This window comes from Netta rufina, assembly GCF_964035555.1.
Source record: "Netta rufina genome assembly, chromosome: 18".
NCBI classification, from domain to species: domain Eukaryota; kingdom Metazoa; phylum Chordata; class Aves; order Anseriformes; family Anatidae; genus Netta; species Netta rufina.
The window spans coordinates 5,028,977-5,083,553 of record NC_140142.1 but is presented as its reverse complement, the minus strand read 5'-3'; the positions used below and the strand labels follow the sequence as shown (position 1 = coordinate 5,083,553).

General features: G+C 50.9%; 4 protein-coding genes across 4 annotated transcripts; 3 read left to right on the top strand and 1 right to left on the bottom strand.

Moving 5' to 3' along the window:
* Nucleotides 1-5,561: 5,561 nt before the first annotated feature.
* LOC311216332 (olfactory receptor 14A16-like) lies at nt 5,562-6,521 on the top strand (the record flags this gene model as incomplete). Its single annotated transcript, XM_084297876.1, has 1 exon — nt 5,562-6,521. The coding sequence occupies one exon, from the start codon at nt 5,562-5,564 to the stop codon at nt 6,519-6,521; it is 960 nt and encodes a 319-aa protein (XP_084154002.1).
* A 6,528-nt stretch (nt 6,522-13,049) lies between these two features.
* LOC311216331 (olfactory receptor 14A16-like) lies at nt 13,050-13,991 on the bottom strand (the record flags this gene model as incomplete). Its single annotated transcript, XM_084297875.1, has 1 exon — nt 13,050-13,991. The coding sequence occupies one exon, from the start codon at nt 13,989-13,991 to the stop codon at nt 13,050-13,052; it is 942 nt and encodes a 313-aa protein (XP_084154001.1).
* Nucleotides 13,992-28,746: 14,755 nt separating this feature from the next.
* Nucleotides 28,747-29,679, top strand: LOC311216330 (olfactory receptor 14A16-like; the record flags this gene model as incomplete). Its single annotated transcript, XM_084297874.1, has 1 exon — nt 28,747-29,679. One exon carries the CDS (start codon nt 28,747-28,749, stop codon nt 29,677-29,679), a length of 933 nt encoding a protein of 310 aa, XP_084154000.1.
* Nucleotides 29,680-41,084: 11,405 nt separating this feature from the next.
* Nucleotides 41,085-51,616, top strand: LOC311216329 (uncharacterized protein; the record flags this gene model as incomplete). The annotated part of the gene is made up of 3 exons (XM_084297873.1): nt 41,085-41,986; nt 47,042-47,121; nt 50,658-51,616. The coding sequence occupies 3 exons, from the start codon at nt 41,085-41,087 to the stop codon at nt 51,614-51,616; spliced, it is 1,941 nt and encodes a 646-aa protein (XP_084153999.1).
* Nucleotides 51,617-54,577: the final 2,961 nt, after the last annotated feature.

The following is a 54,577-nucleotide window of genomic DNA, read 5'->3' as shown; positions in this document are numbered from 1 at the left end:
TTCTCTCCTCACTTTTTGCCCACCCCCTAGGAGGGTTAGAGAAAGGCCCAATGCTGTGCCAGTGCTGCTCAGCAGTAGACACAACCCTGGTGTGATAACACTGCTGTTCCAGCTACAAGTACAGAGTACGGCACTGAATGGGCTGCTGCCGGGAAAGTTAACATTCCAGCCAGACCCAGTACATGCTGGCAGCAGATGTGTCAGACCTCTAGACTCTACTTTTCCTCCCGATGAAGGTTTCCAAAGAAGACACCATAGAAAAATAGCAGAAGAAGAAAGATGCTCCAAACTGAAATGTAGCAAAATTCAGGATTTATAAACAGGAAATATTTTCATTAGTTGCTTTTTGAAATCTTCTTCCTTAAGTACATCATGCAAGCTCTGCAATTAGCTGCACAAGCCGTGAAGACTTTCTAAAACTATGGAAGAGATGTCAGGAGTTTCTGCATTTTAATGAGGTCCATGGAGTATTTTGGCACTGATGCTATGGAGCTCAGGTACTATAGAAGAGAGCGATGTAACCGCTTGAGCAAGTAAAGTCAGGAGGAAAAGTTGAAGCGACTTGGAGTATGAATGGGCCCAACTGAGGGCTGTTACTAAGAAAGCCTCCTCAGGGATATGTTAGGGTAGATAATTAGAGACCATGATTGCAGACTGGCAAAGTCCTGTGCTGAGAAAACTCTTGGTTGATTTTAGTGAAGCAGAAGAGCCAAGGCCTGACCCCAGCCACTGGGAGAGGAGATCCTGCATCCCCATGTCTGGCTCAAGGCTCTTCCTGGGATCTGTGGGATGGAGTGGGCAGTGGGATGCCATGAGAAGAACAGTGGTATGACACCTCTGAGCTACTGCTCAGAGTTGAAAGAAATCAATGAAGCCTCATCAGAATTAATATAACATATCTCCCAACAAGCTCTAGCCAAGGGGACAAAAACCTCAGGGCTCTTGGGGCCTTCCCTTTTTACCAGCACTCTCTGCCTATTCCTCTGCAGGCTTTCCTATGCTGTCCCACACTTTGCCCTATTTCCTTCAAGTCTACACACACCCATCTCTGTCCACAACCTTGCTCTCATCCTTTGTTTCACCCATGTCTCGCGAACTCTCACCAGGTACTCCTTGAAAGACAAAGCCCAGGTCTGATCAGCCACAAGCCACCTCAGCAGCAGCTTCCAAGCCAGGGGCCTGCTGCTGGCCTTGCAGCTTCTTGGCTAGACACAGCCAAGCCTTGTGCCTGCTGCTGTGCAGTCATGGACTCAAGCAGAAGGGACACGACAACTCATCTGGGGGCCTTCTTTCTGCCTGGGTCGTCCTGGCTCTGGAGGCAGAGGGGATCCCCCAGTCAGCATGCCAAGCAGGTGCCTTCTGCTGGCCTAGCAGGGCCACTGCCAGATGTCAGCCCAAAAGTGCAGCTCCCAGGGAGAAGTCAAGGCTGACCTGCCACCTCCAGACACAAGTGACCTCCCAGTCCCTTTCTGTGACACGTTCCTGCAGCTGCCCTATCAAGTGCAGAGACAGAAGTGACCTCACAGTCACTGCCACAGTCACATTGCTCCTGCTGGGGCAGGAAATGCTGAGGCAGAGCTGAGCCCTTCAGAGCACTCTCATCAATCTCCTCTTTGTGGCCCACAAGCTGATCAGACCCATGACCCCTCACATCCATCTTTGCATGCCATGTGACTGCAGAATAACCTCACAGTTCTTGGCCTGCACTAAGGGCCACACCCAGTATGGTACCTAAAGGTAAGCGTTAGGAGAGGGGCTGAAGGTGAGGAAGTCAATGCACAGGAACAGGGGAATCAGCTGTTAGGTGCTCATGCATCAGGGGACTAGGGCTCACCTTTCTGGGTTTGAATTTAAAGAAAGATTTTTTGGGAGGGATTGGTGTTCTGCTTTGCGTATCAGGTCTGTGGTTAAAGTGCGGACAAGCTTGGTGATTTAGGGTTTGTTTAGTTTTTCCAATAATTCTAGGCCTAAATAGAGCATTTAAATCTAGCGTTTAGGGTAGGGATCAAGGTAAGCAAGAGAGTAAGGGTAAGGGAAAGAGGCTATGGACTGAGTTTTGGCTTCAGTGCACACTTAGATGTCAGGCATAGGAGTAGTTGATTGCTGTTTGGGTGTGGAGTAACATTTAAATGTAGGAATTAAGTTTGCTCTTTGAAGCTGGGGAATAGCCTCATATAAGTGTTTTAAGTCACGGTTACAGCAGCTTCCGCATAGGCTGAACCAACTTACCTTTCACAAAATCTTTAGTTTCTGCTGGATAGTCCTATTCTCTCTTCCAAATCACAGAATCACAGAATCACAGAATTTTCTAGGTTGGAAGAGACCTCAAGATCATCGAGTCCAACCTCTGACCTAACGCTAACAGTCCCCACTAAACCATATCCCTAAGCTCTACATCTAAACATCTTTTAAAGACCTCCAGGGATGGTGACTCCACCACTTCCCTGGGCAGCCTGTTCCAGTGCCTCACAACCCTTTCAGTGAAGAAGTTCTTCCTAACATCTAACCTAAAACTCCCCTGGCTCAACTTAAGCCCATTCCCCCTCGTCCTGTCACCAGGCACGTGGGAGAACAGGCCAACCCCCACCTCGCTACAGCCTCCCTTGAGGTACCTAAAAAGAGCGATAAGGTCGCCCCTGAGCCTCCTCTTCTCCAGGCTGAACAAGCCCAGCTCCCTCAGCCGCTCCTCGTAGGACTTGTTCTCCAGGCCCCTCACCAGCTTCGTTGCCCTTCTCTGCACCCGCTCAAGCACCTCCATGTCCTTCTTGTAGCGAGGGGCCCAAAACTGAACACAGTACTCGAGGTGCGGCCTCACCAGAGCTGAGTACAGGGGGACGATCACCTCCCTAGCCCTGCTGGTCACGCTGTTCCTGATACAAGCCAGGATGCCGTTGGCCTTCTTGGCCACCTGAGCACACTGCTGGCTCATATTCAGCCGACTATCCACCATCACTCCCAGGTCCTTCTCTGCCTGGCAGCTCTCCAACCACTCCTCTCCCAGCCTGTAGCTCTGCTTGGGGTTATTGCGCCCCAGGTGCAGGACCCGGCACTTGGCCTTGTTGAACTTCATGCAGTCACCAGATCATCACCAGATCTCCACCACATCTAATAAAGGATGATGATTCTCCTTAATCCTCCTTTATTTAAAGTATTTATATAAGCAGTGTTTGTTGTCTTTGACAGTCATAGCTGGATTGAGCTCCAGCTGGGTTTTGGCCCTTCTAACTTTGACCTGCACAGCCCCAGAACATTCAGGACCCAGTTCCAGACAAACTGACAGCATGCATGAGAATGAAGAACAGAAAAAGTAGAATCTGGCAGCCTTCCACCCACTGTTTTTCTGTGACTCTGTGTTACAGTTCCATTCAACTGGTTACTCCTGTATTATCCAAACGTTCATAATGCTCGTAATGCTACTATCTTGTCAGAGATAGCACAGTAACACAAAGGTTGAAGCATCTGCCTGCAGACATGAACGGCTGACAGAAAGGAGCATCAGTGTGGGGGAATGTTGAGAAACAGCAGGATTTTGCCTAAAGTAACTTCTTGATGTTTACAAAGAGAAGGACCCAGTCCTGCACCAGAGGAAGAGGAACCCCATGCATTAGGGCAGACTGGGACCCTGCTGAGCGTGCAGTGGCGAGGTGGAGGAGGGCTTGGGCACCATGAGGGATGCCATAGGAGCAGTGGTGCCTGTTCACGAGGAACCAGGTCAGCTTCCTACAGAGCTGCCTTACGAGGAGCATGGCCACCAAGAAGATCTGAGTTCCCAGACTCAGCTCAGATCCCCTGAGACACCGCACGAACAAGTGCCAACAACTAGCCAGTACAGAGGTGCAGATCTGGGAGTCACTGGGACATCCTCATGTGGCGAGAAGCAATGAGAATGGCAAGACTCAAAGTCCCAACAGGATTGAGGTCTTTGTGTCCATGGCGATGGCTGTTGTCACTGTCACTGAGGCCTATGAGGACACAGCTTATTCTTAATGCACCAGGGCCTCATTGCCTCCTCACCCCCACCATGAAGCAGGCAGGGGTCGTACCATTCTCCTGCACATGGCCATGTACATCCCCATCTCCTACTGCCCCAAAAAGAGCACTGAGCAACCTGTCAATGGAAAGATCTCCTTTCCTTGAGTTGGGACTCAAGGCCAGGCCCTTGTGCTTGGTGACACACATCCAGTTTTCCTACACATCAGTGTCACCTTCACATTGCCTTTGTCTCCTTGTCCTCACTGCCTCCAATGTTCTGCTCTAACAAGCTCGAAGGGAGGCTGTGTCAGTGCTGGCCCTCAGGGGAACACTGCAGGAAACTTGCCTCCAACTTGCACTTCTGGAGAGATATCTTCAATTGTCTCTGAGTGCCTGAGTTTCTTGGGCTCATCAGCAAAACCCCCAGAGGGGTGATTGCAGTGCCTTGGGCGGGTGCTGTGCTGCTGAGCTGGGCCAGGCTCGTGGGACAAAGAAAACACATTTCAGAAAGTGCCATGAAGCAGAGAGACAGCTGTGCCCAGGAGCAGCTCCTCTGCACAACGCAGCAGGGCTGAGGGCTCTGACTGCATCTGGCATGGGGAGAGCAGAGAAGGAGAGAGGGCTTGGAGGCAGTTGGCAGTGGGAGGATGCTGAGAGCTGCCTGCAGGAGAAACCTGCACAGCCCTTGACAAGGTAAGTGCCTGGCTGCAGGGCCATGCAGCTGCAGGTCCTGGAAGGGTCTCCTCCTGCTGGGTCTTGTTTCTGGGAGGGCAGTGGGCAATGCAGTAGGCTTTGAGAGTCCTGTTGGGTTGCACTGCGAGGTGAGGAAGTCTGGCAGAAGCCTTTTGGAGTGTCATAACCCAGCTACCCTTAGTAAGCCAAGAGTGTGATGGCCAAGCCTCCGTCAGACACTGCAGGGGATGCAGATTGGATATTGGGACACCCCAGATTGCGAATATCCAGCTCTGTCTGTGGGGCATCCTCCTGGGCTGCGTGCTGCTCTCCAGAAGGATGCAGGGCGGCTGGAGTGAAGCCTCGGCACCTCTGGCTAGGAGGGAAGAGCTGAGAACTTGCTCACAACCCACTGACAAGGTGAGGTTTCTGTCCAGCTGCACTGGGACTGGGACTTCTTTGCTCTCAACTGTCTTCAGTTTCTTCTCATGGAAACACCTGTGTGGGATGGTCCTGAAGGTCACAGATGGGTTACACAGGGCAGCTGAGAATGGCAGTGTTCAGCAGTGGCATCTGAAGCTCTGTTCTGCATTGAGATGCATTGTTTGAAACAACACTGCAAATTCCATTGACCTGATCGGTAAACTGAACTAGTGTTTCCCCCATATTCCTGCTTCCCCCTGCTGCACAGCAGGAAGGAGTCCTGTGCAGCCCACAGCAGCCCTTGCTCCCAGTGCCACTCTCAGCCAGCACCAGCTGCAGCTCAAGCAAGAGAGATGCAGAAAGGTTCAGCTGCATAGACAGGGGTTGGACTGGGTGGTGCTCCTAAACTTGCAATAGGTTTTCCTCAGAGAAGCCTCTTCTAACTTTGTTCTCCCTTCTCGTCTTCAGCAGACAACTGTGTCCAGAGTCAGGAAATGCCCAACATCAGCTCTGTGAGCGAGTTCCTCCTGCTGGCATTCGCAGACACGCGCGAGCTGCAGCTCCTGCACTTCGCGCTCTTCCTGGGCATCTACCTGGCTGCCCTCCTGGGCAACGGCCTCATCCTCAGCGCAGTAGCCTGCGACCACCGCCTCCACACCCCCATGTACTTCTTCCTCCTCAACCTCGCCCTCCTCGACTTGGGCTGCATCTCCACCACTCTGCCCAAAGCCATGGCCAATGCCCTCTGGGACACCAGGGCCATCTCCTATCAAGGATGTGCTGCACAGGTACTCCTGTTTCCCTCCTTGGTTGGAGCAGAGTTTTTTCTTCTCACTGTCATGGCCTACGACCGCTACGTTGCCATCTGCAAGCCCCTGCACTACGGGAGCCTCCTGGGCAGCAGAGCTTGTGCCCAGATGGCAGCAGCTGCCTGGGGCAGTGGCTTTCTCATTGCTGTCCTGCACACGGCCAACACATTTTCCTTGCCCTTCTGCCAAGGCAATGTTGTGGACCAGTTCTTCTGTGAAATCCCCCAGATACTCAAGCTCTCCTGCTCAGACGCCTACCTCAGGGAAGTTGGGCCACTTCTGTTTAGTTTTTCTTTAGCATTTGGTTGTTTTGCTTTCATTGTGTTGTCCTATGTGCAGATCTTCAGGGCTGTGCTGAGGATACCCTCTGAGCAGGGCCGGCACAAAGCCTTATCCACGTGCCTCCCTCACCTGGTCGTGGTCGCCCTGATGGTCAGCACTGGCATGTTTGCCTACCTGAAGCCCCCCTCCATCTCTTCCCCATCTCTGGACCTGGTGTTGGCATTTCTGTACTCAGTGGTACCTCCAGCAGTGAACCCCCTCATCTACAGCATGAGGAATAAGGAGCTCAAGGAGGCACTGAGGAGGTTATTGCAATATTCAGTATTTCAACGAGGAACCGATCTTCTGCATGTGACTCCCTGAAGTATACCTGGACAAGGCAGAAACACCTTTGTTCACGTATTTCAAAAACTGTTCATTCTTTTCAATATTATTCCCATATGCTAAATATGTCTTTATACTTTTATTTTATAAATTTAATATATTTTTCTTCTTCTGTGTCCTTCTACCTTTTCTTCTAAGCCAAAGACTTCATGTAGAGGTGCTGCTAAGCTCTTTGTAACTAACTAAATAAAGGAACCAGCAGGTAGGCAGTTTCTGTGGATCTCATTTCTCATACACTCTTCTCAGGCACAGCAGTGGTTGTAGGATGAAGATCTCTGCTGCAACGTGGTGGAAAACCCTGGTGTTGTTTGGGGCTGTCCTTTTCTGCCCTGGCAGGCACTCCTTGCCTGCAGCCTTTGAGTCAGGGTTGCCACTTTCTTGGACCCACGAACACTGAGAGCAGCAGGACATGGGCGTTTTGGTGCTGGTCTCACTTCTCTTCCACACTGCTGTCTTGTAGCACCACTGAATGAGAACTGGCCTTCCAGCTAACACCCCTAGGAGTACGGCTTTCAAAAGTGAGGTGGAGGAAGCATTGAGGAAGCAGCCTGATCTGATGTGAAAGTTCTCCCTGCTCAGAGCAGATCTTGGCACTGGAAACCTCCAGAGCTCCCTTCTGACTCTAATCCTGAAGGAAAGAAGGGCAGGACAGGAAGGCAGGGGGAGGAAATACTGCAGTGGGTTGAGGTATTGCTGACATATGTAGTCCTTGCTCCACATTGTCCTCAGGGTTACATCATGAATGAGTTCATCCCCGAAAGATCCTCTGCCCCATGAGCACCCGGTGTCCAGCTGGTTTGGAGATACTGCAGAGACGTTCTTCTGATGCTTGTGTAACCAGATTGGTGATGGCAGGAAAACACTGTTCCTTCACTAGTGATCAACTTTCTTCTTCATGTTAGGCCACAACTGAACATCCCTCACAATTCTTAGAGTGTTCGCTTTATCTCAGCGATGAACTGCATTAGGTCTCCTGGATTAGTCTGAGGCACAATGCAATACTTTTTCCCTTCTGCCACTCCAGCACAAAACCTCTGAGTATTTTTTCCACATTGACCTGATGGGGCATTTCACATTTTTTACTTTCATATCCCTGATGGAAGGGGATGATTCCCAAACCAGGATAACCAGATGGGTTCTGCTTCAGCCATTTGAGGTGTCCTCTTCTTGAGTATTTCAGCCTGAGTTTTGCCACAACTCCTGCACTGTAATGCATCCCTTGTCTGGCATCACCCTGTCCCCTGTACTGTGGGATGACTGTGCTGTGGTGGGACGTGTTTCCAGTGGTTCGTCTACCAGACACCGTAAAGAATACTATAAGCAGGACTAGAGGGGTTCTGCTTACAGCCATCGGGTGGCGGGGAAGAAAGGAACAATCAGGTTTACTTGACTGGGTATAGTTAATGGCCTGGTACATCGCACCCACAAATGTATGAGGCTCTACTGATACATCAGTACTCACCGGTGCACAGAGTACCCTAATGCCATCAAGCTAGAAAGAGGTAGAACCCACCTGTATTTCTGGAGTGACAGGGGGAACCCAATACATAACTGTACTGGAGGCTGAGGTGAGTCTAACTGGGAAGGAATGGCAAAACCACCCCATTGGGACTGGCCCAGAGGCTATGTGCATCCTCGGCATAGACTGCCTCAGGAGAGGGAATTCAGAGTTCCAAGAGGGCACCACCGGTGGGGCTTTGGCAGAGCTGCCTTGGAGACAAAGGACATGAAACACTTGTCTACCTTGCTTGGCGTTCCACAAAATCCTTCTGTTGGGGGTTTGCTGAGGGTTGAAGAACAGCAGGTGCCAATGGCTACCATGGTGGCGCACCTGAGACAGCGTCACGCTAACGGAGAATCCCTGATTGCCATCCATGAGCTAAGTCATCAACTGGAGAGCCAAGGTGTAGATGCAGAGCTTGGTAGCGTGCTTTAGGGATGGCCTTGTCAGCACTAAGGTAAAGTTGCCTGAGCTGGGTGACACGTCCCAGAGTAGTGTCAGGCACAATGCAATTCTTTTTACCTTCTGCATCTATAGCACAGGAAGTAGGACTTTGCCCTACTCTATTGACTGGACAGATCTTTTCACTTTACTCAATGTACGTTTCCGTGGCTGGAAAGGGACAATTTCCCCAATGAGGCCAAGCTCATGGTACAGCTACAGCCAATGAAGATATATTTTCTTTATTTTTCACCCTGAGTTTTCCACAGAAGACTCAAGAGAGACCATGGATGTCCAGGTGTGTACTGAGATTCAGGCTGAATTTCTCAGATTCCAAAATTCATTTCAATATTATTTTATTTTATTTTATTTTATTTTATTTTATTTTATTTTATTTTATTTTATTTTATTTTATTTTATTTTATTTTATTTTATTTTATTTTATTTTATTTATTTTATTTTTCCTTGAATTATCTTTGAAAATTTTTCATGTGCTGAGCCCTGCTGCAGATACAGGGACAACGACCACTGTTGGCAGTGGAGGTGTCAGACCAGCACACTCTGCTCTTCCTCCCGATGAAGGTCTCCAAAGAAGTCACCCTGGATGAATAGCAATAGGTGAATGATTCTCAAAACTGAAATGCAGCAAAATTCAGGATTTAAAATGAAAAAGAAAAAAAATTATATTTGATGCTTTTTGAAAACTTCTTCCTTAACTACATCATGCAAGCTCTGCAAGTAGCTGCACAAGGCATGAAACCTTGAAGAAAACTATGGAAGAGATGTTAGGAATTTCTGCATTTTAATGAGTTTCATGGTGTATTTTGGTGTTCAGTCTATGAAGCTCAGGTACTGAGAAGAGAGTGATGTAACTGTTTGAGCAAGTAAAGTCAGAAGGACAAGTTGAAGTGACTTGGAGTATTAATGGGCCCCACTGAGGGCTATTACTAAGAAAGCCTCCCCAGGGCCTTGTTAGGGCAGATGATTGGAGGCCATGGTTACAGACAGGCAAAGCACTGTGCTGAGAAAAGTCTTGGTTGGTTTTGGTGATGCAGAAGGGCCAAGGCTTGGCCCCAGCCACTGGAAGGGGAGATCCTGCACCCCCACATCTGGCTCAAGGCTCTTCCTGGGGTTCTGTGGGATGTGGTGGGCAGGGTGATGCTAAGGGAAGAACACTGGTATGTCACCTCTGAGCTGCTGCACAGGGTTGCAAGCAATCAATGAGGCCTCATTGCAAGGAGTATAACATCTCTCCTCATAAGCTGTAGCCAAGGAGACAAATATCTGAGGGTTGTTAGCAACTTCCCTTTTTACGAGCACTTTCTGTCTTCTCCTCTGCAGGTTTTCCAATGCTGTCCCACACTTTGCCCTATTTCCTTGAAGTCTGCAGACACCCATCTCTGTTCACCACTTTGCTCTCATCCCTTGCTTTAACCAATGTCTCGTCAACCCTCAGCAGCTGTTCCTAGAAACACAAAGCCAGGGTCTGATCAGAGGGTGACCTCTGGCACCACAGAATGACCCTTTGAGAGACATTTCTTCCTCCTTGTGGCCAGTTCCAACCTTCCAGGGCACACTTTGTAGCAAGTTTTTCCCTCCTGCTCTTTTCTACTACCAAAGAAAGCTCCATCAGGGTGGAAATCCCTCCTGAAATAGGCATCCCAACCCAGCAGGCTCCTTGTGGCCTCTCAGCCAAGCAGACACAAGTCACCTCAGCAGCAGCTTCCAAGCCAGGGGCCTGCTGCTGGCCTTGCAGCTTCTTGTGGAGACACAGCCAAGCCTTGTGCCTGCTGCTGCCCAGTCATGGACTCAAGCAGAAGGGACAGGACAACCCATCTGGGGGCCTTCTTTCTGCCTGAATCCTCCTGGGTGTGTAGGCAGAGGGGATCCCACAGTCAGCATGCCAAGCAGGTGCCTTCTGATGGCCTAGCAGGGCCACTGGCAGCTGGCAGCCCAAAAGTGCAGATCCCAGGGAGGAGTCAAGGCTGACCTGCCACCTCCAGGCACAAGTGACCTCCCAGTCCCTTTCTGTGACACGTTCCTGCTGCTGCCCTATCAAGTGCAGAGACAGAAGTGACCTCACAGTCCCTGCCACAGTCACATTCCTGCTGCTGGGGCAGGAGATGATGAGGCAGAGCTGAACTCCTCAGAGCATTCCCACCCATCTCCTCCTTGTGGCCCACAAGCTGATCAGGTCCATGGCCCAACACATTCATTTAGAATAAGGGTTTTGTTTAGGTCTCTTAAGCAGTTTTCTAGTGTTAAATAGACTATTTTAGTGCTACTATTAAGGGCAGAGATCAGAGTGATTAAGAGAGTAAGAGCTAGGATGAATCAGCTATGGGCTGAGTTTTGTCTTCTAGGGATACGTTGAGGTCAGTCATTAGAGTAGTGGATTCCTGTCAGGGTGCTGAGTAGCAATTAGGTTTAGGAAAGAAGTTTACAGGTTGAAGCTGGGGAATAGCCTTGTATGACTATTTTAAGTCACAGTTACAGCAGCATCAGCATAACCTGAACCCTCTTACCTCTACAAAATCCTTAATTTCTGCAGGCCAAGCCCCTGTTCCCTCCTCTCAGTCTTACATTTCTCCTGGCCAGGCTTCTCCTGATTTCCCCATATCAGTTATCTTTTTAGGGGCATGCTTATGATGCCTTTCATGATCTTAAACTATCTGTCAGTGTTCTGTTGGCTACTCTATTTCTGAGAAAAGCGCCACTTAAGACACGATGGAAAAGGACACCAATGTCCATCCTGCACAATGTGCCCAGCAGCTCTGCAGTGCCACAAAAGTGTGGTTCCTCCCTACAAGTTTTCTTTCCAGAATGGCTCCTATGGCTCCAGGGTAACTTTTCGCAGGCACTCACTTCCCCAGGCCACACCACTCTTGCCCGCAGGCCCCGTGTGTCTCTCCAAGCCTCCCTTCTGCCCCTGCAGTAGTGGCACCTCACCGCAGCAGGTTGGTGCATCTCCAGGCTCAGGGGTGTTTCCTGAGGGCCTGCCCCATGTGGGGAGTGGTGTGGAGGAAGAGAGCAAGGTCATCTCCTGGGGCATGGCTGAGCACAGCCCAGCCATCCTGCACAACGGGCAGGTCCCTGCTCCCAGGCTGAGGCACACATGCAATTTGGACATTTCTCCATCAGTCCAGCTTCACGCAGGGACCTTCAGCCCTGTCCCCCACTCGGTACTCACCACTTCCTTCTCATCAACCCAGACATAGATTGCTTTCCATCTGGGGACTCAGGCAGGACTTTAAGGATCTGCTAAAGCCCTGAGTGTCCTTGTTTCTCACAGCCTTCTCATCCATTGTGGGGACAAAGACTGGCTGGGACTGCATTTCTCTCTGCAGATCAGGCCGTGTGGTGCTGTGTTTTTGATATGTGACCAGAGCAGTGTTGGTCACCTGTGGTTCTGATCGCTGTTCCTGAGCAGTGCTTGCACAGCATCAAGGCCTTCTCGGCTTCTCATTCTGCCCCAGGAGTCAGTTGGCTGCAGGTGGGCAAGAGGCTGGGAGGAGAACCTGCAGTGACAGCTGACCCAGCCTGAGCAGTCTGAGCTGCCCATGCACTCCTCAGATTCACCTTGTTTGTTACCTGAAACAACCTTGCACAGTCATTTTATGAGGTTCTAATCACTACCCACTGAGCACCCTGTCCCTGGAGATCCCCTGACATCTCCTGGAAGCTCCAGATTCCTCTCCAGGTTGGCATCAGCACAGTCCCAATCAGATGAGTCCAAGATGAGTTGTCATCTCCTTAGGCAAGTGCTGCCCCAACGAGAGTGCTTAGTCCTACTCTTGGTCCCTCACAGACCTCCATGGGAATTTCAGCCTCTGTCCCACACTCCATGAAGAAGCCCAGAAAACAGAAGAGCAGGGAGCAACCCCTTGGCTGTGTTCCTGATAGCACATTTGGAAGAGGTGTCCAGGCTCCTGGGTTTGCCCTGAGAAAGACCCTCTTGGTACTGTGGTGCTAGCAGGGAGGCCAGCTGTGACCCAGGGCTGCACAGTGCCTGCTGCTGTCTGCAGCTACAGGGATGCCACTGCAGAGACAACAGGACTGTCACCAAGGCATATGAAAACTCAAGACTAGCACAGAAAGAAGTACAGTGTGGAAGCTAAATGAGAGCAGCAGTGAAAAGACCACATCCTGCTGCTGGCCATGGCCATGGCTCCAGGGAAGCAGCAGCCCCGACCTGAAGGCAGCAGAGAGGCAGAGCCCAGCGGGCAGTGAGGGGCAGTCCCAAGGGCCACTGAGGATGCTCCTGCATGTGTCAGCTGGGCTCTTGATCCAGAGACCCTCCTGTGTGCTGAGGTTGCTCCCCCAGCTCCAGAGGAGATAGGAAGAGACTGACACCAGTGAATTTCTGATGGATTTCTTTTTGGGTTTAACTACACAGGAAGCCAACTTCTATCGGAAAATAATTGACTTCTACGGTGCTAGGAAAAATATTATTTAAACAAAAGTGAAATAATGAGAGAAAATAACAATACAGATATTTAATAATTGAAGATATCATGTTATTTTCTTTCTTAGAAAAGCCTGGATTTCTAATATTAGGCATAGTATTATAGGTGAATTTGCTGAAGATGTGTGTATTCAAGTAGAGTCCTGATGGAATCCCTTAGTTCCTGGTTCCTCATGCTGTAGATGAGGGGGTTCGCTGCTGGAGGAACCACAGTGTACAGAACTGTAACCACCAGGTCCAGGGATGGAGAGGAGATGGAGGGGGGCTTCAGGTAGGCAAACATGCCAGTGCTGACCATCAGGGAGACCACGGCCAGGTGAGGGAGGCACGTGGAAAAGGTTTTGTGCCGGCCCTGCTCAGAGGGAATCCTCAGCACTGCCCTGAATATCTGAACATAGGACACCACAATGAAAACAAAACAATCAAAGCCTAAAAAAACACTAAACACAAGTGCCCCAACTTCCCTGAGGTAGGCATCTGAGCAGGAGAGCTTGAGGATGTGGGGGATTTCACAGAAGAACTGGTCCACAGCATTGCCTTGGCAGAAGGGTAGGGAAAATGTGTTGGCCGTGTGCAGGACAGCATTGAGAAAGCCACTGCCCCAGGCAGCTGCTGCCATCTGGGCACAAGCTCTGCTGCCCAGGAGGCTCCCGTAGTGCAGGGGCTTGCAGATGGCAACGTAGCGGTCATAGGCCATGATAGTGAGAATAGAATATTCTGCTGCTATAAAGAAGAGAAAGAATAAGACCTGTGCAGCACAGCCTTGATAGGGGATGGCCCTGGTGTCCCAGAGGGCATTGGCCATGGCTTTGGGCAGAGTGGTGGAGATGCAGCCCATGTCGAGGAGGGCGAGGTTGAGGAGGAAGAAGTACATGGGGGTGTGGAGGCGGTGGTCGCAGGCTACGGCGCTGAGGATGAGGCCATTGCCCAGGAGGGCAGCCAGGTAGATGCCCAGGAAGAGTGCGAAATGCAGGAGCTGCAGCTCGCGTGTGTCTGCGAATGGCAACAGGATGAACTCAGTGATGGTGCTTCTGTTGGACATCTGTTTTTTTGGGATGTGTTCCTGCACATAGAAGAGGAAGAACAGTAATAACGTACAACAGATTTATCAGAGAAAAATTAATCCCATTTCTCATCTAATATCACCAGAAAATTGCCCACTTCCAGTAAGACATTTGGCAGGTCCCTTTCATGAGTTCTTCCTGATGCTGCCTGAGGGTATCCCTAGGAACAGGGGACTCCTTTGTGGGCAATGGAAGAGTCAGTTTTGCCCAATAGCCAGAGGAAAGGCAGAACATGGGGTAATCTCAGACTCACTTCACTGCTGATATCAAAGAACCTTGCCCCAGTGTTGCTCCCGGGTTAACCAACTTCAGAGCATACATATATACACAGATTTCTTTAATTTTTATTGTATATGGTCAGATTTTTTGTGGTTGCTAACCTACCACACCTGCTGAGTTTTTATGAAACAGAAACCCTGAGCATTTCTCCTGCACTTGATGGGAAACTTTGCGCATCCTAAGAGAAAAAGAGGCAGTCCCTATAGTGTGAAGTGTCCTTTAGTGAGGACAGACAATCTGTCCATCAGTGCTGGTCTCAGCTGCCTGTGAGAGCTGCAGGAAAGTTCTACTCAGAGGTTGACCTGAGAAGAACCTGAACACTGCTGAGAGCAGAGACATCCAGGCTCAAAGTGCCCATCTCTAGACGCCTCACCTTCTCCCCGTACTCCCCTTCCCCCAAGCACACTGAGGGCTCTCCCCATGGGAATGTGAAACCCCCATCCCCAGCCAGCCTGGGAACAAGACCAGCAGCAGCACGGCCAGCTGGAGAAGCCAGGAGGAATGCCAGCGTGCTGCTGCCAGGGGAGGCAAGGCCAGGGAGGGACAGACGGACACTCAGCAGACCCTCCTGTGCTGCAGCTCTGCCTGCAGAGGAGGCAGCTTGTGCTGGGGACAGCAGGGGCTTGAGGGCACAGGCTGTGCTGGTGGGAGAGGAGAGCAGGGGGTGTCCCAGGGAAGGTGCCTGCCCTGCAGGGGATGGCAGGGAGGTGCCTGAGCCCTCCCTCGCACAGCATTTCTGGCAGCAGCTCCCTCTCACTGCCTGCCCATGTTCCTGCTGCCTACCCATATCCCTACCAGGAGCCAGATTAGTGTCAGCTCAGTTATATCCTGAGGAGACCACAAACATGATGTTGGTGTAATCTTTAAGCTGAACTGGCTGAAGGCACTTTATGAAGTTCACTGCTTCCATATAGATCTCTCAGTGCAATGCTCTAGGAATCTCAGTCTCCTACACAATGCTGACAACAAATTAACATGAAATCTATATTGTCTCTACTGCTGTAAGCTCAAAACACAGACTAAAAAAAAATCTTACCCTTCAGGTAACCCCTGTTTTGGCCTTCCTCTTTAAATATCGAACCATAAATGCCATTCTCTAAAGCATCTTCTACTCATTTCTGGAGAACCAGACAGACCCACCCTGCCAGATGCTATCAGCCATCAGATGCGCTAGCTGAAGAAGACCCCTCTGGCAACCCCACCTGCAGTGCCCTGCTGCCAGAGCCTCACGGTGTCAAAAGCCTGCAGATGTGTCCTGCCACACGCTGCCCTCTGTTGTTGCGCTCCTCAGTGCCTCCAAGCCCTCTCTCCTTCTCTCCTGTCTGTGTGCCAGCTGCGGTCAGAGCCCCCAGCCCTGCTGCGCTGTGCAGAGGAGCTGCTCCTGGGCACAGCTGTCTCTCTGCAGCACTGCCTTTGCCAGGAGCTCCCCTTGGGCCCAGGAGCCCGGCCCAGCTCAGCAGCACAGCACCCGACCATGGCATCGCTTGCTCTGTGCCCTTGGGCTCCCTCAAGGTGTCCCCAAGGCTTCAGGGCTGACAGCTCCCCAAGGCAGCAGGGTCTTTGCTGGGGTGTGCTGTTTGAATCAGACTGAATTCATCACCAACTGCACTTCTCTGAACACAGGGGAGATGACTTTTACAAGGGTGATTTGTGCTGTTGGACTGTGGTTGTCAAACATGATGTGCTTTAACCTGGTGGGCAGCTCAGCACCACACAGCGGTTGCCTCACACCAACGCCCCCACATGCTTATGTGTTGAAGTAAGGGCGATTTGAAAGACCAAAAGGGAAGAGAAATAATAATAATAATAGTAATTATTTTTATTACTATTATTGTTATGTTCAAAGCAAGCTATACACAGTGCAATTGCTCATTACCGACTGATGTCCAGCCTGTACCCAACTTGTAGAACATTGCATTAACCATCTGCACCTGCTCTTCTTTGACCTTCAACCACTGTGGAAATGGAAGGGTCCTCCTAGGGACTGGGCGAGGGAGACAACTCTTTAATATCCTCTGTCCCCAAGACAGCTATCCCAAAACTCCACCTGTACCCTTTTGGATCTTGGAAGTACCCTCTCATGGGGAAGTTTATGTCAAGGTTTCATAGATCAACATTCTTCTCCCTCCTTTCTTTTCTGGGCAGTAGTTCTTTTCCATTCTTATGAGCCTGATTTTCACACCCATTGTTTTCTCCTGCATGTAGAGGCAATGGATCCTGGCAAAGGTTGGTGTACTGGCCTAGCAAGAGCAGACCTGGGGGTTCTGGTCTAGGCCCCAGACTAGACCTGGGGCCTGTCACAGTGGCTGGAGTGGCTGCGGGACATGTCAGAGGTGTTGGAGTAGCTGCAGGGCCTGTACCAGGGCTTGGAGCGGCACTGACTGAGGCTCCCTTTGGAATTCCCTTTGGAATTGCCAAGGTGATAACCCCTCCTTTTCAAGCACTTCTGCAGTTTTTAAGGATTCTGCACGTGCTCAGGGGGGAAGTTCCAAAGCACTGGAGGTGCCCACTGCTCTAGGTGCCTGCCCAGATCCTCCCATGCTCCCTGCCACTCCTAACTCTCCGGCCTTGGGGCAGGTCTCCGGAGGGCATTCTTAAGGAGTTGTTTATCCTTAAACAAAAGTTGAAACACATTCAGGAAACATCACAGTAGGTCCATCCCATGGATATCCAAAGCTTTGTAGAGCTAGTGTAATTAGCCTGGAGGAGAAGGGGGAGGTGAAGGAGAAAGAGAGAGTGCATAAGTGGAGAAGTGTCTCTCCCGTTTCTCCTCATGGATTGGCTCCCTAAAGCAAAAAGGTCAAGAGTGTAATTCTTAATAGTTTCTGAGTGATGGTTCCTGAGGTATGGAGGTGATGGCAATGGTCAGTACAAATAACAGATTTGTCACCTGACTAGTAATTTTATAGACTCATAAGCCAGTGTTACACAACATAGCAAAATAACTTTATACCAGACCCAGAAATGATAAAGAGCACAATGGGAACACGTGCAGTAAGTAATGTGCTATACAACACATTTCTGAAAACAAGCCCAACAGACCTGAGATCCAAAATGTCAACATTGTGATCAGCAACTATTAAACTGGTCTAATGCTTATAACAATTTAACTTTAGCACTCTGTTGTAAGATCTGTCCTTATCTCAACCCTTTGTGCCCCACACTGGGTGCCAAAAAGACTGCTGTGGTTTAACGCGACAGTTTGAGTACATGGAATTATTTGAAGAGGTCCAGAGGAGGGCCACAAAGGCGATCAAGGGGCTGGAGCACTTCTGCTATGAAGGCGTGCTGAGAGAACTGGTACTACTCAGCACCGGAGAAACCTTAGTGCAACCTTCCAGTGCTTAGAGAGGACCTACAGGAAAGCTGGGGAGACAGTCTTTGTTGGTGTAGTGATGGGACAAGGAGAAATGATATTAAACTAGAAGAGGGTAGGTTTAAATTACATGTATGGAAGAAATTCTTTCCTCTGAGGATGATGAGGCACTGGAACAGGTTTTCTGGAAAAGCTGTGAACGTCCCATCCCTGGAAGTGTTCAAGGACAGGTTGGAATGAGTTTTGAGGAACCCGGTCTAGTGCAAAGTGTCCCTGCCCACAGCAGGGGGCGTGGAACAAGAAGATCTTTAGGTCCCCTCCAAGCCAAACCATTCTATGATTCTATGATCCCATGTTTCTATGATTATCTATGATACCGCCATCATTGACCATGTGAAACTCATAAAGGCTCTCCTCAGAGATTTTAACCAAGCCCTTTCCCTAAATTTCACCATCCCCCTGGCCAGTCCTCAGGTTGCTTAGAGTTGGTTTCAGAAAGGTGAGAGAGGTGCTGGTGCAGCTGCTGACATCATCATAAGACCTATCTCAAAGACCTTGGAAAGGACAAATAGATCAAAGTCATTGCTGAGGACTTAGAAAAGGCAGATGTCAAACCCTTCTACTAGAAGGCTGAGCAAAAGGATGATTAAGCCTAACCAAGGATTATAACGCCAGCCTTCACCCTAGCCCCCAGTCAAGAACTAAACAAATCTCCAATCTCCAAAGCTTGATCTTCCCCTATAAATTGAGCAGGCATCTTGAGAAGAACACCAATCCTTCCCTCAAAGCCCTACCATTCCCTTAACCCTAGAAGGTGACCTCTAATCCCTAAATGTTACTCTGAACACCTAATTCCCTAAGCTCTCCACCATGCACACAGCACATCTCAGCTTCAACCTCACTCCTACCCCTAACTTCAGTTGTTTGTCTCCGTGGGGCAGGGCAGGGACTGTGAGGTCCTGCAGCAGTCCCATGGCATTGGAAGAGGCATGTGAGGTGACAGGTATGTGATCAGATCAGAGGCCACAAGGAGGAGCTGGCTGGGAATGCTGGGATGAGGCTGGATGATGATGCAGCGATGTAGCTGTGATGATGCTGTGATGACACTGTTATGATGCTGCGATGATTCTGTAATGATACTGAGATGATGCTGTGATGATGTTGCGATGATGCTGCAGTGATGTTGTGATTACTCTGTGATGATGCTGTGATAACGCTGTGATGATGCTGTGATGACACTGTGATGAAGCTGTGATGATTCTGTAATGATACTGAGATGATGCTGTGATGACGCTGCAATTATTCTGCGATGATGCTGTGATGATGCTGCGATGGTGCTGTGATGATGCTGCAGTTATGCTGCTATGATGCTCTGATAATGCTGTGATGATGTTCTGATTATGCTGTGATGATGCTCTGATGATGCTGTGATGATGCTGCGATGATGCTCTGATGATGCTCTGATGATATTGCAAAGATTCTGTTATGACAGTGTGATGATGCTGTGATGAGTCTTTGATGACGCTGTGATGATGCTGAGGTGATGCTGCAATGATGCTGCAATGACGCTGTGAAAGCTGCTCCCCAGCTTTCCTGTCGGCCCCTTTAGGCACTGGAAGGCCACTGTGAGGTCTCCCTGGAGCCTTCTCTTCTCCAGGCTGAACAACCCCAACTCCCTCAGCCTGCCTTCATAGGAGAGGTGCTCCAGCCCATTGATCATCCTTGTGGCCCTCCTCTGAACTCATTCGAATAGACCTGTGCCCTTCTTTTGCTCGGCGTCCCAGAGCTGAATGCAGTAGTTGAGGTGTGAGCTTACCCGGACTGAGTACAGAGGGACAATCACTTCCATACTCCTGCTGACCACAGTATTCCTGGTAGAAGCCAGGATGCTATTGGCCTTCTTGGCTACCTGATAACACTGCTGGCTCATATTTGACCGACTATCTACCACTATCCCCAGGGCCCTTTCTGCTTGGCAGCTCTCCACATGCTCTTCCCCCAGCCTGTGGAATTACATGGGGTTGTTGTTCACCAAGTGCAGGACCCAGCACTTAGCCTTGTGAACTTCACACAGTTGGCCTCATCCCATGGGTGCAGCCTATCCAGATCCCTCTGCAGAGCCCTCCTACTCTCGAGCAGATCAACACTCTCTCTGAACTTGGCGTAACCTGCAAACTTACTGAGGGTGCACTCGATCCCCTTGTCCAGATCCGTGTTGAAGATATTGAAGACAGCTGGCCCTAGTACTGGGCCCTGGGGGACGCCACTAGTGACTGGTCTGCAATTGCCTTTGGATCCATTTACCACAACACTTTGGACCTGGACACCCAGCCCGTTTTTAGCCCAATGAATTGTACATCCATGAGGCCTTGAGCAGCCAGTTTCTCTGGGAGAATGCTGTGGGAAACAGTTTCAAAAGCCTTGCTGAGGTCTAGGTAGACCACATCCACAGCCTTTCCCTTGTCCACTGAGCACATCACCTTGTCTTAGAAGGAGATCGGATTTGTCAAGCAGGACCTGGCTTTGAAAAACCCTTGCTGACTGGGCCTCATTAACTGGTTGTCCTGAAAGTGTTGTGTGATGGTACACAAGATAATCTTCTCCATGAGTTTCCCTCACAACAAGTCAGACTGACAGGCCCGTAGTTCCCTGGATCCTCCTTCTGCCCCTTCTTGTAGATGGCTGTCACATTTGCTAGTCACCAGTCTACTGGGACCTTCTCTGGTAGCCAGGACTGCTGATCAATGATGGAAAGCAGCTTGGAGAGCACTTCAGCCAGCTCCCTCAGTACCAAGAGTAGAGCACATCTAGCCCCCTAAACTTGCGTACATCAAAGGAATTCTCTAACCATTTCCTCATGGATTATGAGAGCTTCATTCTGTTCAAGGTCCTTATCTACCAGCTCAGAAGGCAGAGTACCAGGGGAAAAACTGGCCTTGCTGTTAAAAACTGAGGTAAAGCATGCACTAAGTACATTATCTTGTGAGAGACAGCACAGTCAGTGTGAGCCATCTGCCTGCAGATATTAACAGCTGACAGAATGGAGCTTCTGTGCAGGGGAAGCTTGAGAACGTGCATGAATTTGACGACAAAAACCTCTTGACATTTACAAGGAGGAGAAGCTACTCCTGTAGCCGAGGAAGAGGAACCCCTCACATTAGGGCAGACTGGGACCCTGCTGAGTGAGCAGTGCCCAGGAGGAGGAGAGCCTGGGCACCACGAGGGATGCCATATGAGCAGTGGTGCCTGCTCAGCAGGAACCAGGTCAGCTTCCTACAGAGCTGCCTTACAAGGAGCATGGCCACCAAGAAAATGTGAGTTGTCAGGCTTAGCTCAGATGTGGTGTGACAGCACTCAGAGAAAGTTCTACAGCCAACAGGGAAAGAGGTACAAGTCTGAAAGTCCCTAGGACTTTCCTGGTGTGAAAGTTCCTAGGACTCCTGGTGTGGAGAGGAGCAAGAGCTCTACCAAGGCTGAAAGTCCCAACAGGATGCAGGTCTGTGTGTCGATGGCTATGGCTGTTGTCTCTGCCACTGAGGCCTATGAGGGCACAGCTTATTGTTAAAGCACCAGGGCCTCATTGCCTCCTCACCTCCAACCATGTACCAGTCAGGGGTCATACCATTCTCCTGCACTTGGCAATGCACATCCCCATCTCCTACTGCCCCACAAAGAGCCCTGAGCAATTTGGGAAGAGAAAGGATCTCCTTCCTAGGGAACATGGGTCAAGGACTGACCCTTGTCCTTGGTGACACACATCCAGTTTGTCTACACATCAGTGTCACCTTCACATTGCCTTTGTCTCCTTGTCCTCACTGCCTCCAGGGTTCTGCTCTAACGAGCTCCAAGGGAGGCTGTGTCAGTGCTGGCCCTCGGGGGGGGGCAGGAAACTTGCCTCTGACTTGGACTTCTGGAGAGATGTCTTCAATTGTCTCTGAGTGCCTGAGGTTCGTGGGCTCATCAGCAAAGGCCCCAGAGGGGGGATTGCAGTGCCTTGGGCTGGTGCTGTGCTGCTGAGCTGGGCCGGGCTCGTGGGACAGAGAGAGCTCGTGGCAAGAGGGCCGTGGTGCAGAGAGACAGCTGTGTCCAGGAGCAGCTCCTCTGCACAGCGCAGCAGGGCTGGGGGCTCTGACCGCAGCTGGCACACAGAGGAGAGAAGGAGAGAGGGCTTGGAGGCACTGAGGAGCGCAACAACAGAGGGCAGCGTGTGGCAGGACACATCTGCAGGCTCTTGGCACCGTGAGGCTCTGGCAGCAGGGCACTGCAGGTGGGGTTGCCAGAGGGGTCTTCTAGAGCTGGCACACCCGATGGCCGATAGCTTCTGTCAGGATGGGTCTCACTCTTCTTGTAATTTGGACTAGCATAAACTTTAGAGTATGTCATTTATGAATGGGCATTTCAGGAGGAATACTGAGGCTTTGTTAGTCTGAAGAGAAAGGCTTTTTTGGATTCTCTGCTTTAAGATTCTTGCAGTGGAGGGGAATCTGAGTGAGTGTGAGCACACAGCTTGTGCGATGGGGTCTGTTAGCATGAACAGGGAAGAGATGTGGGGACAGAGAACCAGTTCCCAGCAGGGCCATAGGCAGGCAGTGAGAGGGAGCTGCTGCCAGAATTGCTGTGTGAGGGAGGGCTCAGGCACCTCCCTGGGAAAATCGCTGCTCTTCTCTCCCACCAGCACAGGGAAGCTGAGACCAGAACGGATGGACAGACTGGCTATGCTCTCTGAAGAACACTCTGCAGTAGAGGAATAGTACCTGTGATTCTGAGGATCCACAAGGTTTCACTTGTAGTGCACCAGGAATGACAATATGGAGAAAAAAATATTGCCACAGCCCTTCTCTACCATTAGGGGAATTGGGAGCAACAATTTGTTCATATCAAGAGTTGAAATAATCTGAGAACACCCCATGTTCCTCTTTACTTCTTCTTATAGGTAAAAACTGTTAACTACACCAGTCCTTCTTAACTAGACCAGTTCTTCTGTGAGATCCCCCACATCCTCAAGCTCTCCTGCTCACATGCCTACCTCAGGGAAGCTGGTCTTCTGGTCTTTAGCCCATGTTTAGCATTTGGTTGTTTTGCTTTCATTGTGCTGTCCTATGTGCAGATCCTCAGGGCAGTGCTGAGGATGCCCTTTGAACAGGGCCGGCACAAAGCCTTTTCCACGTGCCTCCCTCACCTGGTCGTGGTCTCCCTGATGGTCAGCGCTGGCATTTTTGCCTACCTGAAGGCCAACAAAATCTCTTTCCCATCCCTGGATCTGCTGGTGTCACTTCTGTACTCAGTGGTACCTCCAGCAGTGAACCCTCTCATTTACAGCATGAGGAACCAGGAGCTCAAGGTTGCAGTGAGGAAACTGTTTTTGTATGTGCTTATTAAACATCAATATTGTTAATATTATTGTGATTTTTATCATTTTATTTTTATCCTTAGTACTATTATCATATTGTAAACATTAATAATAATCCTGTCAGGACTACTATTGTATTTGAGAAACGAACATGACAGATTTTAATATATTTTTTCTTTTCTTTTTATTATTTTCATAACTTCTGATATTGGCTGAATTTATTTAGTAATTTTTTACTTTGAGTACATCTTCTAATCAACCTATTGAACTAGGCATCCTCTGTAGGTATAGACAATAAAGCAGACAGCATAAATCCACTGGTCTCAGCTGCCATCTCTTCCCATCCTCTCTGGAGCTAGGGGAGCAGCCCCAGCATGCAGGAGTGGGTCAGTGCCAAGAGTTCAGCTGCCACATGCAGGAGCAGCCCCGGTGGCCCTTGGGGCTGCCCCTCCCTGCCCACTGGGCTCTGCCTCTCTGCTGCCTTGGGGTCGGGGCTGATGCTTCCCTGGGGCCATGTCCATGGCCAGCAGCAGGACGTGGCCTTTTCCCTGCTACTCTCTTTTGGCTTCCATGTTGTTCTCTTATGCTCTTGTACATGGGTTAGCCGTCAGATCCCATGTGCCCTGGTGACTGTCTTGATGTCCCTACAGTGGCATTTCTGCCACATCTCTGTATGCCTCTTTTAAAGCTGGTGTCAGAAATACACCCAAGGAGCTCCTCCCTGGACAGGGTTCTTGTTTTTTTGGATTTTAGGATGGATCAGTCCCATAGTAATAGCTGAAGGACAAAGGGCTGGACTGGGATCTGACTTCTTGGTAGCACATGGCCCAGCAAACAGTAATAAGTGGCATGGCCTTGGCATGTCCTGCAGTTACTGGGTCTGATGGCAAACAGCATCCTGGAGAGGAATCTGGAGCTGCTCTGTGGCTGGGCCAGGCCTCTTGTGCTGGCCTGGGGAGCGGGGCTGGCACTGCGGGGCACAGGCACTGTGTGCTGGGGATCTTCCAGGCAAGAGAGCAGGGCTCCCGCAGCTGCACCATAGCCAGCCTCCTCGTTTCTCACCTCAACCAGAAACTGCACATGCGTGAGCTGCCTGCTTCCTAGAGGGAACAGAAGGAAACACATCTAGAGAGAGAAGTTAAAGGACATAGAAACTCACAGAGAGATAGACACATAACGAAGGGAAAGGAAAAGAAAAAATAAAGAAAAGGGAATTGCAACCCCAAATATGAGGAATATTTAGTAACTCATCGGTTCCCACAAGCAGATTGCTGTGCTGCCTGTCTCTGAGAAACTGCTACCTTGTCTTGGAAAGATTACCCCAGTATTTACTGCTGAGCACCATGTTATGTCTGAGGTGGACTGAGCAGAGATCAAGTGCTCAATCTGCTGTGAGCAGACAGAGGAGAGCTCTGCAACACAAGGGCACGCAGCAGCCCCAGCAAAGGAGCCTGGTGGGTGATTCCTTGCAGCCCTGGGGCAATGGCAGTGACCCCATGAGCTGGGTCTGCCTCCCAGCCTGCCCAGCACAGCCCTACAGAGTGCCCCCGTGCCCCAGGCACAGCCCCCTCGCTCTGCAGAGCAGCACCTCTGGTTGTCATGTCAAAATCAAAAGATTTCAGCTTTTCAGCTTTTGCCTAAAGTCATCCTCCACGGCTGCTTTCAGTTTTCTACACAGAGGCAGCCAGTGCCTCCAAGATCCCTGGGGGAAAATGAAGCATGTATGAGGGCCTGGAAAAAATTAGCCTGAATCCATTCTGGAACCAAAACTTAACATCAGGAAGCTCACTTCTGTGGTTGTGCAGAGCTGCTGGGCACATGGTGCAGGGTGTTCCTAGACATGTTTCTGTCCTCTTCCATTTTGCCTTACGTGCCACTTCTGTCTTAGGAATGGAGTAGCCAACAGAGGTGAGACAGATACTCTGAGATCATGAGAGCCATCAGAAAGCTGATCCCAACAAGATTACTGCTATGGGGAGGTCAGCTGAACCCTGGCTAAGAGTGATGTGGGATTTAGGGGAGGGAAGAGGAGCTAGGGCAGCAGAAATCCATGATTTGGAAGATGAAAAAATGTTCAGGTAATGTTCATGCTGTTCTAACACTGACTTCAAAAATTCATGTGAGGTCCTTCCAAGGTCTCAACCTGTAAACTCAATCCCTAACCCTAAATGCTACTCCACACCCTGACAGGAATCCACTACTCTAATGCCAGACCTCACAGTATCCCTTGAAGCCAAAACTCAGCCCATAGCCTCTTTCCTTTACCATTACTCTTTTGTTTACCTTGATCCCTGCCCTTAATCCTAGCATTGAAATGCTCTGTTTAACCCTAGACAACTTCTTTACAGACCTAAACAAAACCCTAAACCACAAAGCTTCCCCATACCCTAAGCACAGACGTCCCACCTTAAACAGAAGACCAAACACTTCCACTAAATTTGCCTTAATCTCTAACTCAGAAAGGTGAGCCCTAGTCCCTAACACCATACATGAACATCTAACACCTAAAGCCCCTCTTCCTGTGCATTAACCTCCCCACCTTCAAGCCCCCTAACTTTAGGTGCTTGGCCCCTTGAGGCAGGGCAGGAACCATGAGGTTGCCGTGCGGTCTCATGGCATTCAAAGCCAAGTGAGGATTGACATCTGGCAGTGGCCCTGCTAGGCCAGCAGAAGGCACCTGCTTGGCATGCTGACTGGGGGATCCCCTCTGCCTCCAGAGCCAGGAGGACCCAGGCAGAAAGAAGGCCCCAACATGGGTTGTCCTGTCCCTTCTGCTTGAGTCCATGACTGCACAGCAGGAGGCACAAGGCTTGGCTGTGTCTAGCCAAGAAGCTGCAAGGCCAGCAGCAGGCCCCTGGTTTGGAAGCTGCTGCTGAGGTGACTTGTGTCTGCTTGGCTGACTGGATGCAAGAAGGCTGACGGGTTGGGATGCCTACTTCAGGAGTGGTTTCCACCCTGACGGAGCTTTCTTTGGCAGTAGGAAAGAGCAGCAGAAAAAAACTGCCATGAAGCGTGCCCTGGAACTTTGGTACTGGCCATGAGGAGGAAGAAATGTCCAGGGGAAAAAGCTGGTCTTGCTGCTGGGGACTGAGGCAAAGAAGGAATTAAGTACCTCAGCCTTTACGTCCTTTCTTGTCACCAGCTTTCCCCCCACGTCCAATATAGGATGATGATTCTCCTTAATCCTCCTTTATTTGGAGTTAATATATAAATAGTTTTTGTTTCTTTGACATAAATATACAGATGGAGCTCCAGCTGGGCTTTGGCCCTTCTAATTTTCACCTGCACAGCCCCATAACATTCAGGACACAGCTCCAGACAAACTGACAGCTTGCATGATAATGAAGCACAGAAGAGGTAGAACCTGGCAACCTTCCACATCCTGTGCTTCTGTGACACTGTGCTGCAATTGCATTCACCTGGTTACTCCTGTGTTATCCAAACTTTCCTGCAACTCCTGCTGCTGTTGTCTTGTCAGAGACAACACAATCACAGAAAGGTTGAACCATTTGTGTACAGACATTAACAGCTGAGAGAATGAAACATCAGTGCGGTGCATACAAGCAGTGGTGCCTGCTCACCAGGAACCAGGCCAGCTTCCTACAGAGCTGCCTTATGAGGACCATGGCCACCAAGAAGATCTGAGTTACCATACTCAGCTCAGACCCGGTGTGACACCACACAGACAAGTGCCTACAACTAGCTGGTAAAGAGGTGAAGGTCTGGGAGTCCCTAGGACAGCCTGGTGTAGAGAAGAGCAAGGGTTCTACCAAGGCTGAAAGTCCCAACACTGAGGCCTGACTGAAACTCACTGCCACTGAGGCCTGTGAAGAGACATCTTGATAATGAGCACAAGGTCCTCATTGTCTCTGTGCATGCACCCATGGACCAGGCAGGGGTCGTGCCATTCTCCTGCACTTGGCAATGCACATCCCCATCTCCTACTGCCCCACAAAGAACCCTGAGCAAGGTGTGACTGCTAAGGATCTCCCTTCCAAGGGGCTGGAGGTCAAGGCCTGACCCTTGTGCTTGGTGACACACATCCAACTTGTCCACACATCGGTGTCACCTTCACATTGCCTTTGTCTCCTTGTCCTCACTGCCTCCTGTGTTCTGCTCTAATGAGCTCCAAGGGAGGCTGTGTCAGTGCTGGCCCTCGGGGGGGGGCAGGAAACTTGCCTCTGACCTGGACTTCTGGAGAGCTGTCTTCAATTGTCTCTGAGTGCCTGAGGTTTGTGGGCTCATCAGCAAAGCCCGCAGAGGGGTGATTGCAGTGCCTTGGGCTAGTGCTGTGCTGCTGAGCTGGGCCAGGCCCGTGGGAAAGAGAGAGCTCGTGGCAAGAGGGCCGTGGTGCAGAGAGACAGCTGTGCCCAGGAGCAGCTCCTCTGCACAGCGCAGCAGGGCTGGGGGCTCTGACCACAACACAGAGAGAGGAGACAGAGAGGAGAGAGGCACACAGAGAGGAGAGAAGGAGAGAGGGCTTGGAGGCAGTTGGCAGTGGGAGGATGCTGAGAGCTGCCTGCTGGAGAAATGTGCACAGCCCTTGACAAGGTATGGGTCTGGCTGAAGGGCCATGCAGCTGCAGGTCCTGGAAGGGTCTCCTGATGGGTTTTGTTTCTGGGAGGGCAGTGGGCAATGCAGTAGCCTTTGAGAGTCCTGCTGGGTTGCCCTGCGAGGGGAGGAAGCCTGGCTGAAGCCCCCTGGAGTGCCCTAAGGCAGATGCCCCTGGTCAGCCCAGAACACTCTGCCCTGGCTGGCCATGCCGGGCTCTCTGTCAGCTGCCCCGTAGCTCCTGCAGCCATGGAGGTGCCCCTTGGCAGGGCCCTGTTGGTGGCCGGGTGCAGCAGGACAGCGCTGAGCACAGCCGTGTGGGATGGGGTCTGTGAGCACGGGCAGGGGGAAAGAAGAGGAGGGCACAGAGAAGCAGCTCCCGGCAGGGACAGCTGCAGGCAGCAGAGAGAGGGGCAGGCAGCCAGAAAGAGTTGTTGGCATAAACGCCGTGGCAGGGGGGATTTGGGCACCTCACGGCCACGCCCTGCAGTGCAGACGCCTTCCCCTGGAGCAGCCCCTCCCTGGCCTCCTTTCCCCCTGCAGCCCATGGGCTGAGGGACAGGCATGGCCAGCAGTACAGGCAGAGCCCGTACGAGAAGCTCTCAAATTCTGTCTTGATTTCGTCCTCCTCGATTAGCAGCCATCTACATTTTTTACTCAGGGAAACACCTGAGAGCAATTGTTTTGCAGCTCAGAGGGGTGACAATTGACTGCTGAGAACTGGTCTGATCAACAGAGCTGCTCTGCTCAGTCTTCACCAAGGGACCCTTTGCCTCCTGGCACCCACAGGGTTTCTCTGGAAGTGCACAGGAAATGTCAGGGAGCTCAACCATCCAATACCTCTGCCAAGTGTTACTGGGATAATAGGAACAAAACAAAGGAAACAAAATCCCTGCAGCTCTGCCTCTGTATTAAGATGAGTTTTTTGCAACAACACTGCAGATCTCATGGATCTGAACAGTGGACGGAATGTAATTTTCTGCCGTGTTTCTGCCTCCCTCCAGCTGCACAGCAGGAAGAACTCCTGTGGAGCCACAGCAGCCCCTGTTCCCAGTGCCCCTCTCAGCCAGCACCAGCCACGGCTCAAGCAAGACAGATGCAGAAAGGTTCTCCTGCAAAGAGACAGGCTTTGTTTGGGGGTGCTCTATGACATACAATAGGTTTTCCTCAGAGAAATTTGTTTTAACATTTTTCCGCAATTTCCTCTTTAACAGAAAACGGTTTTCAATGTCAGAAAATGCCCAACATCAGCTCTATCACAGATTTTCTTCTCCTGGCATTCGCAGACACGCACGAGCTGCAGCTCCTGCACTTCGCGCTCTTCCTGGGCATCTACCTGGCTGCCCTCCTGGGCAACGGCCTCATCCTCAGCGCCGTAGCCTGCAACCACCGCCTCCACACCCCCATGTACTTCTTCCTCCTCAACCTCACCCTCCTCGACCTGGGCTGCATCTCCACCACTCTGCCCAAAGCCATGGCCAATTCCTTCTGGGACACCAGGGCCATCTCCTATCAAGGCTGTGCTGCACAGGTCTTCTTTTTTGTCTTATTGTTTGGAGCAGAATATTACCTTCTCACCGTCATGGCCTATGACCGCTACATTGCCATCTGCAAGCCCCTGCACTACGGGAGCCTCCTGGGCAGCAGAGCTTGTGCCCAGATGGCAGCAGCTGCCTGGGGCAGTGGCTTTCTCAATGCTGTCCTTCACACAGCCACTACATTTTCCCTGCCCCTCTGCCAAGGCAATGCTGTGGACCAGTTCTTCTGTGAAATCCCCCACATCCTCAAGCTCTCCTGCTCAGACTACTACCTCAGGGAAGTCGGGGTACTTCTCTTTAGTTTTTCTTTAACATTTGGTTGTTTTGTTTTCATTGTGTTGTCCTATGTGCAGATCTTCAGGGTGGTGCTGAGGATGCCCTCTTCTCAGGGCCGGCACAAAGCCTTTTCCATGTGCCTCCCTCACCTGGCCGTGGTCTCCCTCTTTGTCAGTACTGCCATATTTGTCTACTTGAAGCCCTTCTCCATCTCTTCGCCATCCTTGGACCTGGTGGTGTCATTATTGTACTCAGTGTTGCCTCCAGCACTGAACCCCCTCATTTACAGCATGAGGAACCAGCAGCTCAAGGATGCCTTGTGGAAACTCTTTGGATACATGTTCCTTCGTCAGTAATATTGAAGCCCCCAATCCAGCCAGGACTCACTGTTTTTCTAAAAAATTGTTAGAATATTCTTTTGCTATACTTCTTTTGTAATATATTATACTGCATTATTAGATTTTCATTTTATAATGGTATCTTTATTTTCAAATCTTTTAATTATTTTTATTTTTTTTTTTCACAAAAATATCTCATGTACCTGTAGAACCATGCCTGCCTTCTAGATAAAGACAATTGAGAAGCTGTTAGAACCTGATTGGTCTCAGCTGCCATCTCTCTTGCCATCTCCTCAGGAGCTGGGGGAGCAGCCCCAGCACGCAGGAGGGGCTCAGGACCAAGAGCCCAGCTGCCACATGCAGGAGCAGCCCTGGTGGTTCTTGGGGCTGCCCCTCACTGCCTGCTGGGCTCTGCCTCTCTGCTGCCTTCGGGTCAGGGCTGCTGCTTCCCTGGAGCCATGGCCATGGCCAGCGGCAGGACGTGGCCTTTACACTGCTGCTCTCTTTTTGCTTCCACATTGTGCTTCTTTTTTTGTTTTTCTGGGTAAGCCCTGATATCTCATTTACCTTGGTGACAGTCCTGTTGTCTCTACAGTGGCATCCCTGTCCCTGCAGGCAGCAGCAGGCACTGTGCAGCCCTGAGTCACAGCTGCCTCCCTGTTAGCACCACAGCAACAAATGGGGTTCTATTTGGGACTTTGTGGAGTGAAGGACATAGACTTAAAGTCCAAGGGCAGCCTGAGAGGGACCAAGGGCCTGACCAAGAGCTTTATGGCAGCACCTGACAACAACTGGTCTTGGACTCATCTGCATGTCACTGCCCCCCTGCAGTGGGGCTCATGGCCACTGTCAGCCTGGAGAGGAATCTGGAGCTGCCAGGAGATGTCAGGGGATCTGCAGGGAGAACATGCAATGCTGAGTTGGTAGGGATTAGAATCCCATAAAATTAATGGCATCCAAAGAAGAGTTTTGTAAAGAAAAAAGGGAATATGAGGAGTCCATGGGGTAAGGACAGCTCTGCCATGCCAGGAGTGGTGCTGAAGAGCCAGCGGACAGAGACCTCTAAGAGTGTAGAATAATTGAGGATAACCTTCTTGAGGCCTCATGGACCAGGTCTGGTGCAGCACTCGCCTGCCCTTTGTGCCCTCAGAGACACCCCATGGCCCTGCCCAGCACTGCCCTGTGCTGCTGAGCCATCAGGGCAGATGGAAAGGGGCTCAGCAGCAGAGATCCCCATGGACATAGGTCTCCAGCCCAGCCTGAGCAGCATGGGCAGGGAGGGAGACCCCCGGGGATCCCAGGGCACCACAGCCCCTGGCTCTCACAGCAGCACCGCCAGCCTGGGGCTCTGTGGGGAGCACAGGGCAGGAAGCAGCAATGGCTGACCTGGCCAGCACGGACACACTGCCCTGGGCGAGGCTCTCTGGGAGCAGGGATGGCCCTGGGGAAGAGCAGGGCAGCATTGCTGGGCCTGTATAAAAGCAGAAATGAGAAGGAGAAAGCTCTTTGTGCAGGCCCCTGCTCGGGGCAGGCTGCTCTGTGGCTGGGCCAGGCCTCTTGTGCTGGCCTGGGGACTGGGGCTGGCCCTGCGGGGCACAGGCACTGTGTGCTGGGGATCTCCCAGGCAGGAGATCAGGGCTCCTGCAGCTTCACAGACCTCCATTTCCTGGCACCATAGCCAGACTCCTCCTTGCTCACCCCAAGCAGACACTACACATGTATGAGCTGCCTGCTTCCTCCTCCTCTAGAGGGAGAGGAGGAAATACATCTAGAGGGAGAAGGGGAAAACAAAACAAAACAAAACAAAACAAAACAAAACCATAAAAACTCAGAGAGATAGACACATAAGTAAGGGAAAGGAAAAGAAAAATGAAAGAAAAAGATATTCCAACCCCAAACATGAGGAATATTTAGTAACTTTTCAATTCCCACAAGCAGACCACTGTACTGCCAGTCTCTGAGAAACTGTAACCTTAACTTGGAAAGATGGCCCCAATATTTACCGCTGAGCACCATGTTGTGCCTGAGGTGGACTGACAAGAGCTCAAGTGCTCAGTCTGGTGTGAGCAGGCAGAGGAGAGCTCAGCAGCCCCAGGGCACACAGCAGCCCCAGCAAAGGAGCCTGGCGAGTGATTCCTTGCAGCCGTCCGGGGATGGTGACTCCACCACTTCCCCGGGCAGCCCATTCCAATGCCTAACAACCCTTTCGGAAGAGAAGTTCTTCCTAAGATCCAAACTAAACCTCGCCTGGCACAACTTTAGCCCATTCCCACCTCATCCAGTCATTGGGCACGTGGGAGGAGACCAACCCCCACCTCGCTACAGCCTCCTTTAAGGTATCTGTAGAGAGCGATAAGGTCGCCCCTGAGCCTCCTTTTCTCCAGGCTGAACAAGCCCAGCTCCCTCAGCCGCTCCTCGTAGGACTTGTTCTCCAGGCCCCTCACCAGCTTCGTCGCCCTTCTCTGGACTCGCTCAAGCACCTCCATGTCCTTCTTGTAGAGATGTCTTTCGATGTCTTTCCTGTATTGAGGGGCCCAAAACTGAACACAGTACTTGAGGTGCGGCCTCACCAGAGCCGAGTACAGGGGGACAATCACCTCCCTAGCCCTGCTGGCCACACTGCTTCTGATACAAGCCAGGATGCCATTGGCCTTCTTGGCCACCTGGGCACACTGCTGGATCATATTCAGCTGACCATCAACCAATACTCCCAGGTCCTCCTCTGCCAGGCAGCTTTCCAACCACTCATCTCCCAGCCTATAGCACTGCTTGTATATCACAAGTTCCTCACCTATTCTTACAGGCACATACTCTAGCACTAGATTATCTTATCCGTCTCCTCCATCCTGGGTTACAATTCTGTATGGCCTTACAGATAAGGTGTTAGTGACTAAGGTAGCATCAGACATAAAAGGTTTCTAGTCTTCCATCTAATTAAACATAGCAACGTATTTCAAATTTGGTTTTATTATTCTAATAGGGAGAGAACCAAATGTCCTTCTGAACTGATATCACCAGGGCCTGCAGGGATGTCAGGAAGGGCCCAGGGCCTGGCTCTGCTCTGTGGTGCACAGGGAGACGGTAAAAACACAAATCGTGGGGCAAAGCCGGAGCTCCTTGTCCTTCCGAGCAGGAAAACATTGCCCTCCAGATCAGGGCTCTTCCCCAGCAAGGTGGCCACGAACCCTGCCTGTCCTCCTCCTGCCATGCTGCGTGTGCAGGCTGCAGCAGAGGGGACCACCAGCCAGGCCCTGCATGGAGCTCTGCCACCCGCCCGGCCCCGGCCCTCTCCAGCGCCCTCCTTGCTGCTCTCTGATGCATGCCAGCACCTCCCCGTGCAGCCGGCCAGCACATCTGCTGAGGGCCAGGGTGGCTGCTGCAGGGGCAGGGAGCTCAGCATGGCCTTTGCAGCCCCCTGCCCTGGGCCTGCCTCTGCCCTTGGGCTCGGCCCCAGCCTTGGCTCTGCTGGCAGAAGGGCTCTTGTCATGCGCTTCCTGGCCTCCCCTCGCCTGCGCACAGCTGCTGCCCACTCAGGCTGCTGCCACAAACGTGTCCTCACAAGCAGCACCACCCCTTGGGCTGCTTCTGCTGGCCTCCCCCACCACACTGCCTTGATTCCTTGTCTATCCTGCACCGAAACGCATCTCTTGGCTGTCAGTGCCCTCTCCCCTGCCATGGTGGGATGTGTTTCCAGTGGGCCATCGACTATACACGGTAATGAACACTATGAGAAGGACTAGAGGGATCCTGCTTCCAGCCAGGGGGAGGCAGGGAGGAAAGGGACAATCAGGTTTACTGGACTGGGTATATTTAATGGCCTGACACATCAGATCCACAAATGTATCAGGCTCTACTAGGCACCGGTGCACAGTGTACCCTAATGCCATCAAGCTAGAAAGAGGTAGAACCCACCTGTATTTCTGGAGTGACAGGGGGATCCCAACAGTTAACTGTACTGGAGGCTGAAGTGAGTCTAACTGGGAAGGAATGGCAAAAGCACCCCATTGGGACTGGCCCAGAGACTATGTGCATCCTCAGCATAGACTGCTTCAGGAGAAGGTACTTCAAAGTTCCAAGACGGCACCACTGGTGGGGCTTTGGCAGAGCTTCCTTGTGAAAAGAGCTGCCCAGTCAATAGCAACTCTATTGACTGGGCAGGCCTTTTCACATTACTCAATTTAGTTTTCCGTGGCTGGAAGGGGACAATTTCCCCAAAGAGGCCAAGCTCATGGGTACAGCTACAGCCACTTGGAGAAATATTTTCTTTAGTTTTCATTCTGAGTTTTCCACAGCAGACCCAAGAGAGACCGTGGATGTCCAGTTTTCTAGTAAGATTCAGGCTGTACTTCTCAGGTTCCAGTGGTCATTTTGAATTTATTTTATTTCAAATTTATTTTATATTATATTTTATTTTCTATTATTTATTGATTTGATTTGATTTGATTTTAATTTTATTTATTTTATTTTATCTGAAGGCACCCCTGACCTATCTTAGAAAGGGTTTCATGTGCTGGGCTGGGCTGCATTTACATGGACAAAGACCACTGCTGGCAGTGGAGGTGTCAGACCTCCAGACTCTGCTTTTCCTCCCTATGGAGGTCTCCAAAGAAGTCACCCTGGATCAATAGCAAGAGAAGAATGATGTTCAAAATTGAAATGCAGCAAAAATCAACCTTTAAAACTAGAAAAGGTTTCTTACTAGGTGCTTTTTGAAAACTTCTTCCTTAACTACAGCATGCAAGTTCTGCAATTAGGTGCAAAAGCTGTGAAGACTTGAAGAAAACTATGGAGGAGATGTTAGGAGTTTCTGCATTTTAATGAGTTCCATGGTGTAGTTTGGTGCTCAGTCTATGAAGCTCAGGTACTGAGAGGAGAATGATGCAACTGCTTGAGCAAGTAAAGTCAGGAGGAAAAGCTGAAGTGACTTGGAGTATTAATGGGCCCCACTGAGGGCTGTTCCTAACAAAGCCTCCCCAGGGCCTTGTTAGGGCAGATAATAGGAGGCCATGGTTACAGCCAGGCAAAGCACTGTGTTGAGAAATGTCTTTGTTGGTTTTAGTGAAGCAGAAGAGCCAAGGCCTGACCCCTGGAAATGTGAGAGGAGATCCTGCACCCCTATGTCCATTTCAGGGCTCTTCCTGGGGTCTGTGGGATGTGGTGGGCAGTGTGATGCCATGAGAAGAACAGTGGTACTACATCTCTGAGCTGCTGCACAGGGTTGTAAGGAATCCATGAGACCCCATCACAATGAATATAACATCTCTCCTCCTAAGCTCTAGTCAAGAGGACAAAAACCTCAGGGCTGTTGGGCCCTCCATTCTTGCTAGCACCCTCTGCCTTCTCCTATGTAGCTTTTACTATGCTGTCCCACAATTTGTCCTATTTCCTTGAAGCCTTCAGACACCAATCTCTGTTCACCATCTTGCTCTCATCGCTTGCTTTCACCGATGTCTCGTCAACCCTCACCAGCTGTTCCTTGAAACATGAAGCCATGGTCTGATAAGAGGGTTACCTCTGGCACCACAGCATGACCCTCTGAGGGACATTTCTTCCTCCTTGTGGACAGTGCGCAACTTCCATGGTGCACTTTGTTGAGTTTCTTCTCCCCTGCTCTTTCCTACTAGCAAAGGAAATTTCCATCAGGGTGGAAACCACTCCTGAAGTAGGCATCCCAACCCAGCAGACTCCTTGCAGCCTGTCAGCAAACCAGACACAAGTCACCTCAGCAGCAGCTTCCAAGCCAGGGGCCTGCTGCTGGCCTTGCAGCTTCTTGGCTACACATAGCCAAGGCTTGTGCCTGCTGCTGCCCACTCATGGACTCAAGCAGAAGGGACAGGACAACCCATGTTGGGGCCTTCTTTCTGCCTGGGTCCTCCTGGGTCTGGAGGCAGAGGGGATCCCCCAGTCAGCATGCCAAGCAGGTGCCTTCTGCTGGCCTAGCAGGGCCACTGCCAGATGTCAACCCAAAAGTGCAGCTCCCAGGGAGAAGTCAAGGCTGACCTGCCACCTCCAGACACAAGTGACCTCACAGGCCCTTTCCGTGACACGTTCTTGCTGCTGCCCTATCAAGTGCAGAGACAGAAGTGACCTCACAGTCACTGCCACAGTCACATTCCTCCTGCTGGGGCAGGAGTTGCTGAGGCAGAGCTGAGCTTCTCAGAGCATTGCCACCCATCTCCTCCTTGTGACCCACAAGCTGATTAGATCCATGGCCCCTCACATTTATTTGGATTTAGGGTTTGGTTTAGGTCTCTTAAGCAGTTTTCTAGTTTTAAATATACCATTTTAATGCTAGTATTAAGGGCAGAGATCAGAGTGATTAAGAGAGTAAGAGCAAGGATGAATCAGCTATGGGCTGAGTTTTGTCTTCTAGGGGTACGCTGAGGTCACTCATTAGAGTAGTGGATTCCTGTCAGGGTGCTGAGTAGCATTTAGTTTTAGGAATTAACTTTACAGGTTGAAGCCAGGGAATAGCCTCATATGACTATTTTAAGTCACAGTTATGGCAGCATCAGCATAACCTGAACCCTCTTACCTCTACAAAATCCTTAATTTCTGCAGGCCAAGCCCCTATTCCCTCCTCTCAGTGTTACATTTCTCCTGGGCTGTCTTCTCCTGATTTCCCCATATCAGTTATCTTTTTAGGGGCATGCTTATGATGCCTTTCATGATCTTAGACTATCTGTCAGTGCTCTGTTGGCTACTCTATTCCTGAGAAAAGTGGCACTTAATACACGATGGAAAAGGACACAAATGTCCATCAGAGCACCCTGCACAATGTGTCCAGCAGCTCTGCAGTGCCACAAAAGTTCTGTTCCTGCCTACAAGTTTCCTTTCCAGAATGGCTCCTATGGCTCCAGGGTAACTTTACCCAGGCACTCACTTCCGCAGGCCAAACCACCCTTGCTCGCAGACTCCACGTGTCTCTCCAAGCCTCCCTTCTTCCCCTGCAGTAGTGGCACCTCACCGCAGCAGGTTGGTGCATCTCCAGGCTCAGGGGTGCTTCCTGAGGGCCTGCCCCGTGTGGGGAGTGGTGGGGAGGAAGAGAGCAAGGTCATCTCCTGGGGCATGGCTGAGCACAGCCCAGACATCCCACACCGTGGGCAGGCCCCTGCTCCCAGGCTGAGGCACACATGCAAGGTACACATTTCTCCATCAGTCCAGCTTCACACAGGGACCTTCAACCCTGCCCCAGTCCCAAGATTTGGCTACTTCTCCACCCACAGACATACCCTGCTTTCCATTTGGGGACTCAGGCAGGACTTTAAGGATCTGCTAAAGCCCTGAGTGTCCTTGTTTCTCACAGCCTCCTCACAAGTCTTTCTCCTGGCCCTCCCCACTGCCCAGCACTGCCTCTCAGGTGGCACTCAGTGACCCTTCAGAAGGGCCTTTGGGCTTCCTCAATTGTCCTGGTGCTTATTAGCACCTTCCTGGCTCCTTCCAGGGCCTTCTTGTCCCTCATGGGGACACTGGCTCTGGCTGGGATGGAGTTGCTCTCTGCAGAACAGTCCCTGTGGTGCTGTGTTTTTGATATGTGACCAGAGCAGTGTTGGTCACCCATGGCTGTAGTCGCTGTTCCTGTGCAGTGTTTGCACAGCATCAAGGCTTTCTCTGCTTCTCACTCTGCCCCACCATTGAGTCGGCTTCCACTAGACCAGGTAGCTCAAAGCCCCATCCAACCTAGCCTTGAATACTTCCAGGGATAGGGCATCCACAGCTTCCCTGGGCAGCCTGTTCCACTGCCTTACCACCCTCTAAGTCAAGAACTTCTTTCTAATGGCTAATCTAAATCTACCCTCTTTCATTTTAAAACCATTACCGCTACTCCTATCATGACACTGATGAAGAGTCCCTCCCCAGCTTTCCTGTAGGCCCCCTATTGGTACTGGAAGGGCTCTTTAAGGTCTCCCCAGAGCCTTCTCTTGTCCAGGCTGAACAAACCCATCTTCCTCAGCATGTTCCTAGGAAAAGGGCTGCAGCCCATTGATTGTCCTCATGGCCCTCCTCTGGGCTCCCTCTAACAGATACACATCCTTATTGGGGCACCAGAGCTCAGCACAGTACTTGAGTTGTGGCCTCACAAGCCCTCCTAACAGATCAACATTCACTCCAAACTTGGTGTCGTCCGCAAACTTACTGAGGGTGCACTCGATCCCCTCATCCACATCATTGATGGAGATATTGAAGAGAACAGGCCACAGTACGGGGCCCTGCGGGACACTAAGGACAGGCCTCCATCTGCATTTATTCACATTTACCATGACTCTTTGGTCCAGTTTTTAACCCCACAAAGCGTACACCCATCCAAGCCTTGAGCAGCCAGTTTCTCTGGAGAATGTTGTGGGAAAAGATGGAAAAGCCTTACTGCGGTCTAGGTAGAGCACATCCACAGCCTTTCCCTCATCCACTGCGAGCATCACCTTGTCACACCTTGAGATCTGATTTGCCAAGACAAATTTGACCTGCCTTTGAGAAACCCATGCTGGCTGGGCCTGATCACCTGGTTGTTCTGGAAGCGTTGTGTGATGGAATTCAAGATAATCTGCTCCAAGAGCTTCCCCAGGACCGAGTTCAGACTGACAAGCTTGTAGTTCCACGATCCTCCTTCCAGCCGTTTTGTAGGTGAGCATCACATTTGCTAGTCACCAGGTGACTGGGAACACCCCTGATAGCCAGGACTGTTGATAAATGATGGAAGGCAGCTTGGTGAGCACTTCTGCCAGCTCCTTCAGCACCCTCGGATATATCTCATCTTGCTCCATAGACTTGTGAACACCCTCCATGAGGGATGCAATACGAGCAGTGGTGCCTGCTCACCAGGAACCAGGCCAGCTTCCTACAGAGCTGCCTTACGAGGGGCATGGGCACCAAGAAAATCTGAGTTATCCGACTCAGCTCAGATGTGATGTGACACCACATGGACAAGTGTCTACAAATAGCCAATAAAGAGGTACAGGTCTGGGATTCTCTAGGCAATCCTGGTTTGGAGAGGATCAAGGGCTATGACAAGGCTGAAAGTCCCAGAAGGACTCAGGTCTTTGTGTCCATGGCTATGGCTGTTGTCTCTGCCACTGAGCCCTATGAGGAGACAGCTGATCATTAAAGCACCAGGGCCTCATTGCCTCCTCGCCCCCACCCATGAAACAGGCAGGGGTTGTACCATTCTCCTGCACTTGGCCATGTACATCCCCATCTCCTACTGCCCAACAAAGAGCCCTGAGCAAGGTGTGAAGGTGTGAACGGAAAGGATCTCTCTTCCCACAGGTTCAGGGTCAAGGCCTGGCCCTTTTTCTTGGTGACACACATTCAGTTTTCCTACACCTCAGTGTCACCTTCACATTGCCTTTGTCTCCTTGTCCTCACTGCCTCCAGGGTTCTGCTCTAATGAGCTCCAAGGGAGGCTGTGTCAGTGCTGGTCCTCAGGGGGACACTGCAGGAAACTTGCCTGGGACTTGGACTTCTGGAGAGCTGTCTTCAATTGTCTCTGAGTGCCTGAGGTTCGTGGGCTCATCAGCAAAGCCCCCAGAGGGGTGATTGCAGTGCCTTGGTCTGGTGCTGTGCTACTGAGCTGGGCTGGGCTTGTAGGACAGAGAGAGCTCGTGGCAAGAGGGCCCTGGTGCAGAGAGACAGCTGTGCCCAGGAGCAGCTCCTCTGCACAGCGCAGCAGGGCTGGGGGCTCTGACCGCAGCTGGCACGCAGAGAGGAGAGAAGGAGAGAGGGCTTGGAGGCACTGAGGAGCGCAACAACAGAGGGCAGCGTGTGGCAGGACACATCTGCAGGCTCCTGACACCGTGAGGCTCTGGCAGCAGGGCACTGCAGGTGGGGTTGCCAAGGGGTCTTGTACAGCTGGAACATCTGATGGCTGATATCATCTGTCACGATGTGTCTTATTTTACCTGTAATGTGGCACAGAAGATGTTTTAGAGAATGGTATTTTTGAGGGGGCATTTTAACAGGAAGACCGAGGCTTGGTTTATCTGAAATGGAAGACTTGCTTGGATTCTGTGCTTCCACATTCTTGGTGTGGAGGGGGGGCAGGGTTCATGACAATGAATTGTCTGGATTTTACAGGAGACTGAGACTCCAAGAGTATTGCAGGGAGAGATCAATATGGCAGCAATTAACCTGATCAAATCCCTTCAGGCACCTCAGCCTAAAGACTGAAACAACAACGTTTGTTGTCTCCTCAGGGCTTATCATATCTTTAGGAGCTGCAACCCCTGTGATGTCCTGTACTCAGGAAGCACACAGCTTGTGGGATAGGGTTTGTGAGCAAGGACATGGCAGATACATGCGGACAGAGAACCTGTTTCCAGCAGGGACATAGGAAGGCAGTAGAGATATGAGCAGGGCAGGTGGTGAGAGGGAGCTGCTGCCAGAAATGCTGTGCGAGGGAGGGCTCAGGCACCTCCCCGCAACCCCCTGCAGGGCAGACGCCTTCCCTGGGACACCCCCTGCTCTCCTCTCCCTCCAGCACAGCCTCTGTCCTCAAGCCCCCGGTGTCCCCAGAAGGAGCTGCCTTATCTGCAGGCAGAGCTGCAGCACAGGAGGGTCTGCTGAGTGTCCGTCTGTCCCTCCCTGGCCTTGCCTCCCCTGGCAGCAGCACGCTGGCATTCCTCCTGGCTTCTCCAGCTGGCCGTGCTGCTGCTGGTCTTGTTCCCAGGCTGGCTGGGGATGGGGGTTTCACATGCCCATGGGGTTAGCCCTCGGTGTGCTTGGGGGAAGGGGAATATGGGGACAAGGTGAGGCGTCTAGAGATGGGCACTTTGAGCCTGGATTCCTCTGCTCTCAGCAGTGTCTTTGTTCTTTTCAATCAAACGTGAGTAGAACTTTCCTACAGCTTTCATGGGGCAGCTGAGACTGTACTTGATGGACAGACTGGCTGTCCTCCCCGAAGAACACTGTGCACTAAAGTGACAGTCGCTTTTTCTCTGATAATGATCTACAAGGATTCCCTTTGAGTCCAGCAGAAATAACCAGGATCTGTGGCTTAGAAACACTCCTCAGGAGTTGTGGGACAGCGGAAAGAAAAAACTCAAAATACAAAAACTTAAAATAAAATTAAAAAAAAAGCATCCACAACTCTGCTCTGCAGTTTGGTGAACTGGGAGCAACACTGTGAAAAACTCTCTGAGATCAGGAGGGAAGAGAAACTGACATTTCCCCATGTTCCTCTTCACCTCTTTCTGTAGGACAGGACTGACTCCTGCATTGCCCACAGTAGAGCCCCCTATTCCAAGAGACAGCCTCAAGCAGAATGAATAAGGATGCATGAAAGGGATCTGCCAAATGTCTGCCAGAAAGTGCACAATATAGGCAATGATTTTAAATGAGAAACTGAATTTGTTTCCCTCTGATAAATTTATTATACTTTATTACTCTCATCCTCTACTTAATTCAGGACCATATCCCGAAAAAAGCAGATGTCCAACAGAAGCACCATCACTGAGTTCCTCCTGCTGGCATTTGCAGAGACGCGCGAGCTGCAGCTCCTGCACTTCGCGCTCTTCCTGGGCATCTACCTGGCTGCCCTCCTGGGCAACGGCCTCATCCTCAGCGCCGTAGCCTGCGACCACCGCCTCCACACCGCCATGTACTTCTTCCTCCTCAACCTCGCCCTCCTCGACGTGGGCTGCATCTCCACCACTCTCCCCAAAGCCATGGCCAATGCCCTCTGGGACACCAGGGCCATCTCCTATCAAGGATGTGCTGCACAGGTACTCCTGTTTCCCTCCTTGGTTGGAGCAGAGTTTTTTCTTCTCACCGTCATGGCCTACGACCGCTACGTTGCCATCTGCAAGCCCCTGCACTACGGGAGCCTCGTGGGCAGCAGAGCTTGTGCCCAGATGGCAGCAGCTGCCTGGGGCAGTGGCTTTCTCAATGCTGTCCTGCACACGGCCAACACATTTTCCCTGCCCTTCTGCCAAGGCAATGCTGTGGACCAGTTCTTCTGTGAGATCCCCTACATCCTCAAGCTCTCCTGCTCAGACGCCTACCTCAGGGAAGTTGGGCCACTTCTGTTTAGTTTTTCTTTAGGCTGTGGTTGTTTTGCTTTCATTGTGTTGTCCTATGTGCAGATCTTCAGGGCAGTGCTGAGGATGCCCTCTGAGCAGGGCCGGCACAAAGCCTTTTCCACGTGCCTCCCTCACCTGGCCGTTGTCTCCCTGATGGTCAGCACTGGCATGTTTGCCTACCTGAAGCCCCCCTCCATCTCTTCCCCATCTCTGGACCTGGTGTTGGCATTTCTGTACTCAGTGGTACCTCCAGCAGTGAACCCCCTCATCTACAGCATGAGGAATAAGGAGCTCAAGGAGGCACTGAGGATGTTATTGCAATATTCAATATTTCAACGAGGAACTGATCTTCTGCATGTGACTCCCTGAAGTATACCTGGACAAGGCAGAAACACCTTTGTTCACGTATTTCAAAAACTGTTCATTCTTTTCAATGTTATTCCCATATGCTAAATATTTCTTTATACTTTTATTTTATAAATTTAATATATTTTTCTTCTTCTGTGTCCTTCTACCTTTTCTTCTAAGCCAAAGGCTTCATGTAGAGGTGCTGCTAAGCTCTTTGTAACTAACTAAATAAAGGAACCAGCAGGTAGTCAGTTTCTGTGGATCTCATTTCTCATACACTCTTCTCAGGTACAGCAGTGGTTGTGGGATGAAGATCCCTGCTGCAACGTGGTGGAAAACCCTGGTGTTGTTTGGGGCTGCCCTTTTCTGCCCTGGCAGGCACTCCTTGCCTGCAGCCTTTGAGTCAGGGTTGCCACTTTTTCGGACCCATGAACACTGAGAGCAGCAAGACATGGGTGTTTTGGTGCTGGTCTCACTTCTCTTCCACACTGCTGTCTTGTAGCACCACTGAATCAGAACTGGCCTTCCAGCTAACACCCCTAGGAGTACGGATTTCAAAAGTGAGGAGGAGGAAGCATTGAGGAAGCAGCCTGATCTGATGTGAAAGTTCTCCCTGCTCAGAGCAGATCTTAGCACTGGAAACCTCCAGAGGTCGCTTCTGACTCTAATCCTGAAGGAAAGAAGGGCAGGACAGGGAGATAGGGGGAGGAAATACTGCAGTGGGTTGAGGTATTGCTGACATATGTAGTCCTTGCTCCACATTGTCCTCAGGGTTACATCATGAATGAGTTCATCCCCAAAAGATCCTCTGCACCATGAGCACCCGGTGTCCAGCTGGTTTGGAAATACTGCAGAGACGTTCTTCTGATGCTTGTGTAACCAGATTGGTGGTGGCAGGAAAAGACTGTTCCTTCACTAGTGATCAACTTTCTTCTTCATGTTAGGCCGCAACTGAACATCCCTCACAATTCTTAGAGTGTTTGCTTTATCTCAGCGATGAACTGCATTAGGTCTCCTTGATTAGTCTGAGGCACAATGCAATACTTTTTCCCTTCTGCCACTCCAGCACAAAACCTCTGAATATTTTTTCCACATTGACCTGCTGGGGCATTTCACATTTTTTACTTTCATATCCCTGATGGAAGGGGATGATTCCCAAACTAGGATACACAGATGGGTTCTGCTTCAGCCATTTGAACTGTCCTGTTCTTGAGTATTTCAGCTTGAGTTTTGCCACAACTCCTGCACTGTAATGCATCCCTTGTCTGGCATCACCCTGTCCCCTGTACTGTGGGATGACTGTGCTGTGGTGGGACGTGTTTCCAGTGGTTCGTCTACCAGACACCGTAAAGAATACTATAAGCAGGACTAGAGGGGTTCTGCTTCCAGCCATGGGGAGGCGGGGAAGAAAGGAACAATCGGGTTTACTGGACTGGGTATAGTTAATGGCCTGGTACATCACACCCACAAATGTATCAGGCTCTACTGATACATCAGTACTCACCGGTGCACAGAGTACCCTAATGCCATCAAGCTAGAAAGAGGTAGAACCCACCTGTGTTTCTGGAGTGACAGGGGGAACCCAATACATAACTGTACTGGAGGCTGAGGTGAGTCTAACTGGGAAGGAATGGCAAAAGCACCCCATTGGGACTGGCCCAGAGGCTATGTGCATCCTTGGCATAGACTGCTTCAGGAGAGGGAATTCAGAGTTCCAAGAGGGCACCACCAGTGGGGCTTTGGCAGAGCTGCCTTGGAGACAAAGGACATGAACCAGTTGTCTACCTTGCTTGGCCTTCCACAGAATCCTTCTGTTGGGGGTTTGCTGAGGGGTGAAGAACAGCAGGTGCCAATGGCTACCATGGTGGCGCACCTGAGGCAGCGTTGTGCTAACCGAGACTCCCTGATTGCCATCCATGAGCTGGGTCATCAACTGGAGAGCCAAGGTGTAGATGCAGAGCTTGGCAGCGTGGTTTAGTGATGGACTTGTCAGCACTAAGGTAAAGATGTATGACCTGGGTGACACGTCCCAGAGTAGTGTCAGGCACATTGCAATTCTTTTTACCTTCTGCATCTATAGCACAGGAAGAAGGAGTTTGACCTACTCTATTGACTGGGCAGGTCTTTTCACTTTACTCAGTTTAGGTTTCTGTGTCTAGAAGGTGAAATTCCCCAAATGAGGCCAAGCTCATGGGTGCAGCTACAGCCACTCGAAGATATATAATTTTAATTTTCATCCTGAGTTTCCCACAGAAGACCCAATAGAGCATAGATTTCCAGTTGTCTGCAAAGATTCTAGCAGAATTTCTCAGGTTCCAATAGTCATTTCAATTTTATTTTATTTTATTTTATTTTATTTTATTTTATTTTATTTTATTTTATTTTATTTTATTTTATTTTATTTTATTTTATTTTATTTTATTATTTTATTATTTTATTTCATTTTTTTCCCTAGGAACTCCTGACTTCTCTTAGAAAGGGTTTCATGTGCTCGGCTAGGCTGCAGTTACAGGGACAAAGACTACTGCTGGCAGCAGATGTGTCAGACCTCTAGACTCTACTTTTCCTCCCGATGAAGGTTTCCAAAGAAGACACCATAGAAAAATAGCAGAAGAAGAAAGATGCTCCAAACTGAAATGTAGCAAAATTCAGGATTTATAAACAGAAAATATTTTCATTAGTTGCTTTTTGAAATCTTCTTCCTTAAGTACATCATGCAAGCTCTGCAGTTAGCTGCACAAGCCGTGAAGACTTAATAAAACTATGGAAGAGATGTCAGGAGTTTCTGCATTTTAATGAGGTCCATGGAGTATTTTGGCACTGATGCTATGGAGCTCAGGTACTATAGAAGAGAGTGATGTAACCGCTTGAGCAAGTAAAGTCAGGAGGAAAAGTTGAAGCGACTTGGAGTATGAATGGGCCCAACTGAGGGCTGTTACTAAGAAAGCCTCCTCAGGGATATGTTAGGGTAGATAATTGGAGGCCATGATTGCAGACAGGCAAAGCACTGTGCTGAGAAAACTCTTGGTTGATTTTAGTGAAACAGAAGAGCCAAGGCCTGACCCCAGCCACTGGGAGAGGAGATCCTGCATCCCCATGTCTGGCTCAAGGCTGTTCCTGGGATCTGTGGGATGGAGTGGGCACTGGGATGCCATGAGAAGAACAGTAGTATGACACCTCTGAGCTGCTGCTCAGAGTTGAAAGAAATCAATGAAGCCTCATCAGAATTAATATAACATATCTCCCAACAAACTCTAGCCAAGGGGACAAAAACCTCAGGGCTGTTGGGGCCTTCCCTTTTTACCAGCACCCTCTGCCTTCTCCTCTGCAGGCTTTCCTATGCTGTCCCACACTTTGCCCTATTTCCTTCAAGTCTACAGACACCCATCTCTGTCCACAACCTTGCTCTCATCCTTTGTTTCACCCATGTCTCGCCAACTCTCACCAGGTACTCCTTGAAAGACAAAGCCCAGGTCTGATCAGACACAAGCCACCTCAGCAGCAGCTTCCAAGCCAGGGGCCTGCTGCTGGCCTTGCAGCTTCTTGGCTAGACGTAGCCAAGCCTTGTGCCTCCTGCTGCCCACTCATGGACTCAAGCAGAAGGGACAGGACAACCCATCTGGGGGCCTTCTTTCTGCCTGGGTCCTCCTGGGTGTGTAGGCAGAGGGGATCCCCCAGTCAGCATGCCAAGCAGGTGCCTTCTGCTGGCCTAGCAGGGCCACTGCCAGATGTCAGCCCAAAAGTGCAGCTCCCAGGAAGAAGTCAAGGCTGACCTGCCACCTCCAGACACAAGTGACCTCCCAGTCCCTTTGTGTGACACGTTCCTGCTGCTGCCCTATCAAGTGCAGAGACAGAAGTGACCTCACAGTCACTGCCACAGTCACATTGCTCCTGCTGGGGCAGGAGATCCTGAGGCAGAGCTGAGCCCTTCAGAGCACTCCCATCCATCTCCTCTTTGTGGCCCACAAGCTGATCAGACCCATGACCCCTCACATCCATCTTTGCATGCCATGTGACTGCAGAGTAACCTCACAGTTCTTGGCCTGCACTAAGGGCCACACCCAGTATGGTACCTAAAGGTAAGGGTTAGGAGAGGGGCTGAAGGTGAGGAAGTCAATGCACAGGAACAGGGGAATCAGCTGTTAGGTGCTCATCCATCAGGGGACTAGGGCTCACCTTTCTGGGTTTGAATTTAAAGAAAGATTTTTTGGGAGGGATTGGTGTTCTGCTTTGCGTATCAGGTCTGTGGTTAAAGTGCGGACAAGCTTAGTGATTTAGGGTTTGTTTAGTTTTTCCAATAATTCTAGGCCTAAATAGAGCATTTAAATCTAGTGTTAAGGGTAGGGATCAAGGTAAGCAAGAGAGTAAGGGTAAGGGAAAGAGGCTATGGACTGAGTTTTGGCTTCAGTGCACACTTAGATGTCAGGCATAGGAGTAGTTGATTCCTGTTTTGGTGTGGAGTAACATTTAAATGTAGGAATTAAGTTTGCTCTTTGAAGCTGGGGAATAGCCTCATATAAGTGTTTTAAGTCACGGTTACAGCAGCTTCCGCATAGCCTGAACCAACTTACCTTTTACAAAATCTTTAGTTTCTGCTGGATAGTCCTATTCTCTCTTCCAAATCTCACATTTCTCCTGACCAGGGCTTCTCCTGACCTCACTATATCAGTCATATTCTTAGGGACATCTTTCTGGTGGCTTTCAAGATCTCAGAGTATCTGTCACTGCTCTGTTGGGTACTCTATTCCTGAGAAACGTGGCACTTAATACATGATGGAAAAGGACATAAAAGTCCATCAGAGCACCCTGAACATGTGCCCAGCAGCTCGGCACCATCACAAAAGTGCGCTTCCTGCATACAAGTTTTCTTTCCAGAATGGCTCCTATGGCTTCAGGGTAACTTTTCCCAGGATAAGTTACCCAGGATAAGGGTAACTTTTCCACTCACTTCCCCAGGCCACACCACTCTTGCCTGCAGGCTCCATGTGTCTCTCCAACCCTCCCCTCTGCCCCTGCAGTAGTGGCACCTCAGCGCAGCAGGTTGGTGCATTACCAGGCTCAGGGGTGTTTCCTGAGGGCCTGCCCCGTGTGGGGAGTGGTGGGGAAGAAGAGAGCAAGGTCATCTCCTGGGGCATGGCCTTAACCACAGACCTGATACCACTAGCAGGACAACACACACTCCCACTAAAACTTTGCTTAGACTCTAATCTAGAAAGAGAAAAACAGGTACCTAGGGAGCAAGAGAGAGGTCAGTTCTACCTCGTGATCTGATGGCCCAGCAGGAGGAATGTGACTGTGGCAGGGACTGTGAGGTCACTTCTGTCTCTGCAGCTGATAGGCCAGCAGCAGGAACGTGTCACGGAAAGGGACTGGGAGGTCACTTGTGTCTGGACGTGGCAGGTCAGCCTTGACTTCTCCCTGGGAGCTGCACTTTTGGGCTGACATCTGGCAGTGGCCCTGCTAGGCCAGCAGAAGGCACCTGCTTGGCATGCTGACTGGGGGATCCCCTCTGCCTCCAGACCCAGGACGACCCAGGCAGAAAGAAGGCCCCCAGATGGGTTGTCCTGTCCCTTCTGCTTGAGTCCATGAGTGGGCAGCAGCAGGCACAAGGCTTGGCTGTGTCTAGCCAAGAAGCTGCAAGGCCAGCAGCAGGCCCCTGGCTTGGAAGCTGCTGCTGAGGTGACTTGTGTGTGGTTGGCTGAGAGGCCACAAGGAGCCTGCTGGGTTGGGATGCCTACTTCAGGAGGGGTTTCCACCCTCATGGAGCTTTCTGTGGTAATAGGAAAGAGCAGGAGAGAAAAAACAGCCACAAAGTGAAACTTGAAGTGTAGCTCTGGCCATGAGGAGGAAGAAATATCCAGGGGAACAACTGGTCTTGCTGGTAGAGACTGAGGAAAAGAAGGCACTATGTTCCTCAGGTTTTGTCATCAGGTTTTCCCACACACCCATTAAAGATGATCATTCTTCTAAATCCTCTTTTATAAAAGTATTTATATACACTTTTTTGTTTGTTTATTTGTTTCTTTTGTTGTTTTGTTTTGTTTTCTTTTTTTGTCTTTGACAGTAGTAGATGGATTGAGCTCCAGCTGGGCTTTGGCCCTTCTAATTTTCACCTGCACAGCCCCATAACATTCAGGACGCAGCTCCAGACAAACTGACAGCATGCATGAGAAGGAAGCACAGCAAATGTGGAACCTGGCAGCCTTCCATCCCCTACTCTCCTGTGATTCTATGCTGCACTTTTATTCAGCTTCTTACTCCTCTATTATCCAAACGTTCCATGCAGCTCCTGATGCTGCTGTCTTGTCAGAGACAGCACAGACACGGGAAGGTTGAACTGTCTGCCTGCAGACATGAACACCTGACAGAATGGAGCATCTGTCCAGTGGAATCTTGAGAAACTGCAGTAGTTTGCCTAAAGGAACATCTTGAACAATAAGTGCCTAGTCCTGTGCCAGAGGAAGAGGAACTACACATCAGGGCAGACTCTACTGAGGGAGCAGTGACCAGGAGGAGGAGGGTCTGGGCACCACGAGGGATGCCTTATGAGCTGTGGTGCCTGCTCACCAGGAACCAGGCCAGCTTCCTACAGAGCTGCCTTATGAGGAGCAGGACCTCCAAGAAAATCTGAGTTATCATACTCAAGCTCAGATCCAGTGTGGCACCACACAGAAGAGGGTCTGCAGCCCTCAGGAGGTACAGGTCTGGGAGTCCCTAGGACAGCCTGGTGTGGAAAGGATCAAGGGCTCTACGAGGGATCAAAGTCACAACCCAGGTCTTTGTGTCCATGGCTATGGCTGTTGTCTCTGCCACTGAGGCCTATGAGGAGACAGCTGATCGTTAAAGCACCAGGGCCTCATTGCCTACTCGCCCCCAACCATGAAGCAGTCAGGGGTCGTACCATTCTCCTGCACTTGGCAATGCACATCCCCATCTCCTACTGCCCCACAAAGAGCCCTGAGCAACCTGTCAAGGGAAAGGATCTCCCTTCATGTGTGCCATGCAATAAGACCTGGCCCTTGTGATTGGTGACACACATCCAGTTTGCCTACACCTCAGTGTCACCTTCACATTGCCTTTGTCTCCTTGTCCTCACTGCCTCCAGGGTTCTGCTCTAACGAGCTCCAAGGGAGGCTGTGTCAGTGCTGGCCCTCAGGGGGACACTGCAGGAAACTTGCCTCTGACTTGGACTTCTGGAGAGATGTCTTCAATTGTCTGTGAGTGCCTGAGGTTCGTGGGCTCATCAGCAAAGCCCCCAGAGGGGTGATTGCAGTGCCTTGATCTAGGTCTCTGGTGCTGAGCTGGGCTGGGCTCCTGCAACAGATTAAACTCATTTGAAAAGGGATCCTGGTGCAGAGAGACAGCTGTGCCCAGGAGCAGCTCCTCTGCACAGCGCAGCAGGGCTGGGGGGCTCTGACCGCAACTGGCACACAGAGAGGAGAGAAGGAGAGAGGGCTTGGAGGCAGTTGGCAGTGGGAGGATGCTGAGAGCTGCCTGCAGGAGAAACCTGCACAGCCCTTCACAAGGTAAGTGCCTGGCTGCAGGGCCATGCAGCTGCAGCTCCTGGAAGGGTCTCCTCCTGCTGGGTCTTGTTTCTGGGAGGGCAGTGGGCAATGCAGTAGGCTTTGAGAGTCCTGCTGGGTTGCAGTGTGAGGTGAGAAAGTCTGGCAGAAGCCCCTTGGAGTGCCCTAAGGCAGGTGCCCCTGGTCAGCCCAGAACACCCTGCCCTGGCTGGCCATGCCAGGCTCTCTGTCAGCTGCCCCATAGCTCCTGCAGCCATGGAGGTGCCCCTTGGCAGGGCCCTGTTGGTGGCAGGGTGCTGCAGGGCAGCGCTGAGCACAGCCGTGTGGGATGGGGTCTGTGAGCACGGGCAGGGGGAAAGAAGAGGAGGGCACAGAGCAGCAGCTCCCGACAGGGACAGCTGCAGGCAGCAGAGAGAGGGGCAGGCGGCCAGAAGGAGCTGTTGGCAGAAACGCCGTGGCAGGGGGGATTCGGGCACCTTGCGGCCACGCCCTGCAGTGCAGACGCCTTCCCCTGGAGCAGCCCCTCCCTGGCCTCCTCTCCCCCTGCAGCCCATGGGCTGTGGGGCAGGCAGGGGTAGAAGAGAAGGTAGAGCTCAAAGAGATGCTCCCAAGCTCTGTCTGTGTGAGAACTTCACCTCAGGTGAGGCTTCTGTCCAGCTGCACTTGGACTGGGGCTTCTCTGCTCTCAGTTCTCTACAGTTTCTTCTCAAGGAAACACCTGAGTTGGATGGTCCTGTGGCTCAAAGACAGGAAATACAGGGTAGATTAGAACACGACTTGTGGGCAGTGGCCTGTGTAACTCTGCATTCAGATGAGTTGTTTGAAATAACACTGAAAAGCTCATTGATCTGACCAGTGAACTGAACTTGAGCTTCCCCCATGTTCCTGTTTCCTTCCTGCTGTATAGCAGAGAGGACTCCTCTGCAGCCTACAGCAGCCCCTGCTCCCAGTGCCACTCTCAGCCAGCACCAGACACAGCTCAAGCAGGAGAGATGCCAAAAGATTTTCGTGCAAAGAGAGAGGCTCAGGTTACAGGGTGCTTTAAAAGACACAATAGGTTTTCCTCAGAGAACTTTGTTTTAACATTCTTCTGCATTTTGCTCTTTACCAGGAAAGCATGTGTATGGACAGCAAATGCCCAACATCAGCTCCGTGAGTGAGTTCCTCCTGCTGGCATTCGCAGACACACGCGAGCTGCAGCTCCTGCACTTCGCACTCTTCCTGGGCATCTACCTGGCTGCCCTCCTGGGCAACGGCCTCATCCTCAGCGCCGTAGCCTGCCACCACCGCCTCCACACCCCCATGTACTTCTTCCTCCTCAACCTCGCCCTCCTGGACCTGGGCTGCATCTCCACCACTCTGCCCAAAGCCATGGCCAATTCCTTCTGGGACAACAGGGCCATCTCCTATCAAGGGTGTGTTGCTCAAGTCTTCTTTTTATTCTTCTTGTTTGGCTCAGAGTATTCCCTTCTCACCGTCATGGCCTATGACCGCTACGTTGCCATCTCCAAACCCCTGCACTATGGGAGCCTCCTGGGCAGCAGAGCTTGTGCCCAGATGGCAGCAGCTGCCTGGGGCAGTGGCTTTCTCAATGCTGTCCTGCACACGGCCACTACAGTTTCCCTGCCCCTCTGCCAAGGCAATGCTGTGGACCAGTTCTTCTGTGAAATCCCCCAGATCCTCAAGCTCTCCTGCTCAGATGCCTGCCTCAGGGAAGTCGGGGCACTTGTGTTTAGTGTTTCTTTTTTCTTTGGTTGTTTTGTTTTCATTGTGCTGTCCTATGTGCAGATCTTCAGGGCAGTTCTGAGGATGCCCTCTGAGCAGGGCAGGCACAAAGCCTTTTCCACGTGCCTCCCTCACCTGGCTGTCATCTCCCTGTTTGTCAGCACTGCCATATTTGCCTACCTGAAGCCTCCCTCCATTTCCTCGCCGTCCCTGGACCTGGTCGTTGCACTTCTGTACTCGGTGGTGCCTCCAGCACTGAACCCTCTCATCTACAGCATGAGGAACCAGGAGCTCAAGAATGCAGTGAGGAAACTGATTCCATACATTCTTCTTAGGCATCCATGATGTGTTCAGAAGATGTATTCTTAATAATATGCAAATATTTTGATTCACATTGTATCATATCATTTTTATCGTTACTAGTGTTATCATAACATTGTCATTAATAAGAATCCCAAGAGAAATCAAAGTGTATTTGGGAAAATGACACAACATTTTTTTACTAATCTCTGTTACTAATCTCTGTTAGTATTTTAACAATATTTCATTTTGTCTTTAATAATCTCATTCTTACCATTCTGAATGTTACATCTTTAGTAAGGTTTAACCACATCATCTATTGTACATACAGAACCGGGCTTTCTTGGTAGAGAAAGACAATAAAGAATTCAGCAGAAATTCATTGGTCTCAGTTTCCTTCTCTTCCCATCTTCTGTTGAGCTGCGGGAGCAGCCCCAACATCTAGGAGGGGCTCAGGGCCAAGAGCCCAGCTGCCACGGGTAGGAGCAGTGTATTTGGATTAGACCTTGTGGATCTAGGTGACAGTCCTCTTGTCTCTATAGCAGGGCTGGCAAAAAGCCTTTTCCACGTGCCTCCCTCACCTGGCCATGGTGTCCGACTCCCTCAGGCCTGTCATGGTTGCCTACCTGAAGCCCCCCTCCATCTCCTCCCCATCCCTTGACCTTGTGGAGGCAGTTCTGTACTCAGTGGTGCCTCCAGCAAAGCACGTGCTTCTCCTGCTGAGTGCTGCTGGTGGGGTCAGGCCCGGCTGATAATGGATCTTGGTGCCAGTGCTGCTGTGGGGCTGTGCTGGGACTGCAGGCAGGGATAGGCAGTGGGCACGGCAGTGCCTCCACTGCAGCACTTCCCTTCTAAGGGGGGATCCCCTCCGAGGTGGACTGACCAGAGCTCAAGTGCTCAGTCTGGTGTGAGCAGGCAGAGCAGAGCTTTACAGCCCCAGAACACACAAAAACCTCACCAAAGGAACCTGGCGAGTGATTCCTTGCAGCCCTGGGGCAATGGCAGTGATCCCATGAGCTGGGTCTGCCTCCCAGCCTGCCCAGCACAGCCCTGCAGAGTGCCCCCGTGCCCCAGGCACCACAGCCCCCTCGCTCTGCAGAGCAGCACCGCCAGCTGGGGCTGGAGCTGGAAGGGTGCTTCCCCTGAGTGTCTTCTAGGCCAGCTTCAGGCTTCTGGATGTAAGCGCAATCCCCACTGTGCCCAAGGAGCTGAGAGACCACCAACAGGCATGGGGCTGGAACATTGCCTGCAAGGTCCCTCCTGCCCTAGCACCTCACAGGACTGGCACAGAACTGGCTCCTGAGCGTCAGAGAGGCTGGGAGCCCAGCAGGCTTGAAGGATGAAAAACAGCTCACTTCTACCTGGGCAGGTCCTGGCCCAAAAAGGGGGTGTTTTGTAGGTCTGGTATTATGATGGCAGAGGTGCCTCAGAAGCTGTCAGCCCAGTAGGAAGCTAATGGCTGTTAAGTGGCTGGGAGTTGACTTCTTTCTGAAGTAGCCAACAGCTTAACCCTTGACTTCTGGCTGGGATCTGTGCCTTTAGGCTCACATCTGCTGGTCTCCATGACAGGACAGCAGATGCACCTACTCTGCACACAGTTTGTGAGATCCCCTCTTTCTAAGTACCTGGTAGGCCCCATAGAGGAAGAGGTCTTGAATAGGTTTTGTCATGTCAGAGGTATCAGCTTTTGCCTAAACTCATCCTTCAGGCCTGCTTCTGTGGTGTTGCAGAACTGCTGGGCACATTGTGCAGGGTGCTCCTACAGACGTTTCTCTCCTTCTCCATGCTGGTTCTCCAAACTTCCCCTAAGAAGATGACTGATATGGGGAAGTCAGGAGAAGCCTGGCCAACAGAGATGTGAGATTTGTGGGAGGGCAGAGGAGCGTGGACAGCAGAAGCTAATGATTTTGCAGAGGTAAGAATGTTCAGGTAATGTTGATCCTACCATAAAGCAGACTTAAAGCAGTCATGTGACGCCCTTGCCCTATTTTAACCTGCAATGTTAGTCGATAGAGCTAAATGCTACTCCACACCCTGACAGGAATCCACTGCTCTAATGTTTGACCACAAGATCCCTTGAAGCCAAAACTACTCCACAGCCCCATTACATCACCCTTACTCTCTTCTTCGTCCTGATCCCTGCCCTTAACACTACGATTAACACACTCTATTTAGCCCTAGATTTCCTGCAGACCTAAACAAAATCCTAAACCAAAGACCTTGTACATACCCTAACCACAGACCTGACACCACAAGCCGAACACCAAACCCTTCCACTACGCATTTGATTCATCTCTATCACAGGAAGGTGAGCCCTAGTCCCTAATCTCATACATGAATGCCTAACACCCAAAGCCCTGATTCCTTTGCATTAACTTCTTCACATCCAACCCTTTTCCTAACCCTACTCTTAAGCACTTAAGGTGCTTGGCACTTATCCCAAGCACTTAAGATGCTAGGCCCATGGGGCAGGATAGGAACCATGAGGCTGTTCTGCAGTCACATGGCACTCAAAGCTGAATGTGAGGGGCCATGGATCTGATCAGCTTGTGGGCCACAAAGAGGAGGTAGATGGGAATGCTCTGAGGAGCTCAGCTCTGCCTCAGCATCTCCTGCCTTAAAAGGAGAAATGTGACTGTGAGGTCACTGCTGTCTCTGCACTTGATAGGGCAGCAGCAGGGGCGTGTCACAGAAAGGGACTGTGAGGTCACTTGTGTCTGGAGGTGGCAGGTCACCCTTGATCCTCCCTGGTATCTGCACTTTTGGGCTGACATCTGGCAGTGGCCCTGCTAGGCCAGCAGAAGGCACCTGCTTGGCATGCTGACTGGGGGATCCCCTCTGCCTCCAGACCCAGCAGGACCCAGGCAGAAAGAAGGCCCCCAGATGGGTTGTCCTGTCCCTTCTGCTGGAGTCCATGACTGCACAGCAGCAGGCACAAGGCTTGGCTGTGTCTAGGCAAGAAGCTGCAAGGCCAACAGCAGGCCCATGGCTTTGAAGATGCTGCTG